We start from the raw sequence: 72,089 nt of genomic DNA on the forward strand, positions 1-72,089 counted from the left end.
TTCCTTTCCGATTCCTAGCATGGAGGACGTGTTAAATCGTGTTTCTGGAAAGAAATACATTACAATGTGTGACCAAAAAGATGCCTTCTTCCAAATCCGCATTACAGAAGATAGCAAACCAATCACAGCATTCTCTGTTCCGGGAGAGGGTTCCTTTCATTATAATGTGGTTCCCCAGGGATTACTTTGTTCTTCTGCGGCGTTGAACCGGCTCATAAAACTGACATTAGCCGATATTCCATCGCCCCATATATTGAATTATCTAGATGACTATTTTATAGTAGCTGACACCATACCGGAAATGTTAGAATTATGCACATTACTTTTTGATGCTTTTCGCAAGCGAGGTTTAAAATTGTCTCCAAAGAAAACCAAGTTTGCACAAACTTCTGTAGTTGTTCTTGGACATAAAGTAAATAAATATGGTATTTCTGTTTCTGACAAAGTGATTGACACTATAAAATGTTACAAACGTCCTAAAACTAAGAAACAACTAAAGTCATTTTTCGGCACTTGTAGTTTCGTGAGACGCTTTGTAAAGAATTTCAGTGAAATTTCAGCTCCTCTCTTACAATTACTTAAGCGTGATGCTAAATATAGCTGGAAAAAGCCACAACAGGATGCTTTTGAAAAACTCAAAGAAGCAATCATAAATTCACCAACTTTAATGAACTATCACCCCAACAGACCATTATTTCTGTACACGGATGGATGTAAATCTGGGGTGGGGGCGGTTGCTAAGCAACCAATTGATGATAACCCTAACAGTGAATTAGTTCCTATTGGGTATTGTTCCCGGTCTCTAAACGCCACAGAAAAAAATTACTCAATATATGAGATTGAGCTCCTTGGGGTGCTATATGCACTACGTTCTTTTCGTTACTGGCTCATCGGAAGACATTTTTTTCTAAAAACAGACTGTAGAGCGATCACATTTCTGAAACAATCTAAAAATGTTAGTGGCAAGCTAGCTCGGTGGCTTTCTCAACTAGAACAATTTGACTTTACAATATCCCATGTCTCAGGAACCGCCAATATAGAAGCCGATAATATCAGTCGTTTTGCTTCCAATAAAAGAGATCTCGAAGATGAAAAGTTAAGTTCAGAGGACCCCTGTGTTTTTTTTCTAGAAGATAACACCGATATTAATATTAGCGATGCTCAGAGAAAAGATAATGTTCTTAAGCACATTATTGACTGGCTTGAGGGCAAATCTAAAGACAATCAGTATGAAAGACAAGCTTCCTGTTATGAATTGCGCAATAACATTCTTTACAGAAAAAACAAAACACCTATGGGTATGAACTACTTGCTTGCCATTCCTTTGTCATTGCGGGAAACAGTTTTTAAGAAGTGTCATGAGGAGATTTTGGGAGCCAATCACTCTGCTTTTAGTAAAACATATAAATTATTAGTTAACACTGTATATTTTCCTGACATGAAACGCTTTGTATATAGACGCTGTAGGGAATGTCTTCACTGCCAAATGTTAAAGAAAAGAGTTGGTTTGAGTTATGGTAAGCTGCAAACTCACCCTAGTGTTATGCCCTTTTACCGGCTTTATTTGGACGTAGCTGGGCCTTATTGCACTAACAATATTTTGAAACACAAATATTTTGTGGTCTGTGTGGATGAAGCCACAAGATTTTGTATAACAGCTAGTATTCCAGACACCACTGCCAATACTTTGGCATCATTCCTTTTTAATGACGTCATTTTAAAATATGGGTTATTTTATGAACTCTGCCTAGACAGGGCAGCTGCTTTTACAAGCGCCATATTTAAGGAATTGTGCAATATTTGTGGTGTTACGTTGAAATTTGCAGACGTGAAAGCACATTTTTCTATTGGGCTCGCTGAGGTAACAATACGTAATTTGGAACAAAAATTGAAGCTCAACATTGACCCAAATAATTCAGGAAACTGGGTGGAATTACTTCCCAAGGTTACATTCAGCCATAATATTTCTATTAACACAAGTATGGGATACTCCAGTTTTGAATTACTCCATGGTTTCAAACCAAGGTTAATACATCAAGCTATGTTTGACACACAGTGTCAATTTCAAGACAACACAGTCAGGCTATCTCATCTTAATGATATTCGAGAGCAGGCTGCTGAAAAATTATTCAAAAGGTTCCAAACTTCTGCGAAATCATATGACAAGCGTCATAAACAAGTGCAATTTCAGAAGGGAGATCTTGTTTGGATATATGTAGATAATATGAAACGGGGCCAGACACGTGCTTTCACTGGGAAATACATTGGACCAGGTGAGATACAGGGCAAGAATAACGAAAATAGTTACTTCGTTAAATTCACTACTGGCACAGGAAGACAGAAAATAGACTCCATTACGGTTGACCGTCTTAAGAAATATTACCCTCCGTCGCCTCTGGACGAGTTAGGAGATCACGACCATCAGCGCAAGAAGCCTCCCACCAGTGACGATATTGAAGCCAGAGACTCAGCCATTCAAGGAGAGAACGTACCCCCTGAAGAGAACTGTACAGAAGATGAGGAGGGACGGAATCAGCTGTCTCCACGGAATGATGAAGAGGAAACAGGCTTACCAACATCTAGATTTATTATTGAATTCACTGGAAGGAAAGAGGGAAAGGAAGAAAAAGATGATCAAACTGACAATTACACGTGCCTCAATATCGTTAATGCCATTTCTATGCTCCATTTACCGGCGTGGGATGTCACAGCCATACGTACGCTACATAATGCACCTAAAGTTCCTTCAAAATTTGGTGTGAACACTGAGATCAATTCTAAAGTAGCTTTGTACCATGGAAGCATTGTAGAACTCCAGGGTGATGCCATTGTAAACCCAAGCAACACGGATTTATTACCCATAGGGGGCGCAGACAGGGCAATACACTTAGCAGCAGGGCCACAATTAACTCAAGAATGTGCACGCATTGATAAATTAAAAGAAGGTTCGTGCATAATTACAGAAGGTTTCAATCTTCCAGCTAAACACGTAATACACACTTGTGGACCTAAAGGTGAAAATAGCAAATCATTACAGTCTTGTTACGAGAAAATCTTATTTAGTGTTTTAAACAATGATTTTCGTACAGTTGCATTGCCCACCATTTCAACAGGTGCATTTTTATATCCTAAAACACCAGCATGTCACATAGCCTTAAGAACTGTGAGAAATTTCTTGGAGGAAAATTTGGATTCCATAGATAAAATTATATTTTGTGTTTACGATGTACAGAATAAACGAATCTACGAACATTTGATGCATGAATATTTTCCTGTGGTGTAAAAAAAAAAAGGTAAGCTTGAGCATATGAGTGAATAAGCTAATCTTATTATTACGATACGTTAGTAATGTATAGTGAAGTATTGATACTCTATTTTTGATAATTTTGAAACTACTTTTTAGTTTCTGTGGGATATTTTCATAATCCTTTTATTTTGAGTATTATTTATTGTGTATGAGTAGTGGGTTGCATGGCAAGTGTTCTTTGAATATGTTTCATATTCTTTCCTGACCTTTTTGTTGGTCGTTTTTTTTCACTGTCAGTGAGCCTTCAAGGTAACATGGAAATAAATAAAAATATATATGTACATATTAGATGAAAAATAAGGGAAAGAAGCACTCAAATGTTTCTAGTGCTGTATATAGTAGATAATTTTAATATTGTTTTATTATTGCTCATAGCTCTTCACCATGAAGTTAAGAAGTAAACACAGGAATACTGCTTCAAATCTATATTTAATTATAGAATTAGGCATGATTTCTATTCTAATATGCCACTTTTCTCACTTTGTTGCAGGCAAAATATCTCATTCTGCTTTTTGTGACGATAACTGCTGTCACTACTGTAGCAACTTTAGAATTCAGTATTTCGTCTGGATTTTATTTTAAAAAGTTAAGTAATATGGTCACTTATCAACACTCAGTACCATTAACTTTCAATATCAGTTTTGTGTTCCCGGAGAAATTAAACTCTTCTACGTTGTATAATTTTTTACACTGCAATACACAAAAGTATTATCACATTGATGTATGTAAAGCCGCAGATACGCTTAAGCAATTACACGATCACATTTTGAAAAACTTTTTGCATATACCGAAACCTATGTTTCATAACCCGGCACCTAAGAAATCTAAGAGAGCATTATTGGGTTTTATTGGCAATCTTCTAGGATATTGTTGTGATGTAGCTGAATCATCAACTGTAGATGCTTTGCATCAAAAGGAAGAAAAGTTAGAAGAAACTGTATTGCAAGTTCAAAAGCAATTAATGAAAAATAACATATTTTTACAGAACTCATCTCAAGAACTTTCAAATTTTCAGGCTCAAATTCAAAACAACTTTCAGAGGATTAGAAATTTTTCCCAACAGATTGTAGAACAAGAAAAAAGATTAGGCAAATCTCTTAACACACTAGATTCTAAAGTGACGGCTGAATCGTATGCTTTTATCTCCGAATTTTATGAAATCACGGCACAATTTTTGAAATTTTTGGAAATTTATAAATATGATTTATTAGTAGAAAGCTGTAGAGATGGCAAACTCAATGCCAATACTATACCATATGATGTTCTTGATGCACAACTATTAGCTTTAGAATCTACTCTTATTAAATCTGGGTTCGTTTTAGCCATTGATAGAAACCTATTAGAAATTTATTACACTATTTCAACGCTGTCATGTTCTATAACAGAAAATTACATATTTTTGCAACTGAAAATTCCTATTCTGGAAAAAGATTCTAGCTTTGAAATTTTTTCTGTAAGAAGTATACCGTTCGCAATTAGAAACCAGACATGTGTCGTCAATTTGGAACCTGTCATTGTAGCCGTTCAAAACAAAAAGATTATAATTCCCATAATAGGATCTGATATGCTTGGTTGCCAGTTTCGAACTACTCGCTTATGTAAAATTCCCAACCACGTTATTACAAATTCTCGCCAAACAGAATGTATTACGCATGGATATAGAGAACAAACTGTAAAGGATATTACTTCTACTTGCGATTTTCGATGTGAATCAGTCACAGCAGTTCAAATAATGGAATTAGATGACCACCAATACTTATTAACGCACCCTCCAAAATTTGTTACCCTATGTAATAATAGTATCCCAACCAACCTCTCATTACCTGATCACTTGAATTTTGGTGCTGTACAAATAACTCTACCGTGTAACATCAAATTGGAAGTCACTCAGCATCTCTTTGTAAAAACAAATTTTCCCTGCTTCGATAATGATTTATCAAAACCTAAACTTCTACATTTATTTCCGGCAATGATTGTAAACAATGATTTATTTCTCGTTGGACAAAAATTCAAACCCAATGTTTTCTTTAATGTCAATACATTAGTGAATGATTTATGGATTTCATCTGTTAGCCACATGAATGTAACGCCTTTTTCATTGGTTGAAACATCATTCGAACGTCCTATCTTTGAACATGAATGGTTTGTTCCCGGAATCATTTTTCTTTGGCAATTAATACTCACCATTTACGTAATTTATGTTCTCAAACAAAACAAAATGTTAATTCTGCCATTTTGTTCCAAGCCTGTGAGAGCAATGGAATTATCTTCGGCGTTTCAAAGCTTTTTAGGAATTACTGACCTGCTCATCTTTATAACCCTAGTTCTCATGTTATTTGTGTTAATAAAAATCTTCCGATTATTACAAAAGAAACCATCATCTCTTCATCGTACTTTTCCAAGATTTTTGCCTGCTACTGCTAGAAACAACGCCTCGACAGAAACACGCGAGGACTTGCATCACTCCACGCTAGAACTCACTCCGAGAAATATCTCAGCATCGTATTTAAACAATTACATCCCTTATGTGTAACGTATTTTATCTCGTGGTATCCCAGTCATTTAACTAATCTGGAATAGTGCTACTCTTCATATACCGTTACCGAGTAGTCCGCGGTATATCGGACTTTTCAGGCACTTAGTAGAGGAAATGCTACTAACCAAATTAGTTAATCTAATTGTATCCTCCCATATTCTAACACTCCCACGAATATCAATTTTAACTAACACAAACTTATACGAATATCTAAACTTAGAGAGATTTTACTTTGCATATTTACAATATATATATTATTTATCTTATATGTTATTTATTATTTATAATTTATCTTATTATATTACATATATTCATATATTTATTTTATATATCACAATTTGGTTAAGGAATCATATAATTATTGTATATAAACAAGTTACAATTAATTTTTCTTTCAAATGTCATTTTTTATCCTTCCCACTTAACCCCTCACTGGTATCTCAGCCATAATCTATATTAATAATCCCATATTAAAATTATTACACTTACCTCCCATCAAGATTGCATAACACCACACTTCCTGATGTACTATAAACTAATTCGTTTTATTTTTCTTTCATGTAAAAAAAAAATCTGAATCAGCGCAACCTGGAATTCTATCCTTCTACATCTTCAGTTTCTACGTAGTAATGGGAGCGTCCGCCAGAGGGCATCCTTCGACAACATATTATAATTGATTTATACCTGACCGCCATCTTAAGGACATTGGAGAATTACTACAGCATCTTTGGGTCATCAACACTCTTCTCCAGGAGAACACTCCGAATTTTTTTCAAAATCGTCGTGGAGAAATAGAGCAGGGAGTGTAGAGGATATCAGACTAAGCGCCTATTTTGAATTCTCCCTGTATGTAGTTATTTTGTTTTTCAAACAAGAAATTGTAATTATTAAATAATAAAGAAGAGACTTCCCTATGTTGTCACCTCATCCCAATACAAATTCATGCTTACCATTCTCTTCCTAGTTTCCGTAACTTCACCAAAACAAACTCAGCCACGCCGTTTCAGCAATTAAACTTCCCTATTGACCAAGATAATTATGATGAGCTAGTCATCCACGTGCGGAGCACCAGGAAGAAGCGAAAGCTAGGAAGTAGAACAAAACCAGGGGACACGGAACCCTCGAGGTGAGAAGTGTGACAGAAGCCGCCAGAAACATACTTTGGACCCCTATTCAGAAGAGTCGTCGTAACAGCAATTGAAAGACGGTCGGCACGCCTGGGCCCTCACCATCCACTGCATGACAGAAGTGTCATTCCGAAGAGGCCAGGACATCTGGAAGCTGTTGCCCTGAGATCGAGAGGTTCTTCACTCTCGAACGTGAGGTCCGGGATCGATACCAGACGGAAACACTCAACGGATTGGAGGATAAGGCTTCACCCGATAATTGAAGAGGCTCATCACATCGAAATGGCTGAGGTACAGTAAACCCTTTCCTTTCCTAACCTTTGCGTCTCTGTGATTTCTTCTATTAGAAAACATGCATTTCATTTCATTCATCCCCAATTAATTACTTCAGCGCTGTACTGCTCAGATCCCCACGTACTTTCTCTCCTGCCATGCGAAGTGCTATCCCCACATTCTTTCAGTAAAGAACTGATAATAGAGCAAATAACTGTGGTTGTAACCCCACAGTACAGTACAGCAAGAATAGTTCTTACATTATCTAGTTCCTCAATACAAGAAGAGAAATTGGAACACTATTGCAATGGGCTAGAAGTAGAAGTCCCCCTCGATTTCCTACATACCGAAATCACGTATGGAAAATGAACCGTAAATAGACAACATTTCTTTGACTATGCTTTTACAGTTAACAACGTTGTTAGCATAAGTTTAGACACTCTTTGCCACCAAACAACTACAGTACACGTATGTTCTATGTTCATTGAAATTAGGACAAAGCTTCGAACCAGATATCAACACAAAAAGAAAAAAAACGCTAAATAGCAAGGTAATGATATTACACGAAAATTAAGGGATATTAACAAACTGCAATTAACGTAACATTCGGAGTAACAGAAGGAAAATAATTAAATGTTTTCCATAAAACGTTCAAATTACACCAATTAAACTTTTATCCCTTGCCAGACTGAAATATATGGAAGTAGCATAATGAACAGAAACATTACTAATAAACCGTCTCAAATATTAACTCTGTTTAAACATTTATTAAAAAAATATTCCAGTCGTTTACACAAGTGTTGAGAAATATATATTCCTCTTTCAAGAACAGGAATTTTCGGAATCGGTAACACACATGTATACTAATTTTCCTTCCAGAGCTTATAAATCGAGCTGCAACGTCCTACGATCATATAACCATATTCTTTTATAATCAATTTGAGGTTGATTTCCCTTTTACAATACACATATGTCGCATTGCCAACGACACGCCTCAATTTGAGGACAAAAACAGTCATAATTGATAGCCCAGAAATGTAACATACAATAACGCACATAATAATCAAGAACCATACTTACATCACCCTTATAATCAGAGTTCCTTTCAGAAACAATGTTCCGGGGTAACACTTAGTATTCCCGGGGGCACTCTTGATACTATTCTATTTATTATTATATTACTGACGTATTATTTTGTTCTGTTGTAGGAGGCACTCTCAGAGCTCCGGGGGAAAGTACCCTCCCAAAAACAAGTCTGGAAAACAACACTGCTTATAATAATCTCCAAACACTTACCTAACCCGTCTTCTTCGATACACCGCATTCAGAAAGCAGACGTGGTTTTAGCTCTAAACCTGTATGGTTTTGGTCTGAAGTTGATGTTCTTGCAACGATCATAGAAGTAAGGTTTTTTTTAAAAAAAATATCGGCGATGAAATGCCTTTATGCATGCTAACATTTTTTCGTTTAATCTCTGCATCAGATATAACAAAATCACATATATCAATTGGAATTAAAGAAGAGAATTTATGCTTATATTCGTCGGTGTACGAAGTAAGGGCTAAAATAAAATCAACGACTGCTCAGTTCATTTAAATCAAACCACAGTTTCAAGAAGACAACAAATATTGAGAACCATATCATATTAAAATTATCGTTAAATGAAATTATATTTAATTATTCAACTAGACTAACGTTTCTCAGCTAAGACACAATCACCTGCTCTCACTTCCAGATTACGTACGTAGCAGGTATTGCAACTGCAAATCCGTATTATTCTAAATTTTTAAGACAAATTTATATTCATTTTTCTCCATTAAACCGCATGTTCTTTCACAAGGTGGGCCAAAAGTACCTAATTCTTTTTCTCTACATTCTGAGAAGAATGAGTAGATGTAATAGTATAGAGCAATAACGTTTTTCTTATCTTCGACTTGGAAAATAGGTTCAACTTTTTTTCTAAACAGTTACAGACTGTATAACTGATTTGTGCGAATAATGATAGCCACCATTATTCAATATAGTTGATACTGAGTTTATCTTTTCAACTCTACTCCTATATGAAACACTGACATAAATTTTAAGATCGTTGATCTGAAATATCAGAGGGAGAAGAAGAAAACAATAATTTTACTCTGCACACTCAGGCAGAGACGGGCGTCTAGCGTATGTTGCCATTTTGCCCATGGCAGTTAGGTGAGTTGGTGGCGAGTTGAATTGATGAAACAAGCCGCATTCAGAATTCTGTTCATGCTTGATCTTCTTAGTGCGTTAAAGGTGCGTAACTGATGTTGTGTGATGCCGGTGGTGGAGTGGTCGCAATCTGTGAAGATGGTCCGGACCCGGTGGTCCTATACCTGGCGGGATGATGAAGTTTTCTTCGATGAATGTGTATCCGTGGAGAACAGCGGTCAAGCCAAAAAATCGTGATATTTAGTTCAAAAACATTGGTTCGGTTATGGTGTTACATCTGCTTGTTTTGAGTTTTCATCTTTTTCGTTAGGTTCTTCTTATGCACTGTGTTCTTTGTTTGATTTTGCTGATGGTAAAAATAGAGGTTCTCTGTAGTAGTTGTTAGCGATCTGAGGTGAAAGTGGAACACAATTCTCGATGTTTTTTCTATTGCTTCTGAAAGAGTTCTCCGCTGTTTTGGTTATGTTTTATAGTCAGATGCGTTTATTTTGTCATCTACTGAGTTGTATTCTTTAGGTGCCTGCACCGCTGCTGCTTCTTTATCTGCTGGGGTGGTGAGATCTGAGTTTGGCAAATTGGTAGTTTGGCAATTGAAACGGTCGACGGTTCCAGAGTTGATCGCTGTTCTTCCTACTGTTTGGAATCTTCCTTGGCTTCTCCCATGGTCGCTTGGGACAACTACTGCTTCCCATGCGGTATTCATGCAACTTGCTTGTAGCGAAGAAGGTCTGGTCGATGAGTTTGTTGCAATGCTTGGCGTGGCTTTCACCACATCTACAGCACACTCTGGGGGTATTGCACTGGTACTTGGTATATCCATAAGAGTAACAATTCCAGCAAGGTTTGCTCCGAGGACTACTGCGGGAGGCTTCAGCTCAATGCCTTCTTCCTCCTATGCACACTCCGCTTTGTATGAGGTCACTGATAGCAACTCATCCTTCGAGAAAAGCAAAATCAGGGAGAGCGGCCCTACGTTAGACTGGATGTAGATGATGTTGGTATAAGCGAGTTCTTGGGATTTGAATTCAGCACGAATGTCTGCAAGACTGATTTGTGTGCTGACACCATTCATGACACAGGTATACGTCAGCTGGCTGTTGTTGCTTCAGGTTGTTGTCCTGTTGATAGGATTGAAAGAGGTGATAGCGTCTGGGCCGAAGTCCTCTGCATACCATATGTAGAGGTGTGAACGTTCTTCATCTGTGGGGAAGGATGTCTTCACGGTATTTGGGTATCCAATCTTCTGCAGCCTGAAGGGCATAACGTGCTTCATTATTGTATTAAGAGAAATGGCGAACTTCTGGACACCAACGGCTCCCTCCATGTTGTGTACAAAGATGGACCTTTTTTTAATAGGTACCATCAATCTTGAATTGGGTTGTTGTTAAGTCATATTTATAAAAATGTGCGTCCCAAAGTAATAGAGAGACAAATGTCATAAATAGAAAGTCTTACGTTAATGAGATGAAACTTGATATCTAAAATCATTATTAAGAACGAGTAGGCATGCGTCAGACACCTTTCAGAAATTTTCATATTAATTGGAGAAGCAGGGCAATTCATGTTACTTCTGCTTAGTATTTAAAAATGGTGACATAGAGTTTCTATATACTCTATTTAGTACTACAGTGTTCTTTTGTGTGAGCACATCTTTCAGCATCTTCAAAACACGCTTATAAGGGGAAAGTTTTTAATACCAAGTAAACATGTAAAAGTAAAGTCGTAATTGTCAGTCTGATCAATACAGGAAAGCAAATGAGCCATTTAAAATGAATTTTAGAACACATTTAGTACTTAGAAGAAGATTGTTAAGTGACATCCGCAAAAAGTTGATCCTATTTGAACATTATTTACTGGATTAACTATTTCTAATATGAAGTTTCAGGTGAAAATGAACACGACGAGAGAAGTAATAAGATTTTGAAGTTTAATTTTGGAAATCATTGAAAAACAAAATGCTGAGAACAAACAGAGAACATAATTTTGATAGGGTTTGATAACATGATTAACAGATTATTATTGCAGCCACATCAAAATATGTTTCTAATTGTGTTTCAATACTAACGTTCACTTCCACCACCATAACTACTCCCCATGTGCACTTCCACCTGATTGGTTTTAGTTAAACAAATATAACCTCTCTCTTAATAATGTGAAAATTTGCCAGCTGACACCAGTTCTCTATTCTTAGTTAACTTGGTTACTCCATTCTTAGTGCTTTTATCATGCCACTGTAATTAAATACATATCCGAATCGGGGAAAGGAGGACTAAAAATATACTCCAGAAATAGAGTGTCTCAAGAACCTCTCATCATCGACAGAAAACACTCGCGATATAAACTCGTCATTACAAATTTATGTCTACGTGCTCCACCGTTTATGGAAATTCCGCCTCTAACAGATGAAGCAGGCCAACTACGGCAATACCTTAATTCTCTGTTTTTGTGTTCATAAGCTGGCAAAAGTGAGTGAACCTTTTAGCTGTTGAAAATCAATCAGGAACCTAGCTAGCAGTTGGATTCACTTGACTTTTTATCTTATAATTTGATTGAAATTCAATTCTATTGAGAAATATGTTCTGTATTTTGCAAATAATATTTTTATAAACTTGTTCTTCTCGTTCGAAATAAGGGAATTTAACTAGCTTTTTTTCTGACTTTTAAATATTTTCCCAGCTAATGGATTAAAAGGAATTATGCATTCTAATTTTTCATTTGTAGGAAATGCTTACGGCCTTTTTGAGCCCATATTACGGACCTAGAAGTACAATTTTAGGAAGCTAAAACTTCAAAGTTTAATTGTGAGTCATAATGAGCGATCAACGTCCATACACAGATTTGCCACTTTAATTTGTGTTGAATTTACATGGAAATTGCTCCCAACATAATTTGTAGATTAATTGAGTCCTTTCACGGGTTACAAACCAATGTTCTTCCCTGAAACTTACGTGCCCTAAAAATCGTGATTTTCTTTGATTGTGAATTTGGAATTCCTTTCAATGCCGATACTATATGAAACACGGACTTAGAACTTAAAATCTTGAAACAAATTTGATCCCACCAGAAAGCAATCTCTTCATAAAATTCATTGCATAAAATGTTACATTTCGTTTCATTCTCACATAAATATTCCCAAATAGAATATGAATTTGCTGGGCAGTAAAATTTCTGAGGTAAAGTTTCTTTGCTCTCTCCCTACAGCGTTCAAAAGCCACTCAATACACAAGTGGTTGTTTTCTGCTACACTTAAAATAAACAATCTTTCATATTTTTTTCAAAAAGAGAGTCACAGTTATATTCGTATATGTAAAAAGTAACTTATTTCTTTACGAAAATAAAACTAAAAGCACTTACAACAATTAAACATAATTCAATAAATAAGTCAATACGAAATCTTACTTTGATCTTTAATATCTGCTCTTACATTCATTCACTGGGGTATTTCGGCACTGATTTAATTACTGTCAACAAAGATGTCTGAAACTAGAGTCTCTTTTAAGGTGACCAAAATTTTAAGTTGCAGAACCAGGACGCATATAAGTCGGGGTGGGAGTTTGTGAGCCACTGATTCCTACATTCCATTTGGCGCCAGCGATATTTCTCAGTTACAATATACACAAGTATCGCATTAAAAAGTTTCATGTACTCAACAGCATTTGAAAGTTTCAGACATGGACTAAAACGAAATAAAACTTTTTAGTTTACTATCAGACAGTTATTCCCTTTAGTCTTCAAGAGACGGATGATTAATGAAAACGAAAGGTTCTAAACTTAACTTTTTGTGTTGTTCTTCGAGAATTGAACCCAAAAACGCGTGCACAAAACTCAAGTGTGTTAGTCACGAAACCAGCGGGGAGGCCTAAATATTCCCAATGAATATTATTATGAAAAATAACTGTAGACATAGTTATTTAAATTAGACATTATGTAATTACTATTATCATTTACATTTTAAATCATACTTACTGGCAACTATGTTCATTTTTGCTTAAAACGGGACATTTAGGAGCTTCGTTTGGGAATAAATAAAACATGACAACAGCTAAAATGAGACGCATTTTTACCGTTCGAGCTTTAGATTTGATTAGCGCTCAAAATGTGATATTATTGCTTGTGCTGCTAATTATGGAAAGTGGTCTCAATGAAATTTCGAAGTTTTGGGAGCTTACATCTTTCACCAATTTGTGCTTTACCAGTTTCAATTGCAACCATTGGGGATGATTTGGATACCCTAAAGAAAATATGCTATACGGTTTATCGAATTCTAATAATGTTTACGCAGTCCATACCAAATAATGATTTTCTCTATGCATAAACTTGCAGCGTAAGAAGGATTTTGCTGCCTTTCACTCTTTTAATTTTGATAAACTCTTGCAAACTCAAATAACAAAGTTATTTTCAAAACTTTAAGAAAGAGATGTGTCAAGTTCAATTAAAATCGAATAAGTTTTATGGTGGAACAGACCGACGGATGAAGTGAGACACCAGTTCTGGTTAAGTCAGTTTGTAAATACTTAATACTTTCGTTTTAATTACTCGTATATAAAGTTTCTGATGTAAGCCTATTCCTGTATTCCTTTAATGAAAAGAAATCTAGGACAAACTTACTTTTGATCTAGTTTCATACTTGTATCTTTATGTTATTACATTAGAAAGAAATCAGAAAATCTAACAGGATGAAATAATATATAAAACTGTAATTCTAAGTTTAACAGCTGTTCTTTCGACAAAGAAGTAAACGTGATTAAAATTCCAACACGGATAAGCTGACTAGTAGATAATAACGTTACCTGCCACACTATGTACTCAAGACTTCATTTTGGTTTAAACGTCAAACATGCAGCTTTTGATTTTTGTTTGTGTCGTCTTACCATATACGAGAAATTTCACTGTTTTCCCTGCTTGTTACACTATTTGAACTATAGTGTAAGTTGTATTCCCAAACTTAATATATTATGTTATTTTATCATAATTCACAGCTTTAAAAGATTAAATACAGTCAATTACATTGTTAAGTGAACTGATTTTCTCATGTCTTCCATCGTTGCAAGGGGCAAGAGACACTTTCAAACGGAAAATACGCATTCTCTATTGTGACAGATAATATACAAGTAAGGTTTAATTAATTTCTCATTACTGATACACAATTTTGTTCTGTTTCTATATATTTAGATAATTTGTAGAATATATCCTTATATGTTCGTCATTCATAAAAGTACTAAATTTCTAAGTAAGAAAGTGGTAATTCCTTTGTGCTGCAATGCATTCATATTTAGTGCGGAACAGAAACTATCCGTAATCTGAAGAATATATCGCCAAACTGAGTGAACAAAGCATACTCGTATAATGTGACAACATTCGAATCCCAGAGAACCGTTATCACTGAGTAATAATATTACTCTGTCTGTGGGAAATAAGAACTATATATTAATTTATTTTAATCTCACATTATTGACTAAATTGTCGTAATTAACAATTTCAATCATAAGCTTGAATATGACTTACCACATTACCACTCCATATTTCCCGTCTATGTAACAAAGAAACAGATAAACCTTGTGTTTGCTTAGGTCATTTTTACTATATCTACTTATGATGAACGAAGTTTATTGTGTGATGGCTATAAGTTCGGAAATAATTTGGTTACCAGTCGTATTCAGCAGCAATTTACTACGTCGTAGAAATAATAATAATAATAATAATAATAATAATAATAATAATAATAATAATAATAATAATGTTACTCGAACTTCTTCGGACTTCATCCCAAAGAAAAACATAATTTGAAGACTTCCATTTCATGCGGCATGATTTTTTGTAAATTTTGTCGAGACAAGGTTTTCACGGATTTATGATTGTATAAGCAATATGTTATATAATATATCCAATATAATATTGTTGTTCAAAAACAGTAAAGTTGTATTGAGTTAATACATTCAATCTGGTCTCAGGATCATAATATGAATAAACATAATGATAATCAAGGAAATTCAATAAATCATCCGAAACATTTGAGTTAAATTGGCCAATAATGTGCAATCGTATTTAGAACCCTTAACATTTTTCATGATACAGCTTTTAATTCAAAATCACTTTTAGAAAATACTTCTTTTACATATGATTAAGGTACACGCATATGGTAAAAGAACGCATTTGGTTCTATTCTCGGTCCTAAAATGCTTGGATAGGATCCCGCGTTTGCATGTTGGTCCACGTCTCATATAGGCTAGGTGCTGAAAGCAACGCTAAACTTCGATCTAAACAATCAATTTATTGTCTAAAAAGTAAAGTTCAACAATAGTATACTCAAAAGTAATTGTTTATTACACAAACGTTTTATGTTATTATTATTGTTATGATACTGTGTTGTCAATGTCGTTGTCAATACTTATATCTTTGAAAATAGCACGCCACTGACTTAATGAAAAATGGAGATTAATACATATCTCACGTCTGAGTTTTAAACGGTCAGTGGATACTACACCTCTCCAATGTTCATTGTAGTGTCTTAAGATAAATTCCATAGTATAGTACGAAACAGTAGATTCGCGTCTTGCAGTGAACTTATTATACAGTAATAGTGTATAACAAGCACATTTTTGGCATTCGTTCATGTGGTTCACGCAGAAAGCAAAGTTGTAAGTTTTGGGTATGTCGAAAAGAATACAATTTAATTTATTGATACCTTACAAAACTCATAGCACATCCACATAGGCTAATAGGAGCAATTGCTGTTAGAAAACTTCCAACGACAGATCCCGCTCATCGTCACTCAGAATCGTCTTGCTATTGCAATGCAGATGACTGAGGTACTAAAACAGCCTCTTCCAAGTCTCCACATCGAGAAGTAGAATTTACTCCAAGTTATATACATGGAAATTTAGGGACTGATTCAACGTCCGGGACTCGAGACTGTAACGCTGTAATACGAAGCCAAAGTTGGTGCTACGAACTAGAAACATGTGCGTCCTCGATGACCGGAAACAAGTTATATAGGCAGAAGTGTCATTGTTCGTCTTATTTCAAACCACAAGCCGTGATTATGCTTGACTGAATCACTACGAAGAAACTCGTCCGCCGTATTTCCACTGAATCTGAAATGTCGTGACATTGCTGGTACGATGTGGGCCTCAATATCAAGGTTTCCACTTGATTCTGTCTTAATGCTTTTCTATATCATTTATCGTGATTATGTGGCGATTAAAGGGTTCTCTATTCAATGTGGTCGAGGTAATGTTTTCGGGCAATGAATACTTATTCCACTTATAATGAATGCTTCCCTTCACACAGCTGAAGCTGTTGAGGCGTAGTTTAACCCTGCTCTTCTGTTCGAGTCTCTTTGACCCAAAATGGAATTATGATTGCTCATAAAATTTATGATTATTTTCGTGGTGTGGATTAAGTTTATGAGTTTGTTTTATTAATTCCAAATGATGTTTTCTGAAAATCACATACCTTTCATATTAACGGTTTTCGAAATATTATATATTACAAATGTACTGTTCGGGTCAATATGACCCAAAGGAATTTTTCTGTACTGGTGGTGAATTTTCAACTGGTGTCTTATGTTTATCGCGAAAAAATGTGTCTACTTTCGTAATGTGTAGGAAAAGTGAGTGGAAGTTTTTCCTAAGTTATATCATCCTGATGATGTCACTGTTGATGAACGATTGTGGGATTTAAAGGGCATTGTTCTTTCAAGCAATATATGCCCAGTAAACCGGCAAAATACGGTATAAAAATCTGGACTGAATGTGGTAGCATAACATCTTACGTACTCAATCAATAGATACATACAGAAAGAAACCCAGTGCACAGCCTGAGAGAAAACAATGTATGCGTGTTGTAACAGATCTTGTTCCCGACCTAAGGGGCCATAATGTTACTTGTAAGAATTTTTTCACCTCCTTCACTTTAGGACAGAATCTTCTCGGAAAGAAAATAACGATGCTTATAACTATAAGGAAAACAAACCTAACTTCCGAAGATTTTGAAAACAAAAAATTGCATTCATCGTAGTTTTGTTTTGCAAACAATACAACCGGTGTAAATTGTATCCCTAACGTAAGGAAAGTAAACACGTTGTACCCATTAATAGTCCTCACACAGAAAAAGAAATCAGCAACCGAGTTAAGAAGAAACCCCATAATATTGGATTATAAATCAACCAAAGGAGCTGTAGACACTTTAGACCAACTTGTCAAGACTTACAGTTGTAAACGCTAGCCAACACATGACCCATGAGATTGTTGTATAATAGATCGATGTATCAGCTTACAATGGATTTATACCAATCCAATCTGGCGACAAGGAAAGATCTTCAAAAGAATATTTATTTGGAAGAACTTCGACATCTCTCATTTTACCTGAGGTACAATGTAGACAATATATGATGAGAAGTGACGTGTCTCGAAGGATTGTACCCAGAGCACAAGGAATGGTGATTTTGAAGCTACAGTGATAACAAACGAATCAGATATTCCTATCAGGCGTACAAATGCAGATACTGTCCATTGTCTAACGGTAACAAGAAAAATTTGGTATGCTTTATTTGCAAGAAACATATGTGTAAATCTCATGTTGCTTACCAATATCCGCGCCGTAAATAAAGGGTGGCCTGATTGCTTCTAACGCTTACCAAATTGTTTTATGCAAGCTTGTCGGTAGTAATGCTTACCAAATTTACCAACAAGTATTATGCGTGTCAAATGTGTTATACTCTCTTTACTACTTACCAATCTTGTGAAGACTAAAAAGAATAAAGGAATACAGTGGCATGTGGATTTTATGAATCTGAACGGCTGCACAACAACAAAATTCTTATTACCATAAGTCGTCTTGTTTTAGTTGAAAATAACACATGTTCCAAGTTAATATACAGTTATTCGTTATCAAATGTTAAATATTTGTGTGTAAATCAAAGTTTCCTAAATTTTTTAGTTTCATCAACAGAGTGTACATGTTATGATGATGATGATGAAGTGTTTCGCCCGAAGGCGTGTTTTGACCCGAAGATCTCTGTACAAGGTGGACTCATGGCCGTATGCTATTGCCTTCCAGGAGATGACGCCCTAAGGATGAGACTACTGTTTAAAGTGAGATCTGAACCACTTGTGTCCCCACTGGGATTCGAACCCGGGACCCCTTGATTATAAGGCAGCGAGTGTAACCACCCAACTACCTGGGACATTAAATACACTCATGCCCAAAATGATTATCGCATATCTATGTGTCTTCTTATAAGAATATAATTTGATAATAATTTTGCAGGGTACTTTTAATAATGATACTACAGGGTGCGGCACGTAAAACCGACCCGTCGTAATATTATGGTATATTGTGTTTTTGGCAACACTGAAATAATCTACCTTCCTACCAAGAGATGGCGTGTCGAGGTCGGGTCGACTTACGTGACCTGCAGCAGTCACGTGCAGCCTCAGCAGTCACGTGCAGCCGCAGCCAGTGAAACTTGTCGAAACCAGTTGAGAAAAAGGCCTCGTTGTGTTAAGCCGGGTGAGTGTCAGTGTGTGATAATGCCGTATTCGATACCCGAGCGTGTTGCCATTGTTGAAGGGTTTATTCTCACTGGATCTTTTGTGAAAAGAAAGAATTTGTTTCGGGAGAAATTTTCAGGACGTTCTGTGCCAGCAAAAAGCACCATTCAGGAATTGATTGAAAAATGGCGGCGTACAGGATCGGTTCAAAATGCTCCCAGGAACAGACGACCATCTGTCTGCACACCTGAATCCTGCAAAAGTTTTATACACACTTGACCGAAGAGGAGCGTCAGTTATGTTACTTTCAGCAGGACGGTGCAACATGCCACACATCAGCTGCATCATTGTCCCTTGTGCATGAGATGTTTACACCAGAGAGGACAATCAGCAAAGGCTTGTGGCCTCCTCGGTCACCAGTCTTGTCTACGTGTGACTTTTACTTATGAAGACTGTTAAAGGGAAGAGTATACGAACCAAATCCACACACACTTGAAGAACTCAAGACCAGGATCCAGGATGTCACCAATAGCATTACAACACAAGAACTGACAAGGGTATATATAAATCTCCTCAATCGTGCTCACATGTGTGTTGAAGTGGGCGGAGGACACTTTCAGCACCTGCTGTGAAGGTGAGTAGTCATATTCAATACATTACATTTCATTTATGTGTTGTAGTTAATCATATTCAATACATTACATTTCATTTTATGTGTTCACTTTACGGGCCGGTTTTACGTGCCGCACCCTGTATGTGTATACTGGGGAAAAGCATATTGGTGGTAAATTTCACAAGAAAACAATTAAAAATACGAAAATTAGAGTGAGTAAAACAAAACGTTGCTAAATGGGAAACAAAACTTTATTTTCGTGTTACTTTTCTTATTTACTGCTCTTTTCACATGAAATTATCCACGTGCGTGTCTTTGTCGTCTATACACACACTAATATTATAAGAAATAAAGGGCGAATTCGTTATCAAATTATATTCCTACACTAACATATTTACATACATGCAACAATAATTTTGGACATGAGTGTATATTTAGCTAATACATTGTAAAAAAATTAAAAACAATTAAAATATTTTCATAGCCCTTTGGTATTTAATAAACTAGTAATTATTTTAAAAACCGAACCCTTTTTCGCTACAATTTAATAATGGGTCATATGTGTCATATGTGTATAGTAGGTAGAAACAGAGCAGCAGGGTAAAGGAACATCCAGATGAAATTAAATACATATGTTGGATCATTAAATCCTTCTGATGACCTGAATATATTTTATTGTCAGTGGTCCCTTTTCGGGACGTGAATGACACAAGATTAACGTCTTCTTGCTGTCTTCACTTCTATCTTGAGTGAAATTGTACATATAATGTTCCACTTTCTATCATTCACGAACTCTATGATTCACTTTCAAGTCGTATAATAGCTGTCCATAAGGCAAAAATGGCCCGAAGTCGTAATAATCTAGTATCTTGCATTTATTCAGGTTCTTACGGAATTGATAAATAGTGCATATTCCATATCCCAACAGATATAGCACCGGGCGGGATATTATAGACTTATATTTATTGCAGAAAAGGAAGTTTGTTCAATATTCTTCACTTTCTCTTGTATCCAGTTCCGATAATACTAGATTATGCAAGTAAATGTTTTAAAGACAAAAATTACTTGAATTGTTGATTGCATAAATTTTTACACTTCATAATTACTATGTATGGATTAAGAACCAGGAAGCCTAAAACTAGACCTCAGAACATTTATGGTGGGTTAGCAAAATGAAACAACTTCTTACATATAACCGAAATGAATGTAATATGTTGACTCAAATTGTAAAATAAGTGCCATGAATGTAGGTAAGCGATGTACACTACGATGAGGTAGTTCAAAGAGTCGTTTTTCTCTAAACAAATACTGATAAAATCTTATAATGTTAACTTTACAAATTGAGTCTCAAAATGTCTCTCATGCCACTTTCGATTCTTGACTCTTATGTTTCAATCCAATATATTAGATCAACGTAAACTTTTTAAATAAAAAAAATATGGATATACATATATGTATACGAGCGGCTGGAGCAAAAATGACGACACCAAAGTATTTTCTAATTTTGAAAGTAAACTAGCATAGAAAAAACCATTCGCGTCCAATTTTTCCTGTCACCACGGCATGGCGCGTCCTCAGGTTGCGGATCGAGGAGAAGGTCTCTAGATATAGAGGTTAGCTGCAAACATACTGAATAAGCAGTCGCAGACAGCCGACTAGGAGTGGTCCTCCAGCTTGAGGGTTTGGGTAGAGCTAACAACCTCATCCTGTAAAAAAAACACTTGTTCAGAAACATTCACAAAAGCCTCGGACAAGGACTGATAACTTGGTGCGACCTCAGCAAAAGAAAATGGACATGAGATTTGGAATATGGATTATTAAGAGTTTTTATAGGTCGGGCGCGTTAAAATCCGTAACGAGTGAGTTAGAGAAATACAGGATGGACCTAGTAGGAGTTCACGAAGTTAGCTGGGAAGGAAATGGATCTGTGAATTCCGGAAATTTTACGTTCTTTTACGGGGAAGGAAATAAAACATCATCAGTTAGGAACAGGGTTTTTCGTTCAAAAACGTATATTACCAGCAATTAAACGGGTTGAATTTGTTACCGACAGACTTCCTTTTATTACTCTTAAGGGACGGTGGTGTGATATTGTTTTAAATGTTCATGCCCCAACTGTGGATAAGGATGACGATATAAAAGACAGTTTTGACGAAGAAGTGGAACGGATATTTGACCAACTCCCGCGATACCATATGAAAATTCTATTAGGGGATTTCAATGCGAAGGTAGGACGAGAGGATATTTTCAAACCGATTATAGGGAACGAAAGTCTGCATAAGGAAAGTAATGACAACGGTGAACTTTGCAACATTCAAAACATAATCGTGAATAGTACAAAATTCCCACATCGCGACGTTCATAAATACACTTGGACATCACTGGACGGAAAATCACACAATCAAATTGATCACGTTTTAGTAGATTTAAGAAGGCAATCTAGCATAATTGATGTCCGGTCGTTTAGAGGGGCTGATTGTGACACTGACCACTACCTGGTAGCAGCGATAATACGAGAGAGGTTATCGTTGAATAAAGGTAATATTCATTGTCCGAAAACGGAGAGATTCAATTTAAAGAAATTAGAAGAGAGCCAGGTAAGAGAGAAATACCAGATTGAAGTTTCGAATAGATTCTCAGTCTTAGAAGACTCGGAGTGCACTCGTGTTGAGGATACTTGGATTGAAATTAGAGATAGCATTAAAATTTCAACAAAAGAAAATTTGGGACACGCGGAAATTCATAGGAACAAACCATGGTTCGACCAGGAATGCATAAAACTAGCAGAGAAGAGAAAACAGGCAAAATTATGCTGGCACAAAATCCGAATGAAATAACTACACAAAATTTCGCAGATATCAGGCGGGAAACTTCCAAAACTTTTAGAACAAAGAAACGCGATTTTCTGAAAACTAAAATTAAGGAACTTGAAAATAATAGTAAAAATAAAAACATCCGGGACATGTATAAGGGAATCAACGAATTCAAGAAAGGCTATCAACCTCGTGATTATATATTAAAGAAATCTGACGGTACAGTTCTCACTGATACGATAGCATCTTAAATAGATGGAAAGATTTCTTTGACGATTTGCTTAACACGCAACCAAAAACTAGTGTGCGTGGAGAGAAGGTGATACATACCGCAGAACCGTATATTCCAGAACCCAACCGAATAGAAGTAGAAACCGCTATAAAGAAATTAAAAAAACACAAATCTCCGGGTGTAGATGAAATTCCGTCTGAGTTAATTTTAGCTGGAGGAGAAAAATTGTGGAACAGAATGCACAAACTTATTCTCCTTATCTGGAACAAGGAAGAATTGCCACAAGAGTGGAAAAAATCAATCATTGTGCCAATTCACAAGAAAGGCGACAAAACTGACTGTAATAATTATCGAGGCATTTCTCTTCTGTCAACATCCTATAAAATCCTTTCTAACATTCTGTTAGCAAGACTGACCCCATACGCAGATGAAATTATTGGAGATTATCAGTGCGGTTTTAGACAAAATTGATCAACTATCGACCAAATATTAACCATTCGCCAAATACTCGAAAAAAGTTAGAATACAATACCCCTGTACATCAACTATTTATTGATTTTAGAAAGGCGTGAAGCGTCCCTGCTATTTTAGCAACTATTGTAAAGTATTTACATAGATAACAGCGGCCAATATTGTAATAAATTGCTCCTCAACACGAAAGAAATTAGACGTAGCATCTTGAAACTAACAATTAACATGTGATACGTGTAGTAATTTGCTTCCTCGTATTCCTGCGGTTTTCTATAATTTATAATGTTATTTTCATTGGATTCACTGCTATAATTGCACTTATTATGTGATAATTTAAATAAGCACATTTGGTGTGCAAATAACATACACGTGTATGTTTCGATTTACTTCATAACAAATATAGACTTCTATGAATGACTGTCACTTAGAATGTTAATACGTCTTTAGGAAGACAATTGTATGTCTGAAGTAATTATGATAAAAATACAGTTAGAGTATACACTTATTTTTTTAATATAGAAGAGGGACACTAATTCACCGTCAACGAGGTGGACAATACGTTAAAAATGAATTTAAAACTGACACTATGGTTTGCTCACAGAAAAAATTAGTTCCACTAGCGGGTTTCTTCTCCCAATGATTTCAATGTTTTCTACATATAATCATGTATTACAGAGCATATATCAATAAGGTTCTAATTTTTAGGGAATAAAAATATATTTTTCTTAATTAGTAGTTTTTTATTAGCTCATTCTCATATTTACAGCATGAGTTTTATTACATATTCTTCCATTTCTCAAACTCCTGTAAAGAAAAAGTAATAAATATTAATAATGTTGTATAAATAATTTGTCGTAGGTTTTGTGTTACCATGATAAGTATTGCCACGATTCCATAAATAAAAATAGTGATCAATCAACAACATACTTAGGTAAGGATGACTTATATTCTGGTAGTTATATACCGTCAAAGAAATCTTGAACAAGATAATTCAATACTTCAAATTTACACGTTCAAAGGAATATTATTCAAGACACTTGAACGAGAGTCTAAAATGGACCTGAAGCAAATTTTACAGATCATAGAATTATTAAAGCGTGTTTTATATTCTTATTGATAGGTGGCAGTTCAAAACAGGTGAAGTTGATACGCCGTACTGATTTAGTTCACACTTCCGCCCGAACAGTTAACCCCTTCACATATGACTTTTTTCGGATTTTTTTTGCAATGCTATAAACATCTATGCCTATTCTGGCGCTTACTTAAACTAACAGATATTCACAAAGCACAGGAAACCTGTAAGCTTCTCTCTTCTATTGACAGCAAGCGGGATACAGCCGCTCAAACATCGAAACGCGTGACACGCGTAAAAATACGGAAGTTAAAAGTGAAAAGCAACGCGTCCAGCGCGTCAAAATATGGCAAGGGGTTAAGTAAATATCGTTTCTTTCTTAATTGTGTGCGTGTATTTTGAATGTAATTCATTCTATTGAACCTGTTACAAAACATGCCAGTTGATTTGCAGTTATGCCATTAAATTTTCGAAAAATATTTTGACCCTTCTACATCAAATGTAGTTTAGGTTAACCTACTTTAAGAGAATACGATGCTGCTTAATTATAAAACCGTTCTGTGTACTGTTTTTGGTTTAAGAGATCTTCAAATAAGGTAAGAAAAACAAAATCATGAGTGCTTTTTGGTGTTATTTACTCTGGCATCTGAAACTATATTAAAGGAGAAACTAAAGCACAGGAAACTAAGCGAAGCAATGACAATATATTTTCACCCTAGCTGCTGGACTTACTCCCTACTCTGCATTAGATTTTCTTCCCAAACCTATCCGATATTTGGTGTTGGTTACGAAAAGCCAGCCATAAAAGTAGTACTTGTAAGGTTAAAATGAATGAGTACATACGGAAAAGTATTGTCTGGGATATTAACGTACACTCTCAGGGCGTTTCTGGACGATGCAAAAAAAAAAACAGTATTTTATGTTTACTAGGTTTTTATTACTAGTGTCAATTAAATAATAGAAACATAATTGAGTTAAAAGGAGTAAAAGAGCGCTATTAAGTACTTCTTGTGCGGTACTATTCTTATTTATGAGAATACTGTTCGTTGACGCCGTGCCTGCTCCCTACGTACGTGTTTCCTCGAGTGTCCTCTTGTTGTATTACTGCTCTGTCTCGATAAATAGTGTTTTCGTTTATAGTTACCAGTCTTTCTTCATCAGTTTTTTTTTACATATAAACTAATTATTTGCTGATGAAGCCAGAGTTTGTTGGGGAAACTGTAACACGTGTTGAATTTTAATGAAAAAATATAAAGTTTTCACGTAATCATTTTCACGGTATTTCAGTTTGCACAAATATTAGCAATCTTTATACAATTTCTTTGGCAATGTGTCAGCTAATAACAACCCGGAAAGTCTTGTTAAACTAAGAAAAGTATTATATATAAATTTGATCGCCTCTCCTTTCTTAACCTACATCAGATATTATTTTATATTAAATTCTCAAATTACTATATATACTTATCATTGACTCAAAATTTAACAAAACTTATGAGCAAGCAACCACTGTAAATACAAAAATCATATATATTATCAACAAGATTACCAGCATGAATATTTGTTTTTTCTTTTCTTTGTTTTTTTTATTATAATAATGCACACTTTGAAGATGAGATAAATATGGAAGAAATTAATACGATATTTATTCAACAATTGCCACTCTTCCGCACGACATTTCCAAAAGTCATTTCAGAGATTATGTGATGCCCCCATTAATTCATTAAAACATCCTAGTAAGATAACTATACACGTAAACGCAAATTCAAGTATAGTTTCATATTTGTGAGAAGCGAAGGGGAACACTGTTGATAAGTAGTAGAGCTTCAACTCTGGTGAATAGGATAACTGGTTCGATTCCAGATCATGTGTGTGATTGTGGTGGATAATATTATGTCTGTGTACTTCGTTAAAGTTTCATCGTTTCTTCGCATATTCTACTTCTATCAAATATTTGATAATCATTTACTTTGATAATCAGGGATCTTCTGTAACGTAACAGATATACGCGTTTCACTTTAAACTACAAATTTCCTTCATTTCATTCTGAAAAAGAAGTGTAGAGGTCTGGCTATTAATCTTGTTTCCTGGAATATTTGGTTTGAAATAGAAATCACTTACATTGCTTCCTGAATTAATACTATCATTACTAGAACTTTTAATTAGTGTCATCGGTAAACCACTATTAGTAAACTGTAACACTCTAGCTTGACTCCAATCGTTCCGAGACAGGTGAAAACTGTAAATGTGTGATATCCTCGATTAGGTCATCGTCCCTCTTATATGAAATCACAAATTATGTTTATTTGAGTTCAAATAACTTATTACCCATAACGCCTCCAACCAACCGAGAAACGATATGGATTTGTCATCGTCTTGGCCGCAATATCGTGATTTCCAGTGAGTTGTGGTCTAAATTTCGTTGACTGTGTAATTCCCCGTGACTGCCTCGTCGTTTTAGTCGAAAGTTGAATCATATTCTCCAGATGTTGTTTCCGGGCAATATCGTCCGATCCCAGTATGGTAACAAACCAGTTCAGAGAGCTATAAGTGTTCCGAGAGATATCAAATCGAACAATTTTCAAAGTCTGCCAAATATAAAACCTTAAAATAACGGATCAAATGTTCTATGTTTTAAATACAAGATTCCGGTGGAGGAAGTTGATTAATCCTTTCTCATTGGATTGGGTAATTTAGTGAATCTGAATTGTTTAATGTCCTACTTGCTTAATATCAAAAACTCTGCGATTTCTTAATGCATCATCAGATTTGCTTTATGGCAGAATATGATGCAATATCATATTAAACTGCTAAGTTTCAATTCTGTCAGTTACTTCCATTAAATTGCTAAATGTTTCATATGAAATTACTATTACAGGAACAAATAATATTGCACGTACAATATGCTGGGCAACTCTAGTTGACATTCAAAAGTTTAAAGTGTGTCCGATCATCGAGTACGAAACCTTTTCTACGGTCTATTTTTGTACATACATTGTAGATCTAAATGTACTTACCGGGTCAACTTTACACTCTGATTTTGGAATACAGGGTCCACCTTTTGACTTCCGAATGGAATTGTCGTCACACACACAGATATCATAAGAGAGTTTCCATAATTCTAAAGTACACAATTCAATCATATTCTGCTGTAAAATATCGCAGTGCCTTTCACAAGGCACTGTTCGAGAGGTTTTCTCGTTTGGCTTACATGCTGAAATCAAGACAAAATACTGATAAAGACACCTAATCGAATGCTTTTTGGGTTCATATAATCGTGCCGTTAGTAATAATATGAGAAGCGTATAGTTAGAATAATTAATAACTAACACACATATTGCGTAGTGAAATACAAAATTATAGAATGTTCATTTACTTTATATTACCTTACGATCTCTATGAGAATTAGCATCTATGCGTGAAGAAAAATCATGTCACTTATCTACCAAAATATTGTATATTATGAGAATGGGCCTAGTCTGTGAAACAGGAGCAAACAACTGCAGAGCCCGAGTTTAACCTCCTATAGAGGTGATACTATTTTTTCCTTACATTGTTCTAACTGATCACGGCCTAATAGAAGTTACACAAATTAATTATGTCTATAGTTATTCAGAAGGAGAAGGAGACAGTTGCCATATTATTTGAGCCTACGCTCAAGTTTCATGTTGTCTGTATCGGCCTTTTTTGTACTGATGTTTTCTGTACCCTTTACATAGTAATTTTATGACCAAGCGAATATCCACTACCGTCGAAATTTTTGGAAGTACTAAGATGCAAAAACAAACAAAAAACAAGAAATTGTAAATTGACTAAAAGTGAGTTTTGTATGTTGCTGTGGCCGTATTAGTTATTGTAGATTGGTTTTGCCTTATTACCAACGATTAGTAAACCAAAACCAATTTTTTATAAACTACAATACTTACATTTCGATTATTTCGAAGTATAAACATTAAGAGAAGTAGGTGGTATTACGGATCAATCAATCAAAGTGTAGAAAGTAATGTTGAAACTTGAGCACTGTTTTAAAGCTACTTCAATAACTATACATTCGAATTTTATTAGAGTTCTCTGTCCAAGTTAATTTATATTGAGGTAGAAAGTTCAGTCTTTTGCACATTGTAAGTATTGATGAAACACATTTATTTCATTAAATAACATTACAGATTATTAACCCCTTGCGTTCCACGTGTCATAGTCTTATGTACGTGTAGTATAGCCGGTTTCATTTACTTTTAAAAGGCTGTCAAGAGAGGTGTATATTGCGTAGCTTCTGTGCGCGCGTGACGAGAGCATTCATATTACTGATAAAAACAATTATTTGAATTGTAGAAAATCTAGAAGTGAAAAAGGTAAATTGTGGTGTTGTGAAGGGAATTTAGCATGTCTCAAGTCGGCTACTCTTACCAGAGATCTAAGACAAAGATTTTACTTTTCCAAAATTTATCATTTTTATCGTCAAAACAAACACATTTGTGTTTTGATTGAATGCACTCTTAGGGCTGCCATCTACTGAGAAAACACAGTTTCTGTCTTTTCTGTCAGTAAGGTGCTGTCACCTAAGGAGAAAAAGTAGAACTAAATCTTGCCTTGCATCCACTAAAAATTTCAAGGATTAGGATCCTAACAAGGGATATATTTTCACATCATCCATATGGATGTCACTGGTACGCAAGGAGTTAATGATTATTAATGATGAAAATGATTACTCTAAAATAGATCTACTGAAAACTATTCAGTATCTAGGTTGAAACATTTCTTCCAAAACGTCATGTGTAATTTTAATGTCAAAAGAAGAGGAGAAAGGGCGTGATTTGTAGAGACATTAACAATTCTAGGCGAATATCAGCTTCTAAGACTGACCGGAACTTATTAAGGTTAATGCGTGTAATGCATGTCAGAAATTTTATAATAATTCAACAAATATACCGAGAAAACATTATGTTTAGGAACAACACTCGAAACAATTGTTTAGAAAATATGATTTTGTCATTAGCTTCCGTTTTACTTTCCTGAACATATTTACGCTGAGCGACATGACACCATAAAGCTTAGTATAAATAGTTCACAGGATCGATTAGAAGTAATAGTTGAAGAAATATAACTATGTCACATTTTGAGATTAAATACATCCCCTGATATATTCCGCAAAAATAGAGTGGATGACACAATCCGACCTGAGCTAAGTCGCAAAAAAAAATAAATAAATAAAGAACAAATGATGCATACCAGAGTCATTTGAGATAAAGCTTGTAGGAAAATGTGATAGCACGGCGCTGTTATGCTAGTAGCAGTGGGTATGTGCGTAAGAGAAAATAGTGAAATGATTTTACACTAGTAACACTACACTTGTTTACATGAGCACAAGTTGTTACTTACTATTTAGCTTCACCAAATATATCATACTTCCATACACGAAAAAATAGTATTTGTGCATATTTACAATGTAGATCTACACAGACTTAAGATATTTTCAGATTATAACGCTAACGGTAAGTCTATTAAATATGTATAATACTTCAAACTCAAAATATTCCTAATAATCATTACTTACACACTACATAATTTATTAAATGCTAAGCATAAACATGGGGTAGGAGAAGGAAGTGTCGAGTGCAATACACAAATTTGGGGAGGAACCCCATAAACAGACGAAGCTGACAAAGACTAGCCTATCCTGAAATGTTGACAGCTGATTGACAATCAAAGAAGCATATCACTTAGAAAAAGCAGCTGGAAAAGGAACTGGACAGGAAAGAATTATATTATAGATACTTTCAACACTCTACTATAATTTTCTCCTTTTATAGTCGATGGCTAGATGGTTAATTCTATCAATGCTTATCTATATTATTGTGTAAAAGACTAAAAGTAACTCAAACATCAACGTCCAGGCTGTACTATTCCACATAGAATCGTCAATTTGAATAAAAAGATCTCTCAAGTCATGAAAGTGAAAAATAAGAACCGATTATTATTTTTAAAATGCATATGAATGCTATAAAGAAGGAAGAAAGGATTCGATCGTTTGCACGAATATTGACAATTGTACGCAATTGGTTGAGCATGCTTCATAGAAGGAGTACAAAATGTCCTTGGAAATCATGTAAAGTAAAGGAAATTAAACAAAATGTATGTTTTTCATTCTTATCCAATTAAAACTACACGAAAATTTCTGTACATCTTTCTACGTTACGCTGTGTATGCGATGTGTTTTTTAAAATTACAGATAAGAAATGCTCGTCATGTTTTACTTACGTTTTGTATATTATCACATCGTAGTGAGTAGTATTCTATTTTGCATTTGCCTCACTGTATATAATATACATATCTAAACAACCACATTAAATATTAAGAGTTTTTTACAGAATTTTACCGTTCGCAAACACAGTTGTTGAAAAGTCAAAGCAGTTTTGTCAGGATGGCACGGTTTTACCAGTAGAGAAATTTGTTAGTATTCAAATTTACCGTGTTATATGTATGATTATCGCTATTTCAATTGGGGTGAGACTATTTTACCTGTCGCCATTTTGTGATGCTAGGGACTTGTATTGCATAGCAATCTGCGAAATTTTTTATTAATGAGCAATAACTTTCAGACAATTATTTCACTTTACCCATTTCGAAACTTCGAACTAAGTTTCTTCATTCAGTTATTGGATATTTATTACATTTACTATTTGCACCTTACAAATTAATTTATTTTGGGTAGAGTTTCATCTGTTTTTGCACACCATTTTAGGCTTCTGTCTTAAGGGTGTAAGCATAGCGTTTGAACTTATTTGGTAACTTTTTTTAAAAAAATAATCAATTTGTTGTAGATGACCACTAAAATCAAGCGATTCCTTTAGACTTATCAGGGTAGCGGCGCGGCGGTGCGTACGTACGGAGTAGATGCGTCAACTAAGTACGGTATACGCCTAAACTATAGTAAGACTGGGAAAACATTGCTTTTTCTTTGTTTACTCTATCTCTATCTATCTATATATCTATTTGTCTATTTATGTACCTATCTATCTATCTCTCTATATCCGGGGCAAAAATCGTTAATACTAATTTTTCGACACAATAACTCAGCACATCATATTGCCTAAAACATGTAATCCTTCACGGATCACTTGATTGCAGACAAATGACATTTAGCATTTCTTGAAAATTCAGAAAGATTGCTGGATGCTTGTCTCAACACTATTCATGAACTGACAAATCACAACTCTTAAAACATGTAATAAATTTAGAAAACATGAGCCATGGCAACAATTGCAAAGTGCCAGTTGGAATCTTAAAACATGCGGTGAAAATTAGGAATGTTGCCAATTTGAAAGATCGAATAATGGATATTTGGTGCACATTAGAAGCAGTCCTAAATTCATACTGGTTGACTATAGAACAAAACTAAGCATAGCATTAGCTTTTTGGGAAAATTTGCTATTAAAATGATGTGTCACATGCTATGGTTTTCATTTTTCAAACTTCACTTTAATCCAAAATGGCGAATTTCAAGATGGCTGCGGTCAAGGATACCCTTACCGTATCACTTCCCTATAAACATAATATGTATTGCCGAAGCTTTTATCCACTTATTATCATTAATACGCGAGTTAGAAGCGGAGGCAAGGTACTTCCGCACGTAGTAAGTGAACTACCGGTATTAAATGCATGTAACTTTTCTCCAAATGGGTGCATCCCAAAACTAGCTTTACCATTGTCTTCCTGATCAAATTCTAGCCCGAAATTATGTATCATATTACCCTATTCTTATTTAAAACACTTAACCTTATTTCGAAATGGCGGATTTCAAGAAGGCTACCATCAAGGTCATACCTACAATACAACTTCCCCCTAGGCCTTATATGTATCTACATGGTTGTTCTTTCATTAACGCTCCGTTCACAAAGGTTAGTAAGGGACTTCTGCAGTAATTACTAATACCCACATCACAACTCTTAAAAATCATAAACAAAAATAGAAAACATACACCATGGCAAAAATTTCTGTCATCACAAATAATACATATATGTCCTTTATCAGCTAGAAAGATTTCATTGAAATCGGAGGCGGACAATTGGGTGTCTCTTGTTTGTAAATATAATAAGAGTGAACTTATTGAATGGCAGGTTGAAGTATATCATTGTATTTACCCAAATGAAACTCCAAATTGGCCTCTATGGAGAAGAGAATTTGTGAACGTCAGTGCTACAAATGGACCCGGATAATGACAAGGAGACACAGGAAAAATTTAAAATGATACCCCAAAGGCTAAAGTATTATAATCTCACTGATGTATTATCACACTATCAGTGAATCGAACTCGAAAGCGCACAGCGTACAATGTTGGAGCTGACCGCGCTCGTCCACAGATAAATGATCTGTTATTTCATAGACAATCGGCTATTTGGCTACCAAATTTTGTGCTGACCAGGCTACAACTGAACGAGAAACAAAGTACGACGTACAATTAAAGAAGACTGAGAATTCCATCACGCAGGAACACGTATTCCATTGTCTTGAATTAAGAAATTAGATACTGCGGTATACACATAGAAGGTCAGGAAAACCTCAAACTCACTGGAGTGAATAAATAATAGGAAATATCAGCATTATGGAAATGGTGAACTTTTCATCTTATATGCGTAATTTAGTAAATACCAAAATATATATTTCCTTATTTTAATGAATAACTTATATGTCAATCCTCTTTTCTCTAACTGAATTAAGGGACTCTTCTCCTTTAGTCCCTTTCTGAATTAAGAAAGGAATATTCAGAGCTTCAGAAAGGTTTTTCAGTTGTCCGATGTAATTTCTTTAAAAAGACACTGCATTTTCGTAATCTTTTCTACAGGTTGATACATGGAATTTTCCGTTTTCAACTTACGTTAATTCTCAAATTATCCACTTTCTCAGTATAAGAAAAGAAATCAATAGTATGCAATTGGGTCATTCCATTTCCTCTTTTAGGAGCGGTATTTAGGAAGTGGTAAAACATGTATCTTCTTAAGTGGTAAAACATGTATCTAAGTAAGGGTCTTCGCATTGAATTTTACATCTCCAATTAAGTGATTCCGCATAGATGACGCTTTCTGAATTAGGAAAGTAAAATTTGACTCCTTTATAAATTTCCTCTTTTTACCATATGAATGGAATTCAAGAAGACACTGAAACGCGCATTTACTTACGTTTAGTTTAGAGTAAATATACCGAATTACATACCTCCTACTCAAATGAATTCTCGCATTCGACCGTCTCTGGACGAAAAAAAAGCCAAAGTTCACTTTTCAACTATAATGTGAGATTTTTCAAGAACGGTGAATCATTTAGTCCGTTATACTTAGTCCAGAATATGCGTACGAAATGTCAGACCTTAACCTATATAGTCGCCATTTTCTAAATGAAAGAAATAGAAATTACGGTGTTAATGAAACGTATCTCGTTTCCGCCAATTGGAAGCGGAATTTGGAATACTATGAAACTCCGTCTATTTTTAAATAAGAAGTTAAGTAATGAATATAACCTATCTAAATTAAGGATGTTCTCTTTTGCCATTTTCAAAATAAGGAAAACCACAAAAAATATGGATGCCATATAAATACACCCTTAGGAATATGGTTTTCCGAGAAGAAGTTGATTTTTGAGCCTCTATTTTCTTATGATTATTTAGTAGTCTATAAACTGCTTCTTTTGCATTTCTATCTCATAAAATTTCACATTCAAACATTTCTGGATCGTGACTGATTTTATACGATCATTTTCTTCAATGGCTGAAATTACTATTCCGTTATTTTAATGAAGCATTTATGTGTCAAGTTTAGTTTCCCAACGACTTGAATTTGTGAGGTACACAACAACTTTCCAAAAATGTAATCCCCCAGTTTATGTGCCTGTTTATAAAAAAGCTCTCTTTTCTCTTGTATCCATAACAAAAGAAGTGCCCTCTATAAATTTCATTTTCCAAATGATAGCAGTATTTCAAAAGAAGTGAGTCACTGTTACACGTTTCTGTGTTAGTATAAGTTACACTTCATTTGAAGTAAAGAAAATAGTTTTTGAGTATGATCAATACCTATCAATATTTTGAAACTTACGTGGCAGTCCGAAGCTGTCGGGATCGACAGCTTCAGGAGTCCCATAGATGCATATTAACAGAAAACATACAACCTTGATGTCGAAAATCATTTTCTGTTTGTGCTTAAATGACACCATTGGTGCTCTATTTAAGGACAGACCTTAGGAAGAAAGCAGAACCTAACACTATTTTCGAAAGCATAATTTACAATTACAAGATTTTATGCTAAATAAATTACGGAATGAAGGGTGTAAAATGTGAAATTTCGTTGCTAATTACGTAAGATATACACAAAAGAACAATGTGAAATAAAACAGCAACTGCCGTAGTCTTATTGTTTTCAATTGTCATATTCCGCCGACTAAAGTAGAAATGATGCTTGTCGTGAATAAGATTGGAGGATAAAAATAACGTCATACAGGAATCTAACGATCTCACTGTTTATGCATTTCTCTTAGATAAGATACCAGTTTTGGACGAATGCATTTTTTTTATAGCTGGATGAGGAACTACGAACGTTTATCACCGTAAAAATAACCAATTAAACTAGATTGTGTCACCTCGAAACCAATCCGAGACTTTGTGCTGGGGAGTGTCTACCGTGTGCACATTTAGTGCTCATGAGCCTGGCATTGCCTAGTGAGAAAGAACAAAAGCATTATTTAATCGTTAATTTTTTATATAAAAAAAGGTAAATCCAATCAGAGATTGGCATGCGCTTTGCTTAAGTTTTGAGTTGTTAAGGGGAACGCTAAAGATTTGGTAATGCTTCACATGGCACTCATTTGTTAGTATCTCTAATCGGTTTTATACTTGATATATAAATAGCCCCTTTTGATTTGGGACGTGTAGAAAAGTATTATGCAAAATACGGGATGAGAGGTAACTCTTTTTTGACTAGACTTTTACAGTAAATGATGTAGTCAGTACACTTTTCGGTACCTTTTGCAATCCATGAATCACTGCATATTCTATGTTCATTGGAGATAACTCAATATTCGAAACCAGATATCAACACAATAAGGAAAAAGTGTTGATTAATACAGGCATATTATCACTCGAAAATAAAATATATTAACGAACTGAAATTAACGTAACATTGTTAGCACCATAATAAAAATAATTAAATGCTTTCGAGAATATATTCACATTCCGCCACTGAAACGTCAATTTCTTTCCTTTCTCACCTTCTTTGATGTACTATTACAATTTATGAACAAATTATATTATTTATACGTCTGCTTAAATGTTAACTATGTTCAAACATTTGTTTGAAACAATCCAGTCGTTTACCTAAATGACAATTTTATAAAGAAGAATTCGGAAATTAAAATATTATACAAAATGCTTCTGTCCTCTTTCAAAAGTGAAATAAACACTGACAGGTATATCTATCTATATTTCGTGTTTCTTATAGATCGACTTACACCTTCCTAGACCCATGAACCATATTGTTGTGTGAAAAATGTACCTGTTTTCTTTGTTAGAATACTCTAATATATTTCCAATGTCTTCCCCCGCCCAATTTTAGGACAAAGTTCATTTATAGGAGATCTCCAAACACTAAATAGTGTTGTGACAAAAGATTTTTAATATGCATCATCGTTTTCAAAATGGCGGCCAAGACATGGCGCCTGTATCAGATTAAATGTCCAGTACCACTAATATGAACATGTTTGGAGATAGATGAACAGAATAAAAATTGAAACAGGAAAATTTGCATGGAAAGTGCTTAATGTTGTTGTGGCTGTTTCCTCCAGGGCCGTCTTTCAGGCGACTCAGGGCCAAATTTCGGAATATTAAATGGAAATAAGGGTCAAGTGTTACCTCGTTCGATGGATCATTAAACATTAAACAGCGGTGTGGCAGAAGATTTTTCATGAGTGACCGTTTTGAAAATGGGAGCCAAGACACGGTGCCTATATCAGATGAAAATTTCCAGTCCAGTACATTCTCCAGTACACTAATACTACAACGGTTACAGCTAAATGAACAGAATAAAACTCATATAGGAAACCACATACAGTATTTATCATTCCACTGCTCGAGAATGATGCAACAGTGACATAATGCAAAGAAGGAAATCTAATTCTTAGAAAATCATCTTTCCGATCTCCCTCCGTAAGAGAGTGAAGTGGGAACCTCATATGAGAATCCCACTTTTACTTGCAATAAGTATGGTTTGTATAAACCATTTGTGTTTACTGCACTGGTAATATAATGAATAAAAGTAAGTTGAAAGTCGACTTGAAGGGTAACAATCATTTGTTTTGCAAAGTGTGATTTGTTCGGGGGGGAAGGAAACAACTAAAATGCAAAGTAAAGTTGTAATAATACATTTTTGAAAGTTGCAAACATTTTGCCCACCCCTGAGAATTGAACGCAATGCGTGGAAGATGTTTGGGGGAGGCATCAGCATCTGTATGTACGCTTCGTTACTAATAATCACAACTGAAATTACCGCTGAAAGTTATTCGGATATGTACCTGTAGACAATATATCAGTGAAGCTCATATTCCAACTCTTAAATTTACGACGCAAGTGGTGTTAGGTAGGTTGAAATTGGACAGGCATCCTTTTAAGGATTTTATAACAGAAATTGTAATTGTCTTTCTGTTCCACTAAATGAATATCGGAATGGTACCTTCTGTACTGCCACTGCCGTTGATTTTACACATCTTTGCCCACTAATCTGGATCTGTGCGTGCATTATAAAACTGCACGTCATAAAATAAAGTTATGTCACATCAATTCACGTTCCTTAACTCTACGCACGATACTAAAGCTCCACGCGAAGCTCTCAAAGGTTTATCCATCTGAAATATTCACTGTTGGGTCAATCCATCTGAAGTGGTCAAAAAAAATGAAAATGGTTGCTCAACCATCTCCGAAAATTATAAAAAATTTAGTGTGTCGTGTGTATGAAAAGGTCAATAATATAATTCATTCTTTCGTATGTACAAATGTTCCTAAATTGCGGACTTCTTCGTTGTTGTCAAACGAAGTTTTGCATTTGCAAGCGTTTACAGTTGCTCAGGACGTACGAATCAAAAAACACCAATGAAAACGAGTGTTTACATGAGAAACTAAGGTACACGGAGAATATAAACTTTTGCGTCTAAATAAATATGCAGTGTTCCGAACCAATACATGAAATAACCAGAAAATTACAATTAAAACGGGTGTAATTTGGAATAGCATAAAGTGGGGGAATTCATAAGTTTTGTGCTGAATATTATTTCCGTGCTGAATACTAGAAATATCCAAGGTTATGATACTACTGCTAACGTAGATTTATGGGAGTCCAAAAGTTGAAATTTGTGATTGTGATGCCATTTTTGGGGCGTAATATCTCAGGAGGAGGAAGTGCTAAAAGCATTGATGATTATGCCACAAACTAGTTATGTATGTAAGTAAACTATTGCAAAAAAATCGTGCCTGATATTACATGGGTAAAATAGTGAGGACATGATAAAAGTGGGAAGAAAGCACGTCCGTGACGATGACCGTAGCGCGGAAAGGTTTAAATGTTTGGATTATGTTTCATGCTAGATCTCAAAAACTATGCGTGGTGCAGCAATTAGGTACGCTTATCTTTGTGTGCAGGTATGCAAAAGCTTGCGAGTGGTGTTTGTTCCATCCCTTTATCTCCATGATCATCGCCACGTCTTTATGGTAAGGAGTTAACCTTCCCCTTGCACCCACGAGACCCATCGTCGAACTGGACCGCAGTATTACGGCATTTCATGCATCAACAAAGTTAGGTTGTAATCCAATCCCAATTACCTAAGTTATTATGTTGAAAAAGCTGCGTGATATCAATCATAACTATATGTAAAACTACATGAACTGACATAAAATAAAAGTGTACTTCCGGTTGAAGTGGAAAGTTGAAATTTAGCATGATTGTAGCATTGGTGTACTAACCCACAGGAAATTGACAGAAGTTAATATATTTAACTTTTACAGGGTCTAGGGGGAAATGAAGAAATTCTCTACGTTGCTTAAATGAGCCCGTTTTTGGACTTATAACATCATATTTTAGGTACTAGGAATTGGAATAAATAGTAGAAATTCGATATACTTGTACGTTTCCGTTAGCGTTACTTAAGTAAATCACGAAAATTGAAAACGTACAACTGTTGAGAGGTTTTATGGAGAACTGAAAAGTCCTATCAATGTTATTTGCATAAGATTTCTTCTACACCCCAAAATGTTTAGGTACTTCCGGCAGGATTAGAATGATGAAATTTGGCACGATTGTAGACTTCCGGGACTAACCCACAGTAAAATTGCCAAATTGCCAAACAAGTTATCTGTTGGGGGAATGAAGTAATTTCCAAGTTATTTAAATGGGTGTTTTCTTGCAATACAATATATTAACTTTTAGATAGTTGAAGTACGAAAAGAAACTTGAAATTTGATATAATTGCAGGTTTTAGAGGTCAGAGACCGTAGGCTGAGCAAACGTGGGAGTTTGTGGGCGGAGTCCACAGCTAGCCAAAGATAAGTCTACAGGTATCCTATATACCGCAATTTGGTGAAAATATTAACTTCCGTAACTGTGATTGCATTTTAATGATACTTTCATGATACATTAAGTACCTTAATACAGCGGTCCAGTTCCACAATGTGTGTCGCGGGTGCAAGGTGGAGCTAATCCCATTATCATATAGACTTGGCAATGATCATGGAGATAAAAAGATGAAACAAAGGCCATTCGCAAGCTTTTATACAACTGAACACAAACAAAAGCGTGCTTAATTGCTGCACCATGACCAATTTTAGAGATCTAGCATGAAATATTATCCAAATATTGAATTTTTCCGGGCCACGACCATCATCACGTACGTGCTTTCTTCGCGTTTTTAACATGTCTTCACTATTTTCTGCGTGTAATATCAGTCATGATTTTCTTGCAGTTATGATTTTGTTGACATGTATAATTATTTTTGTGGCATAATCAGCCATTTTTATCACTTTGCCCTCCTGAGATATTACGCCCCAGAAATTGCACTACAATCACAAACTTTAAATTTCGGAGCTTCATAAATCTACGGTGCTACTAGTATCATAGCCGTGGAAATGTCTGCATACTCTTTACATGCAATAGTTTTCAGCACAACACTTATGAACCCACGCTTAATGCCATTCAAAATACAGACCCTTTAAAATTGTAATTTTCTCTATTTTTCTGGTGATTTCATATAGTAGTTTGCAACCCTGCATATTTATTTAGACGGGAAATTTATATTCAACGTCTGTGTACCTCAATCTCTCCTGTAAAAATTCGTTTTTTTCTTTCTTTTGGTGTTCGTTTTTCGTACGTCCTGAGCAACTATATTTTTCGCAAACGCTTGCAAATACAAAAATGGCACTTTACCGACAACAAAGATGGCTGCCATTCAGAAACACTTCTACATACAACAACGTAAATGATGTTATTGACCTTCTCGTGCGGAAGGTTATCACACTTAACTTTTTTATAATTTTCGGAGCTGGTCGCGCGACCACTTCTGGATTCCTTCGTATGGATTGACCCTGTTAAGGAATGAAAATAATTAAAACACTTTTGTTTGAATTATGAAATAAACCTGTGCTAATACTTTGTACACAACACTCGTCTACGGTATCGTCGTTGGTCAGAAAGTCGTCGAAAACATGTTTTGTGTGATACAGGTGCTATATCTTGGTGGTTATTTTGAAAATGTCGATCCATATGACAAACATTTTTCCACTGTGCTCCTTAGTTTTTATAGATCTATTAAAAAGGTATCACTCACACCATGTTTCCATTGAAAATATTTAGTTGGATATTGGGGCCCCATGATGGGCGGCCCTGTGGGTCACCCGACAATGTCATTTGATGCGCAGCATGGCATTTAATATTTGACTTTCTGACGTTTTCATATTAGCGGTACTAGAAATTTTATCTGATACAGGCACTATACCATGGCGGCCATTTTTGAAACGGTTACGCATATGAAGAATCATTCTCCACAACGTTTCTTATGTTTTTAAAACTCTAACGAATGAGGTATTACTCGCCTCATACTTCTATTTAAAATTTTAATCTTTGGCCCTTGGCCCCCATGAAGGGCGTCCCTGGATGGGGTACCGCCACATTATTGGGCGTTCCCCATGCCAGTTTCCTGTTTAACGTTTTGTTCTATTCGTTATCTCCAACCGTTTTAAAATTAGTCGTACTTAACGTTTTATCTCATACAGGCACCATATCCTGGCGGCCATTTTGAATACGGTAACCGATATGAAAAATATTTTTCACATCGCTGTTCAATGTTTGGAGATGTATTGAACGAGCTATCACTCGCCCTATGGATAGTGATGTGAGGTGGAAAATTTTCCACGGAAAAGTTTCCATTTCGGAAAATTTTCCGTTCTATAAAAAAAATTTGTAATCAAGTAACTATTCCTCAGCAATCATGAAATTGATTGAATTCATATATAGAAATGTTAAAAAGTGAAAGATCGTTTAAAGAACCTCAAAATTTTCATGGCTCAGACAATTTTCAGTACTATGCATGAAAAAGTTACACAATTTTTCATGAATCGAAATTTTTTCTGCCTTTTATGGAAAAATTGAAGAACTTTTTATGAGTCGGAAAGTTTTCATCATTTTCAAGCAAAAGTAAAACAACTTTTTTGTGAACCGGAAAGTTTTATTGCTCTGTTGAAACAAGTGAAAGGAATTTTCATAGATCAGAAAATTTTCATCACGGTGTAGAAACAAGTGGAAAACACTTTTCATAGGCCGGACAATTTTGGATACTATGTATAGTAACGCCAGGTAGAAAATTTTCCACTATATTTAACTGCACATAGAGCTGGAAAATTGAATTTCAGTAGAGGAAAGTTAGTCAGCAACATATAAATATTATAATTTTCCAATTAGCTTTCGGGAACAGGAAAATTTTCTATTTCAAGTTGGGAAATAAAATTTTACAGTGTTTCTCTCTCTCTCTTCCTCTACGAGCTCCTTCGTTGCTAACCGGTTAGCATACGCGCCTTTGGCATGGAGAACATGGCTTTGATTCCCAACGGGAGTTCATGTAGTTCGGATTCCACGTTAATCAGTTGGTACCGTTCTTTATAGTCTCGCTACTGAAAGGGACGTTAAACTCAATTTTATGAATCCTGACGAATTGTTTCTTCATTACTGATATTTGTTAAGAATGGAAAATTTCCCGAAAAATATATAAGAAAATTTTCCACCTCACATCTCGACTAAACAACGATGTAGGAATAAGTGGAGTATGTTTTTATGAATCGGAAACTTTTCCGGAAAGTTTCTGTGAATTTTTCGGAAAATTTTCATCACTGCGTATGGATGTATTTAAAATTCCAGAGTTGGGCCTTGGGCTCCCATGAAATGCTTCTCTGCTGAGCGCCGTGATAACACTATTCGATGTGTCCCTTGGCATTTCCTATTTGAGTTTTGTTTCGTTCAATTATACTCAACCGTTTTCGAGATATTTCCGTGGAAAGATTAAAATGGGCCACCATGCATACATATGGCATCCGAAATAAGGCTTAGAATAAAGTAATGGACAGAGTTCATTTTAAAAAAAAAATACACTATCAGAAATAAAATAATCTTTTTGAATCTTATTACTTTAAAATTATAGTTAAATGGACTTATATTTAATTACTTGCCGTTGCTTAACATTCTCATATAACTCGCAATTATCTGCGTCCACTTACAGAATGGTTTTGTCACCTCGATTCCAATAATACAATCTTAAAACAAATTTCATGTTCTCCTTTTTTCATGCAATTGCATGTTCTCTCACAAATTGATTCAAAAGTAAGTCAAGAATTTTGTCTACATTCTGCGATTAATAATTGACCGAAATTATTAGTAACAGTCTAGTACAATTATGTTATTTTCTAGTGGTTGCAAAGACTGGTGCACATCCCTGTAGGTGAAGGGGACATGTCCCCTCAATCTTGAAACTGAATGTTACTGTCCCTCCCCCCAATAATCCAATTTCAAAAGTGCTTTTTGGGGAGAAGTCTAATAACTTGTGGCCGACTCCCACAAAAGAAAGTGACATGAAATTGATTTATCTTGTGTTTGGCATTTCAATTTGATAATGTAAAGATTTGAAACTAAATTACATTAAATTTGTCATTAATTATTGTTAGTCTATTTCTCACTAATTGTTTAATTCCTGTAATGATTCCTATAATGCTATTGAGAACATAATAATTTTGCTCAAATAATTTGCGTCATACATAATTGATTTTATTTTTTCATAATTTTGCGAAAGTCATTATGTATACTATTATGATACAAGTGTCCTAAAATCTTAACGCCGATCATTGCGGATGCCCCAGTAGTAACATATCAATTATAAATATTCATATATTGATTTCAGAATGTGATCACGTCACTGATATACACAGCTCGAAGCATAGAAAATGTTAGAAAAACTCTGGGTCCAGCTTAGGAACAAACTCTTGCGTCGTGTGTTTATGCATTCCGAAATACCCTTCTCATCGATATAGTCTTTAAAGATATTCTACCCAACTCATCCCCCAACCTCCATCTGCCCTTGTCTAAAGCTGTGTGTGACGTAATGTACTCCACCGATTCAGACAAAGAAACACGAAACAGTTCACAAGGTTTATCGCTCTAAAACTGCATTAATCATTCGTTTGCTCTTAAATGCCTATCTAGAGTCTGAATAAAATAAAACGTCACAAAATGTTCACATAGTTTCATAAACACCCTTATTTGCAATTATTTCCCTTCTTCAAAGGCTGCATATCAAAGAAACCTAGGGAGATGCTCCTTCTGAATTCTATGGAAATTGTTAATCATGGCAGGTTTTGTGCTTCCCAAAGTCTGTAATGCGGGCCCAGAGCTCTAAACACTACTGACATAAATGAGTGTTGTTCATTTGTTGTTAGTAATTGCAAGCAAATGTTCCAGTTGGCGTCATTTGGGCAGGACAGAATGATGTAATTGCACCTCCTTTGACCTTGAGAAATACATATTGTTTGATCAAATGTGTAGTAGTATGATAAGAAAAAGTTCGATCCAAAAATTAAAAGCTACGTTTCATTGTAAATAAAATTCAAATAATTCAAATTTGTGAAAGGGTTACTAGTTTAAAAGATGAGGTGAAAAGAGAAAGGTAAAGATTGTAAAAATAAAAAATGAGCAGTGCCATAATAATTCCTTAATGACTTGCGTCGTCCTTGTCTTCTGGAATGACGAATGTAATCTTTCCTATGTCTTCCACCCTCTCGTTTCAAACTGGAGAAACTGAAACTAGTTGACATCTGGACCGAAATTCTGTCAATCTGCTAGAGAAGTTGAATTAAATCTACGATGTTCGTTGTTCTTCATCTGTGATTAATGAATCAGGTGTTCTGCTAAACTGTTTCTGTACCGATGCATCCTCGGAACTATAATTCACAAAGGTATGCACTGAGAAAAAAAATTGTAGGTGGCGTGCTTAAAAAGATAGGTTACATGCGTATTTCCTGTGTTTTTTGGACTTAACGTGCAGCAGACGTATAACTGAAAACGCATGGTTTATAATACTTTCTGTATAAGTGTTCCATCTATATGTACTTTCCGTACGAAACAATATAGACAGTCAGGATCTCACATACAAATGGACGTATATAACATATAGCTGACGAAGGCAGCATAAGTATATGCATGTGATATACGGAAAACTGTTAGATGTCAGACATCCTGCAACGGCATAATGTAACATCTATGTGCAGTGCATATGTAGCATACGGATAACGTATGCTCCGTACTGATTTCTATAGTAAGAAAGATAATACCGTATATTTGTAAAATATACTGCTGTCAGGTGAACGGATTTTTCTCTGTGTGGAGCGAATCATCTCCAATATTATTGATGCCTCTCTTCTCGATGTTGCAACTAACGAGTCTTCATAACGATTACCCCTTCAAAACTTGTCCTCTGCCGTTTTGTTCCATTGGAAAATGACTCTTGCGTACAAAGACGCAGAAGTTTTTGGCGGAAAGGAATGGACCAACAAGTAAGCGAAACTAGTCTTATATTATTCGTAGCTTTTGCAATGGCAATAAGAATATACGAGGAGTGACATAAAAGTTTGAGCCTTGAGAAAACTATAAGAAATACAGGTAAGGCAACACCTTCTTTTTCAACATAATTCCCTAGGACAGCAACACACGTGCTCTAACGGTGATGCACTGCTCTAATCCCAGTAGAGGAAAGTCCTTAGGTTGTGATCACAGAAACTCCTCTACGGCTGTCATGACGCCATTATCGCTTCCAAAACGTCGTCCTACTAGAGTCTTTTTTTAAAAATAGGGAACAAGTGCAAATCTGAGGGGGTATATGTAAGGAATATTTTGAATGAGGAGTGAATAGTAGCCATGGCAACTGGTGATGTGTGGCCAGGAGCACTATCATGATGGTAGAGAACGCCTCTAGACATCATTTGTGGCGTTTTTTCTTGAACTTGCATTCGACGCTTTTTTCAAAATGTTAATATAATATTGCCCTGTCATGGTTTGACCCCTTTGCAAGTAATCTATGAATATCATACCTTGGGAATCCCAAGAAAGAGAAGCCATCACTTTACCAGTAGCGATCAACTGTGCCTTCTTTGGGGCAGGAGACGAGGGGTGCTTGCATTGTTTTGATTATTTTTTAGTTTTTGGCTGGTAATGGTGTACTCAACACTCGTCCCTAATGATGAATCGACGTAGAAAATAGTCCACATCACGATCTAAGAGTTTCAAATTATCCACTGATAGGAGGTACCGAGTTTTTTCGGCGGTAAGAAGACGTGGAACCCATCGAGCGGAAGCTTTTTATAAATTGAGCTCATTCTTCTGAATATGAACTGCTCTTGTGATATCTCAACCTGTCTGCTATCTGTAAGGTTTTGACAATCATCGATTTTCCATGATTATATCAAGTACCAGCCCAATGTTTCCTCTGGTGGTAGCACATCATGGTCTCCCAGTTCTTGGATCATCTTCAACAGTGTGCCTACCATCCTTAAATTCCTGCACCTCCCATTATTTGATGGTGGCATATATAGGGGCAGATTCACATATTTCCCATATCCTGGTCAACCTCAGACACCAACATTCCTTTTAATTGCAGATACTTGATGACTGACCTGTACTCGATTTTTTCCACTTTCGCAACTTCTGCCATTTCACTCACTTCATGAGCCTGTGAAAAAAAAAGAAATGACTTAGAATCAAGAGGTTGATACACATTAATATCAAGGGTTCTTCTATTTTAATACATTCTTATTTTCTATGTTAGGCACAAAATATTTCATTCACTTGTCGTACATGTTTACTCGAGTAGTCTGAGAAAGTACAACACAAATAAAAGTTTTGTTTTAACTGAATTCATCATTTCAATAATTCTGGTGTGTCTCACTTGAACAAATGAAAATAGACTGCTCAAATGATTGTAATTAGATTTGACAATTTACAACAGAAGTACACTTATCTTTGGGTTACATCACGTTTGTTAATGTAATATCAACAAAATCGCTTTAATGACTTTTAATAAAATTGTCCTAAAAATGCACACCCCAAGAATAAACAAAAGTTCGTAGATTTGTTCTTGAGAAATCACTAATAGCAGAGGATGAGCTTCTTAATGAAATATTGATATATATATATATATATATATATATATATATATATATATATATATATATATATATATATATATATATATATATATATAAACAAAATCGTTTAAGTTTTGGAAAAAGTCACTTCTTAACTTTTGAGACAACTGCTCTTTACTTTGAGGTAGGAACTGAATCTGGAACTCCTCATATACGGTAGAGCTTTTCTTCCAGCAGAGTAGGGAATGTGTAAATTTAGAAACTGGTAGCCACTTTGTTTATCTATAACAAAATATTCATATGTATACTGCAATATTATCGTTAGTTTTCCACCCATTACTGTCACAAAAGTACACGAAAAAATAATAAAGACCTAAAGAGAATTTATTAGAATCATGGGTACTCTTTTTGTCCTCAGTTTCTGGAATGCACTCTATGCATTCATGAACAGAAGTGAATCTTGGAATAAGCATATTTCTTCCTGTTTCACTAACAGAAATGTCCACTTGCTTTTTACCTTCCTGAGAGTTCTGAATTCTTACTATTGTAAAATATATCTACATTAATTGAATCGTACACTCTTTTATAAATCTACCTCCATTTGCTCTTGAACAAAATAATTGTGACGTATGAAGGATGACGTCCTTCGGCGAGCACACAATCCGGGGAAAGGGAAGGAAGAAAGGATTGGGGCAGGAAGGAAAGTGCCTGGTTCCTATAAGTTAGGTACCACACCAGCACTTGCCTGGTGTGAATGAGGAAAACCCAAGTAAACCTCATTCAGAATGGGTGGCATGGAAAAAGATTTTGCATGTTTTCAACTGCGTTCTCCCACCGGGAATCGAATCCGGAACCACTTGCAGCAAAGGCGAGAGCGTTATCGAGTATGCTACGCCGAGAAATCCAAGGACTTCAAACTCAGGAAGAACCCAGGTTAGTGATTCATCCACGAATAGACAATATTAATTTTATAATCAACCATAACTTATTTTTCGTGTTGCTGAAGTACTTTTTTTGAAATAAAAGAAGCATTTCATTTCTGGTGTGAAATGCAAAACAGACTTTCTGGCATTTACTTGTCTTTGCTTCTATTCTCATGGCAAATGTCAGAAAAAAGCTGGAAAATATAAAAGAATTTATATCATAGCTGTTTTTTCCTTTGTAATTATGTCATGAGCTATTACTTTCACCTTGATGTGAAGTATTTCACAGCCATTGATCCAAGTACCCTTTATCTGACTATATTATTATGCGTCTTTTACTGGTATATTTCCATTATCTAATGCTACAATGAAGGACAAACAATCAGACATAGTAGGTATCAGTGAAAAGAATGAAAGCAATCACATATTGAAACTTCACATATCATAACAATACATACTGTTTCGCGAAGTTGTAATGAAGATTCATGATCAAAGTTCGGAAGACAATAGAGAAATTGTACTTTTGCATTTGCATAAAAAAATGGCATTCTTTCAGAAATGAATTGGTTCGGTAGATGTCAAATAGGTTATCAGTTGCCGAATAAATGGAACTAAGATACAACATTATTAGAGAAAATTACCGGAATACAATGAGAATAGTTAACTAAACACATAAACCTGATGACATTAAACTGATGATATTAAAACAATTGAATGAGTAATGCAATAAAGGATAAATTACAAAGAACTCTCTTCATAGTGATTGAGATGAACAATTAATCTGGAACCATTACACTAAAGTGTAAGTCTAATGTAACTTTGGAAAAATTGGTAGCAGTGAAATGAAATCTTTAAGTTTTACATCCCACAATTATCCCTGCTAGGATAAAGGAGACAGTAATGATGAGAAATGAAGAAAATAGTAAAATAAAATATAAGCGGAAACGGGCGAGCCCCGTGGAAACCCACGCACACTGTGTGTGTCCACCACAAAATCTATTTGGCTCAATTTGCGATCGACCCAAGGACCCCATCCACAAGAGCTGGAGAAGTTGCCAGAATAAGTATTCTTCTCAAAATGTTTTGTATTTGCTTCATTACGTTTAAAGAAACCTGTGTTTTAGAAACAATCGGCATAATGTATTCCTCTAAAGAAACTCCAGGAAAATATAATTAAAAAAGAAGTGAAGAACGATATTAAAGTTAATATCACGATTGAAATTTGAAGCATTCCGCAGAACAACGCTCGTGATACATTTCATTGAAATTGAAAGTAACGAGGAAAAGTGACTCACATATACTGCAATACTTCATTCTGATTACGTCTATAAACGAGTTTCATCTCTTGAGCAATAGATAACCGTATCTCTCAATAAATGTCACACATGTTTTGTACAGCATGATTCATAGTAATTTAGAAAAGTCCACAAATTGATTAATACGTGCATTATTCGGAAGATGCTAAGGGAAATATGTGCAGATTTGATCTAACATTTTTGGCTGGATGCACACTGTACTCAATACTAGTAAGACCGTCATACACTTATCCTTTTTATTGATAATACCATAAATTATAATTATGGTGTATATAAAGTAGTGTCTCTATATAATTCTGAGAACTATTGGTGGTGTTGATGGCTTTGACTGCCTGTCTTAAATTTGATTTTATCTAATTATGAAATGCCTAAGTATAAAATTACGTAACGCACCATATGATACAGTGTGTCACACTAGTTAGATCTACTGTCTCAATACATTGAAAACTTCAAATTTACAAGGGCAAAATATAGTAAACGCAACATTGTTAATATTCATGCTTTGCTTTGTGCACACAACACATGTGCATATCTTGATTACATTCTCCTCTCATCTCTAGCATCTTTTGTCAAACGTATGAAAGGAATCGTATACTACCAGTGCGTCAATCTTCGCCGATGTCTCGCAGTGCCGTCATATGGAATAAAGGAGAAATCTCGCCGCCGAAACATCACCGTCCAAAATTTCACTTCATGAAAGCTCGTCACCCAAAACTCCGCGTGAAGAAAACCTCGGCCCCACAACCTCATGGGTCAAAATCTTGTCTGGTTCAAACTTTGTTGTTAATACAAATACAATACTACATAAAATTTACCCAATGACTTTGTTAATATGCAATCCGTACTACAAATAATAATAATAATAAGAAGAAGAAGAAGAAGAAGAGATTAAGTAATATGTTTACTTTGGAGATGAGAAGCTTAAAAATGTAGCCGGCTTTAAAATGAATAGGCCCATATGGTTGTAAATGAACCCATAATCTCCAACCTTTGAAAAAAATGAAATATTTGAGTTTTCCGTCTCACGGATATGCCGGTTAGGCTAAAGGAGACGGTGATTATGAGAAATGAGTGAAATGGTGGAATGAAGAAAGTGGGAGGAAACGGGAGAACCCCGGAAAAACCCACGAGCTCTCCAATCTTTGAAGTCGGTCCGAAATGAAGAGTGACTTAAACTCCACATGTGCAGTAAATGATATTTTTATGAAAATGTTGCACAGATGTTTTCGTAAAAACAATCATTCCGTTTTTCTTTCTTTTTTTTTAAAATAAGGTCATTGCATCTAACATGTGCCCCCTAAGGATAAAATGAGTTCTCAGGCGCTGATGGAAGAAAGGAATCCGAAAATCAGTATTCAGTTGGAATGTTTAATACTTCCGTAAATAATTCCACTAGAAAGGATGAAGAAAAATATCTACAGAAAGGCATCATACACAAAATATGCCAAAGGGTGATAAAGGCGCATATTTCCCGATGTTGGGGTAATATGAGCAACATGTGAAATTACGTTTTCAAACCAAAATGTAAACCTACTGACAAGCAATATATCATATATGTGACACCCTAATATAGAACCACATTATGAAATCATACAATAAAGCAATACTGGAAACTTACATGGTGAAAATACCAAGAAATTATGAAGAAACTTTCATGAAAAGAAACGTAAATTTAATTTTTCCTCTTTGTAATACAAAAACGATCTTTTGTTACCACTGAAGTACTTTCCCTGTTTTAATAAATCATAAACATAGTTCAAATACCTTCTTTCAAGTATTATAACTTTTAACATAGGAGTGAAGCATCTAATCTGTCTACAAACTCTTGTATATGTATAACATGAATTGAACAGTTACAAACTAAACACTATAATAAGAAGTACAACAATCTTATTTGTGGCACTGATCACAGACGAAGGAGATCAAGTCTTGGGCAGATTCACACGAAATATGATACCACAGTGTGTATCTGATATACTGTATTCAGTCTTGTCCGTTTTCTACTGCGTAAAAGTATCCATTACAGACACCACAATAATTGCTTTTGTTACGAGCTATCGATTATGAAAAGCTGTGCAATGCAATATTTTTTCGTCTTTGTGACATTCCTTTTTTACCTTTCCTGTTTTCTTTCGGAAGCGGTAGCCTTAGTAGATTTTACCTGACGTGCACAGTCATATAGCCATCAGATGTAACAACAGTAGCAGTTTGACGTTTTCTTTCCGTAGTAGCAGGAGATTGTGTGTCACTATGGAATGGATGCAATGACCCAAACGACGTGTTTGACGATGGCCGTTGAGATGTGGAGCTGTTGTCATCGAACACACAAAAAACATTGCTGCATAACACATTGGATTCAGTTTGACGGAATGGTGCATTCTCATTATTTACATTTCGTACAAGCTGGCTCTTCTGATGTCGTATTCTGTTGTAGTTCGTAAATCCGCAGATCGACTGTAAGCATATGCAGGAACAGCATCTTCGTTTAACGGAAAAGTACTGGTCGCAAGAAAAGCGCTCAGTGCCGTAACAACAGTTGCAGATTTTTCCCTGCGACTATACGCACAAGAAAGTAAACAAATCCTTTTCGGTCAAGCCTACAGGTTGAAGTATATTCCGACCTTTGTATACTAACAAAATATACTATAGGTTTGAGTGCTACTCACGTTACCCAACCAATTTTTAGGTCTAGGAAGGTCTAGGTACAACGAAACAAAAAGTTATGTAGAAATTTTCCTGAAGTCGTAACATGGTAACGATTGTAATGGTAGTATTTCTTTGGAAATCTACCAACAAAAGACATTAGTGGATGTTTAAAGGTTAATTCCAGTTCTAGTACTGCTTACAATTGCAGTTGTCTTGCAGTTCCATAGAAAATTGTACTCATCTTATTGTCCTACAAGGTGCGCGTTTTCCCCCAAAGTAGCAGGGCGCATATTTCCCCAAGCACAGTACCCACACACGTATGTCGCCCTGCAGCTAGAGTAGCATGCTACTTCGAAAATTGCCAACTCCCTGTATAAGCCATGAATTGCTTTCACGATAGCTACCGAAGTCGCAATCCTCTTTGCTTTTCATTTCTCCTAAAGCACAATACACAAACACTTAACATTAGATCTGGCACTTTTTTGATGCCAGACATACATATTCATACAAAAAATTGTCAACAACATACTGTAGTTGTGAGCTAAATTGTCCTTTTTATGCACAAACACATGGCAACGGTATGAACGTCGTCCTGTCAGATAAGAACAAAAACTTAACATAGCAGCTTCTGCCACATTCTGTCCTTTTTTTTTTTTACGAGGTGCGCATTTTTTCCCAGGGCCGATATACTCGATGCAATGACCTTATAGCGTATTTGTTTCTGGCAATTCTCAATTATCTCTACTGCCCTGACTTAGGATGGAACAATAATTAGGGTGTGAATTCGCCTAATTTTCGCCTAATTGATGAACAACTCTTGTTTCAGTATATACACTTCGGTATTTGAATTTTCAAAACAGTCTTGGTAGAATTGTGATTTGGTTATAAGTTAGTAATGTTAAATGCTATATATTGATAACTGTTGAATAATAATGTCCCTTTATTTATTTATTTATTTGTGGGCATTACCGGTATCCACGGCCTTAACTCTGTCACGTATGAGGGATGACGTCTCTCGACGATCACACTACCCGGGATGGGAAAGGAATAAATTAATGTAATGACCTAGGGCCTGTAAATTAAGTACCTTCTAGTCATTTATCTGGTGTGAATGGGGAAACCCAGAAAAAGCATCATTAACGATGGCTGGCGTGAAAGAACTATTACACCGTTTCAACCAAATGACCTCAAGCAAAATTAATGAGATACATAATACTAAAGTTCCTTAAGCAATTCTCATATCCAAACGAACATAAAAGTCAGAACTACTTGTAACTGACTTTCACCTGGTAATTTTTGGAGTTTATGTGAAATGCAAAGACGATGACCAAAAATCTAAGCTCTATATGTATAACACTACAAAATAAATAATCGTCATTATTCTATGCAATTATGTATTATTACTAAATACACACATATAGCAATATATACAGTAGAACATTCTACTTCGAAGAAATTTGACACGATTTTATACTGACGACCTTTTTCGCTAGGCAAGTTTACGTCTTATTTAGTTTAGGCCAGGCAAGATTCTGTCTCGCGAGATTTACGACCACGAGGTTTTGGCCAGAGCGATTTTTGGTAAAGCAATACATTAAAACAGGCTATTTTCGGCTGCGATGCTTTAGTCAAGCTGGGTAATGGCCCGACTATATTTGACCTGAGAGCTCTTGGGGGTCGAGATTTTATACCGGATAGTCACAAGAGGTTTTGGGCAGAGAGATTCTGGCCAAGCGATATTTTGAGCCGCGTAGTCTTGATCCGCGAGATTTTTCTCTTGAGGTTTTGTACCCAAACCCGTTATATGGATGAATTCTTCTTGTTTATTGTAGTTCTTCTAACAAAGTGTTTTTTTTTTTATTTTTGCGATAAGCACTTCACGTGTCACTTCAATCTTAATCCATGCACTTTAATCATCTTTCCGAAGCATGTAATATGGTGCTTTAATTTTCCTCCCCTATTTTCCTGCAGTAATGTTTTCGACTGAATAACACACAACCGTTACCACTCACCACACTTTCACGTTTCACAATCATTTATCAACTACAGAACTCTTATATTGAAAACCCCTCTGAGTTGAGAAAAACTCTGTCATTGTATTTTATAGAACCTATATAAGAACGTGTACTGTAGCTGAGAGATAGAAATGCTTCTATTTAGACGGATTCATATTTTGATCCCATTCCATATGAGTTAGTGGTGGACTAAATTATTGCCAGAGTTTTGTCGCAGTTCACCAGTTTCCTCCAACTTTCTCTCTTCCGTAAATGTTGTTATCTTTCGCTTAAATTAATGTTCAATCTTCTTTGCCTACTAAACCTAACGTAGTAGTAAAACGAAAAATATCACTTCATTCTTCTATGTACTTTAAGAAATAATATTCGTCGTTCTTCGGTAAGAAAAGCAGTGTGAAACATTTAAGAGTAATAATTTCGAAACTGAACCAAAAATATCTCGGTATCTCTGACTCAGCAAACATACTTCTAAAAATATCCTAAATTGACATTTCATCATGTGGCTAACTAATTTTAATTGTCATGGAAGTTGAGCGAAGTTCGCAATGAATATGCTTCAAAAACAGTATATAAGATATAGACGTCCATCATTTCCAACTCACGCATGATGTTATGTTTTCCTTCCTACACTATACAACTATACAATAAGGTGTTAAAAAGAAAAGTATTCAATTAGTTTCACTATTGCTATCGCCTCATAAAGTGCACTCTTATGGCAAGAAATGGCAGTAGAGCTTGGAAGCTATCTTTAATTTTCATGAGTTATTGACTCCTTTATGTGTATGATATTTTAATATCTCATAGTGGCGAACACAGATATCGAATTTTGGGTGATTGGTGGAAGTCTGGGAAGAGGATTACCAATAGGTGTCTTACAGGCGATGACAGGCTGTACTCCGATACTCTTCTGCAAGTGTATAATCCAGTGTCTTTTTTACTGTGTTTGATAAAAAAAAGAGAGAATTGAAACTTTTATTTAATTCCTTACAACATTTAATCGTAAGTGAAGTAGTGACTTTCTGCTAATTTGCCCTATTTTTTGTTAAAGTCTTTTCTCTCTCTTCGTTTTCGAGGAATATATGTTTCGTCAATGGGAAGGACGATTTGTACAACTCCCATTTCGCCACCATGATAATCCTACGGTAACGTCATACACAGGATTCCTGAAAGAATACTATTAACTCCCTTCTTAAGCGTGACAATGCAGTGTTCCAACAAACTGTACCAAATTCTCACTTAATGTTTTTTTAAATATGTTTACTTCTACAGATAAACAATATTAATTTCTATTACTATCTCATCTTAAGGTTCCTAATCTAACGGTGGATCCTAATCCAATGCGAGTGATGTGGAGACCAAACATAATACCCAGACTGTACGAAAGACAAAGAGAGCTACCTTACTAGCCCGAATTATAGTAAGAAAATATTGTGGATTTCACTGATCAAAAAGTAAACATCCGATAAGTATTAAAGGCATATCGCCGATTGATTCTATTTAAATAATCGCCTAGAAGCAATGAACAGGAGTATCCCATTTATATATAGGGTATTTTTAAACAACGACAACGTTTGAGAGGAGACGACATTCTGGTACAAACCTAGTACAAACGATTCACATATTTTTTGGTTCGAAATTTCAAGGTAGGGGCTTCCGTTTGCACATCCCCCATTTTAAAACTCTTATAACTTTTTACCGAAAGTGGTACAAATAAACATGTTTGCGGTACCTTCTGGTACAAACGTAGTACAAACGATTGGTATAGGTTTTGTGTCGAAAGTCCAACGTGGGGACTGTTGTTTACACAGCACCCAGCCTTGAAACTCTTATATCTTTGTAGCGGAAGTGGTACAAAAGAAAATGTTTGCGGTACATTCCGGTGCAAACTTAGTACAAACGATTCGCATAGGTTTTATTTCAAAATTCCAAGGTACGGTCTGCCGGTTCCACAGCCCCACCACTTTAGAAGCCTGATAACTTTGTACCGGAAATGGTACAAACGAAATTTTTTGAGGTACATTCCCCACAAACGTAGTAGGAACGATTGACATAGGTTTCGCTTCGAAATTCCAAGGGAGGCTAGAGGGGTACCTCACATTGACCCGTAGCTATGGGATGGAGGAATGAAACGCTTGCGCTCCCACCAGAAGCAAATTGAGTGGTGCTCTAAGTAGTTGGTAGGACTCTAGGGTACTGTGTGATCGGTGAAAGTATTTTTGCCATGCCTGCTATTTTGTACCTTCAGTGATCATGTTGTCAGGTGTCCGAATCTTTGAAATTATTAACAATACAAAAACACTGTTAAAAATAAAAGTGTTCTGAAAATAACAAAAACACAAAAATTTTATAAATTCAGAGCACTTTGTTTTCTTGTGGCTAGAGGAAGTCGACCTTCTTATTCGAGAAGTTGTTTCTTTCCATTTCTTTTTGCTTTTTCGGGGCCATGCTTTTCTGTCGAAGGAAATTTTTTTCTTCCTCACCCATTCTCCTTGAACGCGTCGACTATGGTGAGGGCGTGGTTACGGAATTGCCAGGGAAGTATCGTAAGTTCTCCTCGCAAACACTACGGTGTGAATGTGTAGTGTTCACACACATTTTGTCTTTATGAATGTATATTGAATAAAAATATTTTATGGGTACTTAACCTTTAAGATCAAAAGGTTAAGTAACCTCTCGCAACAAAATAAATAAAAAATGTTCAGAATGAGACAAACTCTGAAGGTGTAGACAATGTGGAAAAAGAAGTATCATGACGTCTGTGGTCCGGTATCACGTAATTACATATACAGATGCTCATAGTGCCATGTTGGGCCAAAGCGTTCGAGTGCTGGTAATGACTTGTTCCATTTTCTCATAAATAATGTTATTACTTATAGTGCCGAACAGATTAAAGATATCAAGAATTACGCAAAGGTAATTTATTTGTGGAAATAGTCTACATGAACCTCTGCAAATGAATACCGTTATGCCAGTGAAATGGTTGATAGAGGGTTACAGCACCCCACACGAGCGAGAACGAAAACAGACCTTCGACCTAATTGCAATTCTTGTACACAGTACATATGGTAATTATTATAGCTCAATATTTTTATAGAAACACGAGTAATTATTATTTCAACTGTAAATTTATTCATTAACATTTCACATATTATAAAATCACATTTATTTTAAGTCCAAGCAGATGTTACCACAGTAAAGCCGGGAAAGAGCTGAAAAGAAAGATTATTATTTCTATATTTTTTTGAATTCTTTGCAACATATGTTTGTTATATAATTTCTTCATAAAAGCAAATTACTGTTTGTGTATAATATCAGTATAGAACCAAACGTTACTTTGTACTTGATGCGTTATGGTCTACCTATGATCTACATATTACGTAGCACCCATTAATAGTAGAACATATAAGTAAAACATTGGAGTTACTCAAGAAACACCCAAATTCAGAAATGATCACCATTCTCGACTAGGCATCCTATATGTTCTATGTTTTCGAACTCTCCTCTATGTTTTCAATTGTAACGCATCATTTAAAATGTATCAATTTTAATATTTTCAGTATCAAAGATTCAGGTGCTGTCTAAATGAAGTTAGACCTTTCGGACATACTTTTTATGTGTGCTTTTACGAGCCGATGTGTGGCGGTGCCAGGAATTTGCGACGTACCGGTCAACTCGTCCTTGCTCTATCGACGATTTTGTGAACTTTAGTGAGAAGAAGGAGTTTTGCTGTAGCAGAAACACGAGTTTTTGTGTTTTGCCGGTTTCATTTCCTGCTCTACTGGAAAACAGGTAAGTGCTTTTAATATAAAAACTATCTAACACTTGTAAATATACAATAGTTACAGGGATGTCATATCGTCGTGTTTGAACGAAATGTTTCTTGAAATATTACAATAATGTAGTTAACTTTTTTTGAAATATTCGGCAATAATGACTAACATTTTCAGATGGTGCCCATAAATATCACTTATGATTTTTATATGTAATAAATACAATAATACTCACAGAGTAATACAGTATACTGCATGCCTACTCTGCAAAAAAAAAAAAAAAGTTAAAATAATCATCGAGGGAGAGGAAAGTGAAAAGCACTAGGGAAAGGATACTCCCCACTCTTCAAGTTTATTCCTTACAAATCCCTACAAGTCAGTTTTTTTGTCACATATGTATGTTTTTCCTTCCATCGCCAAGAATGTCGTACACTGGTTGAGGGAGGATTAAGAAAATTGAGGAAGGAGGAGTCGAATTCGCGACATACCAGAAACAGACAGTATAAAAAATAATTTCCGCGTTTACCAGTTTATTCAACTTTAGTAATCTTTTTCCATGTATAAGACCTAACTGAATACTTTTTCGAACTAGTAATTCTAGCGTTAAGAACAAAATATAAGGCGGCGGGGGGAAGTAAATATAAGTGAATGTGAAACAAATTCTTTTATAAAACTCATAAATATCAGTGATTGGCTTTGTGTAACTTTTACTAGTTACTTATGGATTTAATTAATGCATTAAGAACACTACTACTTGCACACACAAACATCAGAATTGAAGGGTTTGGTGCAAGAAGGAGGCAGCTCCGCTTTTTCCAGTATGTAGCAAATTAAAAACAACTGTTTTAAAAATTCAATTTTCACCGAAACCAATCAATATTCAGGCTTGTGTTAGGTTATGGGGTATCAAATACAACTGACCAGAAGACACACCAATGCATGCGCCTTTTTCTTTTTTATGTGATAGGGTGTGCAACTCAACAGCGGCACAAAGTGGAGCTGCCTCCTTCTTGCACCAAACTCTTCAATTGTTAAATAATATGCAGAGAAATGAAAAAGTTTAAAACGTCATAGGTAAAACTGATTATGTTATTTTAAACAAATTCTTCTTCTCTACAGTTATGCATTCCTCACAGACCCTAATCAAGTGCACAATGAAGTGATAAACTTACAATAAATTCAAGTTATTAAGTTTTGAAATATGCAATAACGTGACGTAGTAAAATTTAAAAATACTACTTTATGTTCAGGTGGCAGCAGTGTTACTACATATAAAATCAAAGTCTCTAAATATAGTTCCATCCAATTTCTGGTGATAATACACATGAGACTTATCGTTTAAAAGTTTAAGCGATAAAATAATTGCTATACGAGTCCTATCACAAAGGAACTATAGAAAAGTGCACTTACTTCGAATATGCAGTCAGATTTTGGAATGCACTCGCGACCCACTTTACTTGAGTTTCTCTTCCTCTTCCTATTAATATCTAAAAGCGTTCTTTTCTCACCCACCATTTCTAACACCAATAAATTGTTCACTTCCTGCGTTCCAGTTGTTCACATCTAAAAGTTTCCTAGTGTCCCTTGTACTAATGTAAGTAAAACAAGCTATGATAACTTAATTTCTGCCAAAAAAAGGCTTGGCACAGTTTACCTCTCAGCCCCAGATTTTCTTCGGTATATTAAAAACAGCAAAATTTGTTATTATACTAGAATAATGACGTTAGAGGTCCTGAATTTCTATTCGTGGAAAATTCAAGTGGAACAAACATTTCATTTCTTGTTATTGTCTAACAGTTTTTAATAAATATTTCAATATACAAACCATGAAGTCTGTAAAGTAATTTATCCATGTACTTTTGTATTTAATCAGACTTTAAGATTGGATTGGGAGACATTATTTGACTTTCTTGGAACGAAGTATAGTAAATAACAAATTATTAACAAAATACCTAGAATATGATAATATAAAAAATAGATTTCTATAATAATTGAGCATGCGCTACTACCTAATAATAATCACTGAAAATTATAACGATAAGGAATTTGTATGAAAATTAATGACATTTCATTTTCGTCTTTCAGGCTCATCTTGTCACAAATAAGGATAAAAGGAAACTAATATAACTAAAATAAGTAGTGATATAAGCTTACCAGGAAGGATTGAGAAAATTGCTCTACCATATTTTAGGAAAGTAAATGCTTTTGAACTTAATTAATGCAGCTACACAGGAAATACAGGTATTTTTAGCCTTCAAGATTCCATCCTAAATTCCATGGGTGAGGGAAATCTTCTTGCTCAGAACTTTCTAAATAAATAAGTGAAATGTTAAGCATTACACAAATTATGTTTTCATCTATTGTGCTAGGAAGTCCTATTTTCGAAAACACCAATCACACGTATTCCTTATTTATAATTAAAAGTTTATATACCAAGATTTAGCTCCCAAATTTCAATGAATTCTTCAATTCTGGATTTTCTGAACACAAGAAAGGTAATTAGAACATTATACGAATGACTTACTTTTGTCTCTACAAGTGGTATTCTTGAAATTGCTGAAACTGTCTTTTCTTTGTAATAGAATGTTGCCATGCAAGAGTTGCACATTTCTACGTAAATTAAACTCTATAAATGCTAGTTGTTTTGACATTTGTACTTAGATACTTTAAACACCAGGAAAGTTTCATATTTAGATATTTTTAAATACTTAAAAAATCGACGTTTCTCTATAAGAAGCTTAATTTAAGAAAATGTTTTAAAATATGTCATTATTATTAATAACAAATTATATATCAAACTTTACACATACAATATAAATGGTTCTTCTCATTAGGCAATTTATGTCTTAAAAGGGGGAACATTGAATAATATACTGATTGTCAATTTTTTCTTAGGAGCTTTGAAAATTCTGACAATTGTATTTTATTTTATTTATAATTAACATTTCGTTAGCAAATCGTCCAGTGTGTCAGTCTTCAGTGAATTCCTATAGGCAGTGTTAGCTCTTTTGAGACTGCTGAGCATTACTTACAGGTAAAACTGCTCAAAGTGTGACAATTGAAAAGCAAATTTGGGAATCTCATAATGAAGTATCAATTGTAAATCCTTTTCAGTGTCTGATTCAACGTCAGTGAAGAAAACAAAATGTTTATATTGTGCCCACTCGAAGGCAAGGTCCTCTTTTTCACTGTATAAATCTGGCTGCAAGTACTTGAAAAGCAGTTTTATTTCTTCCATACCAAATTCAAAGATTTTTCTCTTTAGGAAGTCAACCCAAAGTGTCAAATACACGAAGAGACAGAACTACGTCTGATGATACAGATTGAACCATTCTGCTATATACAATTCCGCATTCTTGGTTATATTTCGTCTTACACTCTGAAACTCTTGCTCTCCAGATTAAACTTTTGTGAAGTTCACATCCTTTAATTTACCTGAAACGGGTACTAAGCCCAAGAAAGGAGGGGCAAATTACAACGTTGTGAAGAATTGACTTTCCATGTCCGTTGTGAAGAATTCACATTCCGTGTTTTCTCTCACTCTCTAACAATTATTTTCGTGCGAAACAAAAACTGCGCAGCATTGTGAGTTTAGGCAGAAATAATTCCTAATGAACACTGGTCGCCAGCTCTAGATTTGTAGTCGCCAATGGCGACCTTATATTTTGTGCCCTGATTTAGTGTTATTTACGCTTTTATGCCTTGTTTTAGAAAACGCAGTTTTGTTTATTAAAATTAAAACATCGTGATACTCATGAGCTTCAATATGTTTTTCTTTTTAAAGTAAGATCCAAGATATAACAAACACTATATAGTACACTAAAATGGGGTTTATTTCAGAGTTTACGAACCAATAGTACCCAAGATACAGCTGGATAACTAACAAATTTTATACGTTGAAGTGAATCAGTAATGCATATCTGTAAGGAAATAGTTATGAGAGAACAACTGGAATAAAGAGAATAAGCCAGATCTGAAACGGTAGAAATTGCATTCCTATCGTCTGAACAGGCTTTCGCAAAAGTATTCTTCAAGAACTAGAGAGTGTTTCTGATGTGATGAATCTTTTTTCCTCTGTGGTAATCAAAATTGTTAGTTACTAACATTTAGTACTCGAAAGCCTTACTGTTATCGTGCATGCCGGGACTTACATATACGATGTAAACAATACCGAAAAATATTACATTACATGTAATCCAAGATGTACGATAGCATTGGCATTATGTTCCTTATTATACCGTTGTCAATGTTAATTATACGTGTTTGAAATGAGAGTCAGTATCGCACCATCGGCCACTCTAAACTATGTTTCAGATATTTCTCAATATATGTTTTCGGGTATTCATTGTCATTCCAGATGTCAGTTGTACTGTCTTGTAGAATAACTGTTGCTTTAATTATAAAAATGTTAAATTAATAAATAAGATCAATAGACATAAAATTGATTGTATGTTTGATTATTTCAAATTCATAATGATTTATAATCATCCCTGTAGGACACTATATTCACTTGATTATTTAACTCCATTACTTCTATTGATGCAATAGCCACATATTTTACTTTAAATTTTGTCCGATGTACTTTTATATTTTTAGGGTGAAGAATGCATGTACCCAGGATGTACCGCCTGGAAAAAAATAATTATTTATTTGATAAAACGAATTTTCCCTGAACTTGAATTTGCTGTCTTTCTTATATTCATATGTAATGATTTCGCTTCGAAGTAGTATTTTCTTCCGCCTCTGTTCTCAGTAGCATATTTACAAAGAGCTAACAAGTAATTGCTAACTGAATTAAAGAATTATTCTTACCATCCCCTTTTGGTTTAGGTTTCCATGGAGGTGCTGCAAAAGAAACAAAAAATTTGTTATGTTGTTTCAGAAACAAACATATATATTAATTGTATCGCCAAGTTTTATTTCCCTTGCAACTGTAATTGATATTATATTTATACATCTTTTGCAGCTAAGGATTGTAGAAGGAGGCAAGTTTCAATCTCAAATGGGTGCTTCCATAGCTTTGATTGTTTGTCAATATTTCAATAACCAAACAATATAAAGTGAGCACGAAATATGGAAATAAGTACTTGAATCTTTGTTTTTTCCCATTTATAGTTACGAAAGAACTTAAACACATAAGCAAAATGCAGATTTCTATTCCGTACTATCAAATTCAAGGCATATAAGCCATCATAAACTTACAGTTTCAGCAATATATTTAACTAAATACTATGATTACATAAGAACTGAAAGTTAAAGCACACTTAAGAAAGGCATTTGCATTCGGAAGTCATATTTGCTTATCGGTAAGTGTAAATTGATCCAAACTTATTGAATACTTCTTACAGTACTTAAACACGCATTAAACAAAACTAGATAATGTAACTATTTTTACTTTGATTTCAACTTATCGCACCTTCTGTGACAAAGCGATATGAGACGAAGACCTATCATTTTACGTAGAATACAAACAACATGGGTTATCGCTCGTAATTTCATCTGGGTCTCCCGCGCTAATGGCGCGCACTCTATACGCGTTGCCAAGAGGTGCTCATGTATATTAATACAAGCAATTACATTTTGAATAAAAGTATAATTTTGTGTTACTCTTTAACCTTATTCTGTAAATGAATTTTAATTTCTGTCAGTTGTCTTTTAGAACTAACTATTGGCAATTATTCTGTATGAGATTGAATGCATATTAATATATATATTACTTAAAATATATTTAACATACATATTGGCTTCGTTCGACATATTTCCATTCTAATTAACTTGGTACATCACTGCTAAAAACTAAAAGGGGAAATATACCTTATAGGCATGTCAAATTTTATGCTTAAAGCAATTTATAATTCTTACGTGGGCATAAATCCCTTTGTATACATTCTCCATTTGTCCTGTATTTACGCAAATAATGGTCTCCACAATAACAACCATGAAGAGGAGGGAGGCATTCGTTTATGATTTGATTGCAATAATGATCGCAACGGGGTCCATAATGAGCAGGAACTTCCGATATTAGCAAGCAATCTGTAACATAACGTAACATGCGGTGTACATATATATGGAGCCCAAGGACTCCAGAGCACCATTCTACAGGCCAAAATAAACCGAAAATGTTATGTGATGGTATGCGTACCGGGACTTCTTGCAGCCGCTGTGGGGAATCAAAATTTCGCAATGTTTCAACGTCGCGGATTTACTTGGAGCCATTAGCATTACTCTAGAAATACAGGAAGCAGTTCAATCGATAGTTACAGTAATAAGTGATGCTAGTGTCAATCAACATCTATTTTATCTGCCTTCTGGATAGAATCTATATTACTATTTGATAGATTGGTAGATCTAATCTATAATTGTCTCCTTTCGTCGTTGTCACATAGTCTCCAGAGAAGGAATCAAAAGGTATATATATATATATATATATATATATATATATATATATATATATATATATATATATATATATATATATATATATAGCTTTAGTTTGACATGTAGAATAAAGCTCTGTAATCCATGAGTAGATACATTGATAGATAACTAGATACATAGGTAGACAGATATGCGTCATTCCCTTTCCTTTTATTTGTCTATTACACAGATGTTACTGTAATCATTCACTTTCAATATTCACTTAATTCCTGAAGGGTAGAAACTGTCACATTAAATGTAAGCTTCTTTTGTCTCATTTCCACCATTCTACATTGTATTTACATATTCACACAAGTAGAACCAAATGTATTACATATGTTGTTTTCGTTTTTGGTCTTAATTATTTTTCTATGGTCATTTCGGCCCGCAAGCACGTTCATACATTGTGAACATAAGTATAACGTTTTTGTGAACTGCAGAACATATGCTCTTTGCTAAGTATTTTTTTCGAATGCTGTTCGTTTTTAAAATATTTCTGATTCTGTATCTCTGAAATAATTTGTTTATGATCTTTTATTTATCTAGCGTTTTTCTTGCTTAGGTCACCGTCATCAAATGACATTTAGGTTTTCAACTTGGTTTGCAAGCTTTATTAACCACTTTTCGTTTATGTTAATCTGTGTTATGTGCGGTTGTATAATTGTAGATATTAAAAGTAATGTTAATGTGAAATTTACAAATGATAACGCTCATGTACTCGACATGACATATTCGTAAACCGATAATTAGACCTTTTCTATCAATACATCTTATTTTTGCCTATCCGTGCTTAACTCAATGTTTCGATACATGAGCTGCCACTATAAAACTTGTTACGCCGGTACGACCTAACTCTGAAACATTTATGGTTAGATAGGGAGTATACTAGTTCCTGTGATATTTCTTTAACCGTCTTATCATGTCTTACAGTTTTTGAGGTAGGTAGCATCAACGTTACACTTTCCTCATTTTTGGCGTCGCGTAACTTTGGCACAACGTGGTTTTCGCCCTATGTTTGTATGAGCTTTTTCTAATTATTTAGGTGTAAGGATTTCATCAGTGGAAAATGGAGATAATGGAACAAGAAGAAAGCTATGGTGTAGAAAACAAAATTAACTTGCATGGAATGCAGTGACGCAAGAGAAAAAAAATTCCTTAAAATATACCGAGACAGTACAAACGAGCAATAAAACAAATCAAGGAACGACTTATGGTAGTGGAACGAAGTCTGACTCTGGCGAAAACAAGGAAAACTACTTAGGGAAAATAGTGTCCATAATAAAGGGTAAAAGTAAATTAGAAACGTAAAATGCATTACTCAACAGAAATGCTATATACGTACAAAGACTAAGTGAAACATTAGCAGTATGTAAAATGTAATATGTGTATCGTATAACAAAAATCTTATAACACTACTTTTGAATTATGTAGTTCATTTGTAATAGTTGATGTATATTATGAATCATGGACCTGCAATACAAAATAAAACTTACTAAAATAATGCTTGTTATACCTTATGCTCTAACTCAATTCCCATTGTGAAATTCCTACTTATTTTCAAATTAAATCTTACTATACTTGTTATTACATCGTTATCGCTTCCTGTACTGTATCAGAAAGGACATTATTTCCATCACAGTACCAAACGTTGAATGAATTTTGATTGTATATTTAAGCAAAATAAACACTACAATAACCTGTGTAGTTATTGCTTGTTCTTAATTTCTATATGACTTGCAATTCAATAATCATTATATCTGATGAAACCGAAAGATGCAACTATGTACCGGTATTTTAAAATTCCTTGAATCCTGTCCATTTGCTTTTGGAAGTATATTACAAATGGTTGAAGCAATTGATAGAAAGCTTATTACTCTTTCAGTACCAGACATTATATCTACCATTTCTCCTTAGCGACTGTTATAAATCCTTTTTCATAAAATCATACTCTTGTACATATGCAACATGTTTTATTGGCTTTAAATACAATAACACAATGTTATTTAATTGTTCATTTTTCCTGCATAAAAGCCCGTCAACAAGCAACTTAAGAACTTTATTTGATATGCTTTTCAGTGCAAAGCAAAACATCCGTCAATGCTAAGCGGGAGACCATGGAATATTATTAATTAATATTTTTAAATGTTCATGTTTAAATGAAATGAATATACTGTTTGAGTAAGTTATTTTAATCAAACTATTCTTTATGAAATAAACATTTCTAAAGTATCTAGGCCTACTTCGCAGTTATTGCCTATAAATATATATATTTATATTCTAACGACTCTTAGCTATGAATGTTTAATCGCAAAAGACGTTTGTTCATGAAGTATTTTTAATTACAGATTAATCGTAAAAAACTTTTATACATGAAGTATTTTTTAATTAGAGATTCATCGTAAAAGACATTTAGAAGTGAAGTAATTTTATTAGCTAGAGATTAGGGATTTATTTTTTTTCTTCATACTCCTTATAAAGCTTGTAATTAAGATTTTGTATAAGATGCCTACTGGAATGGTAAGGAACTCCTATGGTCAAAAAAGAATGCGAATATACTATAACTCACGATTTTTCGCAATTATTCCATTTCTCTTACGTTTATGCGTAAAATTCAGTTATTAGTAAGTGGAGATAATAAAAAGCGATCCATCTAAAGAGATATGTCAAAAAAATACAACAAAATAAAAATATATGCAAAAACCAAACTTATCTTCGGTTTTGTGTATACTCGCAGTAATGTTTTCGAGGGATTTTTGCAGTAGCGTAACCCGGTTGTAGAGATGAATAACACGATAAGTAGGGGCAGAGTTCAAACAAAAAACTGGAAAATGGAGTAAAATGTAACATTTATTGGCTTAAATCTAGGGTGTAAATTGTCTGCCAAATATATATTAGGTTCTGTAACCAAGATGTTGTACGGATATATAGAGAAATAAGAGGAAAACTGTTGTCTTAAGTTTGGAAGTGACATGCTCTATATCCACGAGCATTTATTTGTATAGAAAAAGACATGATACAAAAGGTAGTCTCTGTGGTCAAGTGGGTAGAGTGGCGGACTTATAGTTCTTATACTGTTTTAGCATCAGATCGAATCCCATCCCATCGATTTCTTTTATTTGCAAAACATTATGGAAAGTGTATAATTTTTATGTTAATAAGAACCGAAACAATATAACAAGGAAATAACTTTTGGCCCCTTCTGATGACGTATTATTCAGAATTAATGTACTATTACTCGTAGTAATAGCAATTGTTTTCAGTTTGTGCTGTTTTATAACTTCTTCTCTCATCCTCTTTGCTTGGAAAAAGAACAATTTTATTTCCAATAAAGTGTGAAAAATATATATGGGCAGAAACAGACATCTTAGTACCAAACGCGATTTACCGTGATGAAATGAGCAAGGTTCCCGTTATTAAAAAAGAATGCTTTAGAAAATTATTGAAGTTAGTCTTACCTTAGATTTTCAGCATTATATATATATATATATATATATATATATATATATATATATATATATATTCTAAGACTATACTTTATAAGGCAAGATGTGCGATCATGCCCACAAATTTACCTGGTGAGTGAAAGATGTTTTCTGCACAAACATTTTACAGCTTTAGGTGCATGAAACACCAATATGCCATCGTCTCGCTTATCTGACCTTCGTTTGTTCCGACATATCATTGCAGGTAAAAAGTAACATAAATCGGCAAGAAGAACTGCAAGTTGTGGTCTTAGTCTGCTTTTGATGCTCTGGACTTTATCGTCTAGCACGCCCGTCTACGCCGTGTCATACGTCTATCATTAGGTGCAGGCACGTATCCAAGTTTTCTTTCCGGAGGGGACCGAACACGAATCCTCCTAAGAACATAACTCTAATGTTTTAAAAATATCAAAAAGTATCACTAATAATAATAATAATAATAATAATAATAATAATAATAATAATAATAATAATAATAATAATAATAATAATAATGTAACAGTTCTGTATTTCTCTTAAACTTTTTCTTAGTTTTCATTTATGAACCGGTTTTCTTTAAACGAACTGCATTGTAGCACAAACGAAATCAAAAAAATATTTTCGAGAGACATGTAACTAAGGAAAACTGTCTGCTACGTATATCACATAACAAAAATACCAAATGGCATTAAAAGTATCTTTCTAATACATTCACGTTATAAACAGAACGGAAACGAAATTGTAATCCCATTTAAAAGTGTTTTTTAATTCCGCCTTGTATGAATGGCATTACGGTATGTCCTTTGAATCATAACAAGACAACAACATATGGCCCAAAGTTTGGACACTTACTCAAAGTAAATTGATATAAGAGAACCTCAAAAGGGTAAAAGCAAGTTTATTAGAATGTGCTTGAGTTTGGGAGGGGGACAGCCCCCAGGACGTCATGCTGGATACATTCCTGATTCAGTGCAGTGCATTTATAGGTTATAAAATATGATTATTAGATACGTAATATGTAAAATTAGTCTATACCATAGTTTTACTTCTAATAGGTCTTTGGTCTTTTCTTAACACATCCATATTATCCGGCATTCTGCCTGCCGGTTTTATATCGGATAAGCGAAACTCTACTGTATTTCGAAAGATAAACAAGCGTTAGAGGACTACACGGGCCAGAATTTTCACCTGGGCCTGCACCGGACCTTGAATTTATAATCTATAAGCATTTGCAGATTAAGGGCGGAGCCGATGGAGCCCAGCCTCCAGGTCCACCAAGCTCATAGGGCCTCTTAAAATCCCTCTGTTTAATACGAAAATATAGCAATCAACATATTATATTATAGGCTTCAGACCTATGCTATTTCATCCGCTCGTTACGCTCGCGGTATAGCTAGATTCAAGTCTTTCCATCAGCACCATTTAACTGTCAATAACGAATGTTATTATTTAACTGTTAATAATCCAGGTGGACATGGGTTATGGGGTTTGGAAAGTAAGGGGTTTTCTTTACTAGTTTGGCACCCCTGAATACAAAAATGATATTAGTTTTTCTCCATCACCCTCAGTTTTCTCTGCACACCTACCCCCTCTCCCAACCTATTCAAGGTTATTACCACAAAAACAGACTGTGAAATACACATTATAGAGTTTCAGTTTTTAAATGTGTAGGGAGCGGAAGGAAAGGAGGAAACTACCACTGAACACTGTCATTGCTGCGTTATCGACTTGGAAATAAACACTGTAGTGTGCATGAGGGCGGGAAGAAGGTGCTTGCGTTACTGATTGCCAGCGGTGTTTTTCGTTTATCTAAAAATTGTTTGTTTCGAAGTGCTGTTTGTAAAATGTTAGGACGAAAGTGTCGTAAAAGCCCTGATACATTTTTTTTTACATATGTGGAGTTTACGTGGTAAGTTGAAGACGCCGACAAATATTGCCATTTCTTCGAAAAGCATATTTTGCTTATTTTGGAATGAAGCTCAGAGATCAGAACAAGTCATTTGCTCCACACGTCATCTGTCATACATGCGTGGAGCAATTACGGAAGTGGGGTGCAGGTAAAATTGAAAAGTTTGAATTTTGATATTCCCATGGTATGGCGTGTGCAGAAAAACCATGTGGATCACTGTTGCTTCTGTATGACCAACGTAACGGGATTCAACAAGAAAACCATGAACAAAATCGTTTATCCGAACCTAAAATCATGGTCCTGTGCCTTATGGTCCATTATAATTTACTTCAAGTCATCCGTGCCAAATTTCTAAAATTTATGTGGGTGCATATCAATGGCGGGACGTGTTAGCCCATATGTTTTCAGGGAAGTCTTGATATTTGATTGATTTATTTTTAGTTATTTTTTATGAACAGTGCCCTAAAGAGCTGCGCTGTGATAAAGTAAAATATGCCGGTATTATAAGTATAAGTTGGGATAAGGATAAACAAAAGAGAAACGGGTTCAAACCTGGGTCTAAACTAAAATCATGTGAGTAGGTGCTGGAACCCGGAGCACCCACGTGGTCGGAACGCGTGCTTCAAATACATAACTAAACACTCTTTTTCTCATTTTTATGTGTACGTCAGTTTTGAAAAAGAATGTTAGTAAAAAAACCGAAAAATACAAGGAACGTTTTATTAGTGTGAAATGTGGAGCATACAACGAGGTATAAACATTATTCGTGAGCTAGAAATTTGTTTGTTTTATGGTCTAGTAATGTTTCCATGCAGTAAAAGATATCGAGAACATCATTTAGTAGTCACATATCTCTGAACTGCACCGTAACGAGTGTTTTAACACTGCTCTTTTGGTATACATTTTCCGCTTTTACCACGTACAAGACCACCAATACAGAAGCATCCAAATGCGCAATTCGCAGTGCATTTTAACGGAGCTGGGTAAAGACATGTTGGGGGACAAGCTGATCCACAAAATAGATATTCTTCATTTTCTGGACAATCTGTAATGAGAGAGGGATAGAAACACATCAACCTCGCTTGTTATAGATTTATCAATCTTACTTATTTAAAAGTTTTATTTATTTGAGTATTTGCGTAAACCACTTTACACGTGAAACATCTATAAGAATATAACTTCTAAATTACAAATGTGAGCGCCATTCCTTAAAATTTATTCTTACCATTATTGCTATCAATAATAACCATAATCTACTCTGGACTCGTTTATTTTTTCCACATGCCCTAATAATTCCATACAAATTAACCCTAGGAACACCAAGGTATTTTGGGTTAAATGCAACACCAACGGGGAGGTCTCTGAGTCCCACACTATAAAGGTCATTATTTCTCACGGAAAATAGTTTATCTTGTCTGATATTATCTTGGGATGTCTAAAACATCATATACTTTTATTCTCTATTATTACTTGATTTCTATGTACAGTAGGGTGGGCCGACAAAACTCATTTTTTTATTTCGAAGTTGTTAGAGCGCCGAAAAGTTGCGAATTATATAGACAAAGAAAAATAAAAAAAATATCAAAATCGGTTGACATCTTCCGGTCGCGCATAGACCCTAAAGTTTGACAAAATATGAAAAAAAATCATTTTTGTGATTATTTTTTTAAATTTTTGAATTAAATGTTTTCGTAATGTAATAGTTTTTAACGTCTTCAAATAGAGCCTAAAAACATTGTATTTTAATTTGGTTTAGATCAGTTGATATCTTCCGGTCGTGCATAGGGCCTAAATTTGTCAAAATATTGAAAATGTTACATTTTTACGAGTTTTTTAAAATATCTTTAATAAACTGTTTTTAAACATAATACTTACAGTATTTTTATTTTTGAACATAAGAACATTGTGTTTTATTAAGATGCGAATAAATTAACAACTTCCCATTGCGCAATGACCCCAATGCTATAGAAAAACAGTACCTAAAAAAGATAGTCCTGTGACATGATGGGTGATGACAGTAACAACGTGCATGGTACTTTTTGACTTGCTCTATATTTAAAAAGCTTACATATTTATTTAAATTACAATGTAGATTTTAACAATAAACTTACCTTTATAAAAAAGGAAGAAACAGAGTTCTGAATAAATAGTCCATGTTTGTTTGAACCTGTCCAGTGTCCATTAGTACTCTTCTCTATTTTGTAGCCGAAGGTACTTTGAAGACTGATTTGCTGGTGAATTTAGGCATAGATGATCTGGACAGCAGAGTGGTTCTTATAAATGCATCTCGTGATTCAGCTCCACAAACTTTTCCTGAGGCTTCGTGACGAGTTGTACACAGCGTTCAACAGCCTGCGTGTGAACTGGGAATTGCTTGAAAGTCACTCAGGGATTGAATCACTGCCGACGTGCAATTTGATCTCGTCGTCCCTGATTTCTGCCAACAAATGGGGGAGAAAATAATTCACAGTCCATCCAGTTGATAATTTTTGAGTATTCTTGCGCATTAAAGTTTATTTTTGGTGCCATGAATGTTCTCCTTCTTGCATCTCTCTGCCTTGCCTTCAGAATTCTTCGCAGTCCGAGCTCTCTTATGTGTTTCCTGTCATCTTGAGTTATGGCTAACAGTAAGTGTTCTGGGTGGGCGAAAAAAACATTCCGTTCGATCACAGGATTGACAACATCAAGCAAAGGTTTTGGCAAATATTTGGTAGACTGTACTGCTTGGTAAACAAGTTTTGGACCGTCTGTAAAGTGTTTACTTGTTTTGATAGTAAACCACATTGGCATGTATGATTTTAATATAAACAAAACTAGTTCTTGAAGTTCAGGTGAGGGGCTTTCTTCACTAATGTAAAATCTGAGAGTTCTGTTTGCTTTCGTCAATACCTCGAATGTGATAAGTGCCCAGGATCTCGTACAGCCAAATCTTCATTACAGGTTCCTGATTTTATTGCCTTTGATATATGAAGTAGGTATTGCTGATCTTTGCTAAGCACGTTTCTGTCTATCTCTGGGATCTGACAATCAATACTCTGGAAGTTAACCACCGGAAGTTTTTGGCAGCCTACGAAGTTTTCACCGATTGGCCCTTTAGAACAACTAGGCCCATCCAGGTGCTCAAACATGTGGCGGAATGGTAAGTCATTAAAATGAAGTAGGCAAATTGCCCATTGTACAGGTTTCCTCAAATTAAGTTCAACTCGGCGAACCAGATCAGTTTTCCAACCTGTATTCACAGCAGTACCATCACATCCGATGACAATTAGTTTTTCAAGAGAAATACCATGCTCAGACAGGTAAGAAATTACAGACTTGACAATATCTTCAGAGCTTGCAGAATTTGGAGTAACGTGGCCAACGTACAGTGAGCCGGGTTCTTGAATAAGCGAGTAATGCTCTTCCTTAATAATTCTATGAAACCTTTTTGAATGAGCTTAATAAATATTTAAGCTTTTTAAATAGAGAGCAAGTCAAAAAGTACCATGCACGTTGTTACTGTTATCACCCATCATGTCACAGGACTATCTTTTTTAGGTACTGTTTTTCTATAGCATTGGGGTCATTGCGCAATGGGAAGTTGTTAATTTATTCGCATCTTAATAAAACACAATGTTCTTATGTTCAAAAATAAAAATACTGTAAGTATTATGTTTAAAAACAGTTTATTAAAGATATTTTAAAAAACTCGTAAAAATGTAACATTTTCAATATTTTGACAAATTTTAGGCGCTATGCACGACCGGAAGATATCAACTGATCTAAACCAAATTAAAATACAATGTTTTTAGGCTCTATTTGAAGACG

The 72,089-nt window shown here is 35.0% G+C and overlaps 1 protein-coding gene across 1 annotated transcript; it reads right to left on the reverse strand.

Annotated features, from left to right (window-relative positions):
* Window positions 1–23,794: 23,794 nt before the first annotated feature.
* LOC145660743 (uncharacterized) lies at window positions 23,795–34,301 on the reverse strand. The gene is made up of 3 exons (XM_081726152.1): window positions 34,211–34,301; window positions 27,146–27,342; window positions 23,795–23,863 (listed from the first exon to the last, which is right to left on the reverse strand). Exons 1-3 carry the CDS (start codon window positions 34,299–34,301, stop codon window positions 23,837–23,839), a joined length of 315 nt encoding a protein of 104 aa, XP_081582278.1. The 3' UTR covers window positions 23,795–23,836.
* Between the last annotated feature and the right edge of the window lie 37,788 nt (window positions 34,302–72,089).

This window comes from Thermobia domestica, chromosome 9 (genome assembly GCF_964235325.1).
Source record: "Thermobia domestica chromosome 9, izTheDome1.hap1.1, whole genome shotgun sequence".
NCBI lineage: Eukaryota > Metazoa > Arthropoda > Insecta > Zygentoma > Lepismatidae > Thermobia > Thermobia domestica.

Coding starts and splice junctions, on each gene's coding strand:
- LOC145660743 (XM_081726152.1), bottom strand. CDS start 34,301: ATGATTTTCGACATCAAGGTTGTATGTTTTCTGTTAATATGCATCTAT. Junction 27,343..34,210: donor CGACAGCTTCGGACTGCCAC/GTAAGTTTCAAA, acceptor TCTTGATTTCAG/CATGTAAGCCAAACGAGAAA. Junction 23,864..27,145: donor CAGAGTGTAAAGTTGACCCG/GTAAGTACATTT, acceptor TTTTCTTTACAG/GAGTTTGAGAAATGGAAGAA.